We start from the raw sequence: 60,948 nt of genomic DNA on the forward strand, positions 1-60,948 counted from the left end.
ACTGTCCCCCAACCCCCCACTCTCTTCCCCCACCACCACCCTCCTTCCCCCCACACTCCTTCTCTCCTCCCCCCCCACCCTCCCCCTCCTTTCAATCTCATTGTCCCCTTCCCCCACCTTTTCCTCCCTCCTCCACTCCACCCTCTTCCCTGACCCCCACTGTTCCCCTTACCCCCTCCACCACTCTCACCCCCCCACCACCATCACCCCTCCCCTGCTGTCCCCTTCCCCCCACCCCTCCTCATCTCCACCCACACTCTGCCCTCCTCCCCAGTCCCACTCTCCCTCCCTCCCATCCGCACTCGCACTTTCCGCACCCCTCTTTCCTCACCACCCCCTTTTCCCCCACTCTCTCCTCCCCCCACCCCCTCATTCGCTCCTCCCCAGCCCCTCTCTCCCCCACTCCTCTCCTCCCCCCACTCTCACCCCCCTCCTACCGTAACCCACCCCTCCACACTTGCCCCACCCCCATTCTCACTGTCCCCCACCCCCACTGTCACCTCTTCCCCGCCCCCACTGTCCCCCATCCCCTCCCCCCACACCCTCTCTCTCCTCCCTCACTCACTCCCCCCTCCCCACCCCCTCCCTCCTCCCCTTTCACTCACTGTCCCCTTCCCCCCACCCACCTTCTCCCCTTTCCTTCCCCCCCACTCTTCCCTGACCCCCACTGTCCCCCCACTCCCTCTTCCCCCACCACAGTCCCACTCTCCCTCCAACCCCCACTCTCTGCTCCTCCCACCCTCCCCCCCCACTCTCCCCTGACCCCCACTGTTTCCCTTCCCCAACCACTCCCCCACCCCTGCTGTCCCCTCCCAGTCCCACTCTCCCCCTACTCAATCCTCACCCACTCTCACTCTCCCCCCCTTTCCCCACCGCCCCCTTTCCCCCACTCTCCTCCCCCACCCCCCCACTCTCTCCGACCCCCACCCTCACCCCCCTCCTACCCCCACCCTTCCCTCCAGCCACTCGTCCCCCACGTCCACTGCCCTCCGTGGAGCCGTTGGCGGCGAAAGGCACTTACCGAGCGTGCAGGGAGGAGGAGGGAGCGCTGGACTACTCGAGGCGGGCGGCGGCGGTCTGGGAGAGTGGGGGGGGGAGAGTGGGGGGAGGGGGGGGAGAGTGGGGGGAGGGGGGGGAGAGGCGCGGCGAGAGGCGCGCACAAGATGGCGGAGCGTGAGGAGAGCGACCGCCATCTTTGTGAAGTCGCGACGGGCCGTCGGTGGCAGCAGCCCTCGTCGAAGCCGCCATGGGTGGCAGCGGCCGCTGGAGGAGGAGCAGAAGAAGCTGCCCGCTCCGCTGCGGCCTGTGTGGGGTAACGGTGCAGGGCCCGGGCGGGAGGGGGGACTCGTGGACGCCGTGCCCGTGGGATGAAGGGACGGAAGGGAAGGATGAGTGGACCAACAGGTCCGACCAACTCCCTCCTGCTCGGGAATGTCCCCCGGGTGTGGGAGAGCGGGGAGAGTGAGGGGGAGCGGGGAGAGTGAGGAGAGTGGGGAGCGGGGCGACGGTGGTTGCGGGCGGGCGGCTCCACTAACGGCGTCCATCTTGTGTGTGCGAGTGAGGAGAGAGAGGCCTGTGGTGCCGCCAGACGCGCAGCACGTGGAAAAATGTGTTTAGAAATGAGAGTTTGAAAGTTAAAAATGTCTGTAACTTGAAAGATATTCGACCAGTGACAATCAGGCTCTCGCGGGCCACATAAAATGACGTGGCGGGCCTTGAGTTTGACACGTGTGGTTTATGGGGAGAAAGCAGGAACGGGGTACTGATTTTGGATGATCAGCCAAGATCATATTGGATGGCGGTGCTGGCTCGAAGGGCCGAATGGCCTCCTCCTGCACCTATTTTCTATAGTTGGGGAGTTAGACCAGGGTAGGACATCTCAGTTCGCAGGGACTCAGTGACCTAGGACGTTCTGCAGAAGAGATGGAAGTTCTAACATTTATGGTTCCCTGAACGCGGTAACCAAGATGGCGCCCAAGCAGTCGACTTGGGGCTGGTCGAGGAGGTGGACCTGCAATCACACATTACAATCATCGCTCCGCTCTCTTAAACCTCTACAGTACACAGTAGTGATCATTTACAATACAATATATCTTTATTGTCATTGTACAGGGGTACAACGAGATTGGGAATGCTCCTCCCATACGATGCAATAAATCAATTAGCTAGTCAGTATTAATTTAAACAACCCAATGAAACAAATTGTAACAGTTTTAAAACAGAATAAAGTGCAAGTAGATCTGTGCCGGATCACTGTGCGATGTGACCATCCGGCTCAGCAGGACCGGTTTATAGCAGCTATGGCCCTGGGGATGAAGCTGTTCCTGAGTCTGGAGGTGCGGGCGTTGAAGGCCTTGTATCGTCTGCCCGATGGTAGAAGTTCAAACAGACTGTTGCAGGGGTGTGAAGAGTCTTTGTGGATGCTGGTGGCTTTTCTGAGGCATCGTGTGTTGTCGATACCCTCCAAGGCTGGTAGCTGTGTTCCGATGGTCCTCTGAGCTCTATGGACTATCCGCTGAAGAGCTTTCCTCTCTGCCTCCGTGCAGCTGTGATACCACACAGGGATGCCATGTGTTAGGATGCTCTCTATGGTGCAGCGGTAGAATGTCGTCAGCAGCTGTTGGGGTAGACCAGACTTTTTCAGTGTTCTTAGGTAGAACAGTCGTTGCTGTGCTTTCTTGACCAGCGCAGCAGTGTTATTGGACCAAGTTAGGACCTCCGAAATGTGAGTGCCCAGAAACCTGAAGCTGGACACTCTCTCCACACTGTCCCAGTTGATAAAGATCGGGGCGTATTCCCCGTTGTGTGACTTACGGAAGTTGATGATCAGCTCCTTGGTCTTGGTGGTATTTAGGGGCAGGTTGTTATCAGAGCACCAGTCCGCCAGGTTCTGCACCTCCGCTCTGTATTTTGTTTCATCACCGTTGGTGATCAGCCCGATCACCGTTGTGTCGTCTGCAAACTTGACAATGGCGTTGGTGTCGAATGCAGGAACACAGTCCTGTGTGAAGAGGGAGTAGAGCATGGGGCTCAGAACACAGCCCTGTGGTGTGCCGGTACTCAGGGTGATAGTGGAGGACAGTTGCGGGCCCATTCTCACTGCCTGCGGTCGCTCGATCAAGAAGTCCAGGAACTGGACTGTATGCAAAAAAAAAGTTGTACACTGTGGACGGCTCGATTGTAATCATGTATCGTCTTTCCGCTGACGATAGCACGCAACAAAAGGTTTCCACTGTATCTCGGTGTATGTGGCAATAAACAAAACTGTAAACTAAACAAGTAATCAGGGTGGTGAAGATGGTGAGCTTGACCTGCACCCTGAATCAGAAGTTCATAAGTTCTAGGAGCAGTATTAGGCCATTCGGCCCATCGAGTCTACTCCGCCATTCAATCATGGTCGATCTATCTTTCCCTCTCAATCCCATTCTCCTGCTTTCTCCCCATAACCACCAACATCCTTCAAAATTCCACTGGGCTTGTATTCACTGGAGTTCAGAAGGATGAGAGGGGATCTTAGAGAAACGTACAAAATTATAAAGGGACTGGACAAGCTAGATGCAGGAAAAATGTTCCCAATGTTGGGTGAGTCCAGAATCAGGGGCCACACAGTCTTAGAATAAAGGGGAGGCCATTTAAAACTGAGGTGAGAAAAAAACTTTTTCACCCAGAGAGTTGTGAATTTGTGGAATTCTCTGCCACAGAGGGCAGTGGAGGCCAATTCACTGGTTGAATTTAAAAGAGAGTTAGAGAGAGCTCTAGGGACTAGTGGAATCACGGGATATGGGGAGAAGGCAGGCACGTGTTACTGATTGTGGATGATCAGCCATGATCACAATGAATGGCGGTGCTGGCTCGAAGGGCCAAATGGCCTCCTCCTGCACCAATTTGCTATGTTTTTATCAATACTAATCAATACTCTGGCCATCAGGTGAGGCCCAGGTATCCTCTTAATGCTGGCTCAGATTGGGCCAGCCCTCAAAGAATATATTATTTTAGCAGTGGTGAGTTTGTCACACAGGTTAGTTTTCTGGGAGTTGGCAATCAGTGCTGGGCAGTATAAGAAAATAACTGCAGATGCTGGTACAAATCGATTTATTCACAAAATGCTGGAGTAACTCAGCAGGTCAGGCAGCATCTCGGGAGAGAAGGAATGGATGACGTTTCGGGTTGAGACCCTTCTTCAGACTGATGTCAGGGGGGCGGGACAAAGGAAGGATATAGGTGGAGACAGGAAGATAGAGGGAGATCTGCACTCTGAGAGGGACCTAAATGCTTCATTGTATGAAAATAGGGCAGCACGGTGGTGCAGCGGTAGAGTTTGTGCTTCACAGCGCCTGAGACCCGGGTTCGATCCTGACTACAGGTGCTGTCTGTACGGAGTTTGTACGTTCTCCCCGTGACCTGCGTGGGTTTTCTCCGGGTGCTCCAGTTTCCTCCCACACTCCAAAGAAGCACAGGTTTGTAGGTTAATTGGCTTTGGTAAAATTGTAAAGTGTCCCTAGTGTGTGCAGGATAGTGTTGGTATGTGGGGGTTGCTGGACTCGGTGGGCCGAAGGGCCTCGTTAAAATTGCAAAGCGTCCCCAGTGTGTATAGGATAGTGTTAGTGTGCGGAGATCGCTGGTCGGCGCGGACTCTGTGGACCGAAAGACCTGTTACCGCACCCTATCTTTAAAACTAAAAATGAAATAGTGTTTCATAGTATTCACATTACAATGGTCACATATGGATAGGGTTGCCAACTGACCCGTATTAGCCAGGATATCCTGTATATTGGGCTAAATTGGTTTATCCCGTACGGGACCGCCCTTGTCCCGTATTAGGCCTGGGGGACACTGTAGGCCCCGATGCTGTAGACCCGGACACTGTAGGTCCGGACACTGTAGGCCCGGACACTGTAGGCAAGGACACTGTAGGCCCGGACACTGTAGGCCCGGACACTGTAGGCCCGGGCACTGTAGGCCCGGACACTGTAGGCCTGGACACGGTAGCCTGGGGGCTGCTGTAGGCCCGGACTCTGTAGGCCCGGGGGCCCAGGCGCCGCCTGACGGAGGTTGCCTAGCAATCCGCCTCCCGGCCGCTGCAGGCGTTATCGGTGGAGCGGGAACACATGGCCGCTGGCTGGGTGAGGGCACGTGGGGCGCGGGGCGGTGACGTCACATTTGGGAGTGAGAAAGTTGGCATCGCTACAAATGGATGTTACATTAATTCAGCAATAACCAACTTTTCTTTGTAGTCTTCGATCTTGGTTTATCTCTGTTGGAGTTGTCTCTATCTCTTTCTTCTTGCTGTGTCTGAAAGGCCACTTCCCCATTTACTATGTGAAGGGACGTCATAGCGTGATTCCTCTTATCACACAATTAATTCCCTTGCCCTGTGTTTACAGACACCCTACCTTTTCTTCCCAGCTGTGATCAGGCAACTGAACCATCCTACCACAACCAGAGAGCAGTGCTGAACTACTATCTACCTCATTGGTGACCCTCGGACTATCCTTGATCGGACTTTGTAGGGAGGAGCCAGCGCTGCCCTCGCAGCTGCGGCTTGCCTGCAGTCCATCTGTCTTTTGTGTTTTTTGTTGTTTTTGGATGAATTGTAGTTTTAATATGGTGTAGTGTTTGTATGTTATGTGGGGGGGGGGAGGGAACGGGAACTGTAACATTCTCTCTCCCGAACGGAGACGCGACCTTTGTTTCTGTGTCGTGTCTCCGTTCCCGCTGCGACTCGTCTCCGGAGGCTCCGGCGCGGGCCGCGTGGACGTCGGAAGCCCGCAGGCCCCTGGGTGGGGCCGACATCGGGAGCTGCGGCAGCGTCTTTGCCCGGCCCGGATCGCGGGGCTTGGGTCTGCCTGCCGCGGACCTTTCACCGTCCGCCGCGGCCTGGAATAGGTCGGTGGGGGCTTCAATATCGGGAGCCCCGACCGCCCCGATGTGGCAACTCCAACAGCCTGACCGCGGGAGAAGACGGCAGGAAAGAGAAAAGACATTCTGGCCTTCCATCACAGTGAGGAGGTGACTGGAGGAGACTCACTGTGATGGATGTTTCTTTTTGTTTGGTGTTAGTTTATGATTGTATGTGTTATTGCATTTTTATTGATTATTCTTATTGGTCTTATTGTTGAACTGCGGGTAATGTTTCATTTCACTACACATTTATGTGTATGTGACAAATAAACGACTATTGACTTTGCTGGCTTTACCTTGCACTAAACGTTATTCCCTTATCATGTATCTGTACACTGTAAATGGCTCGATTGTAATCATGTATTGTCTTTCCGCTGGGTGGATAGCACGTACGCAACAAAAGCTTTTCACTGTACGTCGTAGTGGAGCTTTTGTTCGGCAGTTGGAAAAGAAAAGTTCTAGTGAGGGTAGTTGGCCAACCGGGGGAGTCCAAAACGTCACCCATTCCTTCTCTCAGAGTCTGAAGAAGGGTCTTGACCCGAAACGTCACCCATTCCTTCTCTCCAGAGACGCTGCCTGACCCGCTGAGTTACTCCGGCATTTTGTGATACTTTCACTGTTCCTCGGTACACGGGACAATAAACTGAACTGAACTGAAACTGAAGTGAGAATTTCTGGAAATTGTAAGAAAATTAGGAAAATTAAACTAAACTACGAACTGAGAAACTGGGAACTTTTTCCCTGATCTAAACATCTCTAATCTGGGTGACTGCCTTTTCAAACTTCACCTCTCAATTGCCTTCACTATGTTGGCCTCACTTCTCAATCTGTAGCGCAGATGAGGAGCCTCGCCCGCCAGTGGTGGAGCCTCGCCCGCCAGTGGTGGAGCCTCGCCTGACAGAGGAGGAGCCTCGCCCGCCAGAGGAGGAGCCTCGCCCGCCAGAGGTGCAGCCTCGCCCGCCAGAGGTGCAGCCTCGCCCACCAGAGGAGGAGCCTCCCCGCCAGTGGTGGAGCCTCGCCTGCCAGAGGGGGAGCCTCGCCCGCCTGAGGAGGAGCCTCGCCCGCCAGAGGTGGAGCCTCGCCTGCCAGTGGTGGAGCCTCGCCCACCAATGGAGGAGCCTCACCCACCAGGAGAGGAGCCTCGCCCGCCACTGGAGGAGCCTCGCCCGCCGGTGGAGGAGCCTCACCCGTCAGAGGGGGAGCCTCGCCCACCAGAGGAGGAGGCTCGCCCGCCAGAGGGGGAGCCTCGCCCGCCAGTGGTGGAGCCTCGCCCGCCAGAGGAGGAGCGATGACATACAGAGGGGGAGCCTTGCCCGCCAGTGGAGGAGCCTCGCCCGCCAGTGGTGGAGCCTCACCCGCCAGAGGGGGAGCCTCGCCCGCCAAAGGGGAGCCTCGACACCCAGTGGAGGCGCCTCGCCCGACAGAGGAGGAGCCTCGCCCGCCCGTGGTGGAGCCTCCCCCACCAGTGGTGGAGCCTCGACTGCCAGAGGAGGACCATCGCCTGCCAGAGGAGGAGCCTTGCCCGCCAGTGGAGGAGCCTCACCCGCCAGAGGTGGAGCCTCGCCCGCCAGTGGAGGAGCCTCCCCGCCAGTGGAGGAGCCTCGGTGGTCGATGATGGCGCCGACCGGCGGACGAGGACGGACCACGTGGAAGTGAAGACGCCGCTGCCGGGGGAAGGAACAATGGAGGAGCCGGCGTGGGGGAACCGCCGTGAGGGACGGGGAAAAACAAAGGACGACCTGGCGCGTTGTAACTTTGCAAGCGCCCTTTATTGGTGACTATTTGCATACCTTGGGTATAAAGTAGTCATTCATTCATTATCCCGCACCCTAGTTCTCCGACTAGTTTCACTGTGCTCATGATTAAACATTACTGATCGAAGGTATTTATTCACAAAATGCTGGAGTAACTCAGCAGGTCAGGCAGCATCTCAGGAGAGAAGGAATGGGTGACGTTTCGGGTCGAGACCCTTCTTCAGACTGATGACAGGGGGGTGGGACAAAGGAAGGATATAGGTGGAGACAGGCAGATAGAGGGAGAACTGGGAAAGGGGGAGGGGAAGAGAGGGACAGAGGAACTATCTTTAGTTGGAGAGGTCAATGTTCATACCACTGGGCCGCAAGCTGCCCAAGCGAAAAATGAGGTGCTGTTCCTCCAATTTCCGGTGGGGCTCACTATGGCACTGGAGGAGGCCCATGACAGAAAGGTCAGACTGGGAGTGGGAGGGGGAGTTGAAGTGCTCAGCCACCGGGAGATCAGGTTGGTTAAGGCGGACTGAGCGAAGGTGTTGATCGAAACGATCGCCGAGCCTACGTTTGGTTTCACCGATGTAAATAAGTTGACATCTAGAGCAGCGGATGCAATAGATGAGGTTGGAGGAGGTGCAGGTGAACCTCTGTCTCACCTGGAAAGACTGTTTGGGTCCTTGGATGGAGTTGAGGGGGGAGGTAAAGGGACAGGTGTTGCATCTCCTGCGGTTGCAGGGGAAAGTGCCTGGGGATGGGGAGGTTTGGGTAGGAAGGGACGAGTGGACCAGGGAGTTACGGAGGGAACGGTCTCTGCGGAACGCAGAAAGGGGAGGGGATGGGAAGATGTGGCCAGTGGTGGGGTCCCGTTGTAGGTGACGGAAATGCTGGCGGATGATTTGTTGGATCCGCTGGCTGGTGGGGTGGAAGGTGAGAACGAGGGGGATTCTGTCCTTGTTACGAATGGGGGGAGGGGGAGCAAGAGCGGAGCTGCGGGATGTAGAAGAGACCCTAGTGAGAGCCTCATCTATAATGGAGGAGGGGAAGCCCCGTTTCCTGAAGAATGAGGACTTCTGACGCCCTAGTGTGAAACATCTCATCCCGGGCGCAGATGCGGCGTAGACGGAGGAATTGGGAGTAGGGGATAGACTTTTTGCAGGAGGCCGGGTGGGAAGAAGTGTAGTCCCGATAGCTGTGTGAGTCAGTGGGTTTATAGTAGAAACATTATAACATTACTGATTGTACGCTTCGTTGCTGCCTTCCCCTAACAATGTACCATTCTACATTTCCTGGAGCGGCTTCCTCTTTGATCTGTGTTTTCACACCTTACCCCTCCATATCTCCAGTTTCCCTCTCCCCTGACTCTCAGTCCGAAGAAGGGTCTTGACCCCAAACGTCACCCATTCCTTCTCTCCAGAGATGCTGCCTGTCCCGCTGAGTTACTCCAGCACTTTGTGTCTGTCTTCGGTGTAAACCTGCATCTGCAGTTCCTTCCTTGATCCCTGGGACTTGAAAATGGCGCCTAACTGGCGACTACTGCTATACATTTGTACTGTATCTGAGATTCTTGTGCTGAACTGTGTACAAAAATGAATTACACTGTACCTAAGTACCTGCGCCGGAGACCCAGGTTCCATCCCGACTACGGGCGCTGTCTGTACGGAGTTTGCACATTCTCCCCGTGACCTGTGTGGGTTTTCTCCGGGATCTAAGGCTTCCTCCCACACTCCAAAGACGTGCACGTTTGTAGGTTAATTGGCTTAGTACAAATGTAAAATTGTGCATACTGTGTAGGATTGTGTTAGTGTTCGGGGATCGCTGGGCGGCACGGACCAGGTGGGCCGAAGGGCCTGTTTCTACGCTGTATCTCTAAACTAAATTAAATAAAGTACCAAACACGTAAAATAAAGTGCCGTGTGGTCACAAAATCATGGGTTGGCTGCAGTCGGGCGTGCCCTGTTCCCACGTTGTGATGAGAATTACAAGTCATCTGCTGCAATGGTCAGGGAGGAAGTTTCCCCATTCCACTCTCACCTTTCACCATCGTGTGTGCAGGAGGGCTGATGCGGGAGGAAGTACTGTTACCCCATCAGTGGGACGCTTGCAACCTGCACCTCAGCACTTCTCTGAACCTCCTCCCTCACCTTCCTGTCCCATGCCCTGAAACCTAGAAACATAGAAACAAAAGGCGCAGGAGTAGGCCATTCGGCCCTTCGAGCCAGCACTGTCATTCAATGTGATCATGGCTGATCATCTAAAATCAGTACCCCGTTCCTGCCTTCTCCCCATATGCCTTGCGTGTTGGATAGTGTTAGTGTGCGGGGATCGCTGGTCGGTGCGGACCCTGTGGGCCGAAGGGCCTGTTTCCGCGCTGTATCTCTAAAAACTAAAATCTCCAATTCTTTAGATTAGAGATACAGCGCGAAAACAGGCCCTTCGGCCCACCGAGTCTGCACCGACTAGTGATGCCCGCACACTTACACTATCCTACACACACTAGGGACAATTTACATTTGTACCAAGCTACGTGGCGGCGCCTAACGGCAGCGGCTGACTAGCAGTCTGTCCGTCTTTCTTTTCCCTTTTTTTGTTGTGTGTCGGTGTTGGGATGGTTTTTATATATTTTTTTTGGTTGTGTATGTGTGGGAGGGGGTGGTGGTGTGGGTGTGTGGGGGGGGTGGGGAACTTTTCTCTTCCTCACGGCGCGGGGTGCGGCTCGGCTGCGGGGCCTAACATCGCCCGCTGCGGCTCGGCCGCTGGACTTTACATCCCGGTGCGGCTTGGCCGCTGGACTTTACATCCCGGTGCGGCTTGGCCGCTGGACTTAACAGTGCCCGGTGCAGCTCGGCTGCGGGGCTTAACATCGCCCGGTGCGGCTCGGCTGCGGGGCTTAACATCGCCCGGTGCAGCTCGGCTGCGGGGCTTTTCATCGCTGGTGCGGCTCGGCTGCGGACTTTACATCGCCCGGTGCGGCTCGACCACGGGACTTAGCTGCGCAAGGCTTGGTCGCGGGCCTTTCATCGCCCGGTTCGGCCGCGAGACGTTTCAGCGCCCGGTGCGGGGACTGTGCGGGTCGGTCGGGGACGAGCTGTCTGTCCGTGGGCGTGGGGAAGAGAGTGGAAGTTTTGTTGCCTCCATCACAGTGAGGGGGTGTTTGGAGTCACTGTGATGGACGTTTGTGTTGGGGTCATGTGTCTTGTGTTCTTTTTTTCTATGACTGCTATGTAGTTTCGTTCGGTACTTCGGTACCGAACGACAAATAAAGCTCTGTTATACCTGTTATGTTATTAACCTCCAAACCTGTATGTCTTTGGAGTGTGGGAGGAAACCGAGGATCTCTGAGAAAACCCACGCAGGTCACGGGAAGAACGTACAAACTCCGTACAGACAGCACCCGTAGTTGGGATCAAACCCGGGTCTCCGGTGCTGTAAGGCAGCAAATCTACTACTGCGCCACCGTGCCGCCCTTCGCCGTATACCTTTCCCGTTCCATTCGACCTCTCAAAGTGCAACACTTCACACTTGCTCGGACTAAACTCCATCTGCCATTTCTCTGCCCATTCCCGTAAACCGAAGACAAGACCCAAAATGGCTGGAGTAGCTCAGCGTGACAGGCAGCATCTATGGAGAGAAGGACTGGGTGACGTTTCGGGTCGACACCCTTCCTCAGACTGAGTTACTCCTGCAGTCATGGGTGTCTCTGCCTCCCACGACCGCTGTGGCAGTCTTCGAGAAACATGACCTGTCTTTGCTCTTGGACTTGAAACCTCTTGCTTCACACCATTGGCCTTCCTGATTGCCAATGCCGATGGGCGAGAAGCATCTTCCGTTGTGGTGGCGAAACTGTTGTAACCACATCTCAGGTTCCTTCCTGTTATTGCAGTGACAGTAAGATGCTGAAGGGTCGGTGGAGTGGTGAGATCTCGATTGCCGCTGAGCTGTTATGAAGAGAATTCTGCTGGTAACCCTGTTGAGTAAGTCTCGCTTACTTAGGCCGTTGCATCCCCTCCAATTTGTGGGGAACAGATGAACGGGAGGGGGGCAGGGGAGGGGGAGGGTGGGGGCAATGAGACAATGCTCTCCGTATCATTTGTAACAAGCTCGATGGACTGCCTTGGGAGGGGCACCATGTATCTGGGTTAAAAGATGTTAACGTTTAGTTTAACCAAACAGACGCAAAATGCTGGAGTAACTCTCTTGATGTCTCGTTTTCACACCTTACCCTTCCTTATCTCTGACTCTCAGTCTGAAGAAGGGTCTCAAACCGAAACGTCTCCAGAGATGCTGTCTGACCCGCTGAGTTACTCCAGCATTTTGTGTCTACCTTCGGTGTAGAGAGTGGTGAGTCTGTGGAATTCTCTGCTACAGAAGGTAGTTGAGGCCAGTTCATTGGCTATATTTAAGAGGGAGTTAGATGTGGCCCTTTTTGCTAAAGGGATCAGGGAGTATGGAGAGAAGGCAGGTACAGGCTACTGAGCTGAATGATCAGCCATGATCATATTGAATGGCGGTGCAGGCTCGAAGGGCCGAATGGCCTACTCCTGCACCTATTTTCTATGTTTCTATGTTTCTAAAGATACTAGAGGAGCAAGATGGACCACTCCGTTGTAATTGCCTGTACTGAGGTGTAGGCGATTTCAACGGAGTGGTCCATCTTGTGCCTCAAGTATCTGTGGTCAGGATGGAACCCGTGTCTCTGGCGCTGTGAGGCAGCAACTCTTCCGCTGCACCATCCTAGATGTTGGACTTTGGGAGGTCAAATATAAGGAGAAAATCGGTCCATTGGACTTTATCTTGCACTAAACGTTATACCTTTCCTCCTTTATATGTAGACTGTGGATGGCTCCATTGTAATCTTGTATTGTCTTTTCTTTGTCTGGTTGGCACACTAACAACAAAGCTGTTCACTGTACTCTCTACCTTAAAAATACTGAATATCTCGGGCACAGCCAACTGTGGCCATAAATTCCCCAGACTACCCATCAGCATCTGGAGTTCCTTGTGTCTCCTAATTTGTCCTCTACAGGCTCTACCCGTTTGACTTGAAATTCACTTGATTGACCTCCGCTCAGTCCGCCTAGGCCTATGCGATCTCCCAGTTGCCAAACACTTCAACTCCCCCTCCCATTCCCACACTGACCTTTCTGTCCTGGGCATCCTCCACTGTCAGAGTGAGGCCCAACACAAATTGGAGGAACAGCACCTCAAATTTATGCTTGGGCAGCCCACACCTCAGCTCACACCTCAGCTAACAATGGACCATTCTACATTTCCTTATCACCTTCTGCGAGATACAGCGCGGAAACAGGCCCTTCGGCCCACCAGGTCCGCACCGACACTAACACTATCCCACACACACTAGGGACAATTTACACATACACCAAGCCAATTAACCTACAAACCTGTACGTCTTTGGAGTGTGGGAGGAAACCGAAGATCTCAGGGAAAACCCACGCAGGTCACGGGGAGAACGTACAAACTCCGTACAGACGGCGCCTGTAGTCGGGATGGAACCCGGGTCTCCGGCGCTGCATTCGCTGTAAGGCGGCAACTCTACCGCTGTGCCACCGTGCCATCTGACTGCAGTTCCAACCAACACCTCATATATTCCCTTGGGTAGCTGACCACACAAGCTGCACGTTGGTGTCTCTAATTTTAAGTAGCTTATACAAACATTCCCCTCCCCCAATCATCTTTTTTACCCTCCCCCTCGCCCCTCCTCGTGTCTCTCTAACCAACACCTTCGCCTTAAGTTCAAGGTGAAGGGGAAAAGATTTAATAGGAATCCGAGGGGTAACCTTTCCACACAGAGGGTGGTGGGTGTATAGAACGAGCTGCCGGAGGAGGTAGTTGAGGCTGGGACTATCCCATCGTTTAAGAAACAGTTAGACAGGTACATGGATAGGACAGGTTTGGAGGGATATGGGCCAAGCGTAGGCAGGTGGGACTAGTGTAGCTGGGACATTGTTGGCCGGTGTGGGCAAGTTGGGCCGAAGAGCCTGTTTCCACACTGTATCACTCTATGACTCTGTGACAAACCCGCACATTTTGCGATATGGGAGGAAACGAGTACCCGGGTAAAACCCACGCAGGTCACGGGGAGAACGTACAAACTCCATACAGACAGCGCCCCTAGTCGGGATGATACCCGGGTCTCCGGCGCTGTGAGGCAGTAACTCTACCGCTGTGCCACCGTGTTAACTAGCAAGTAATAAGTGACTGTAAGTACTGTATGAGCTTAATGAACAATTTTCCCTTTCTTTCCTCACTCTCTCCAGTTTTATACATCATTTTTGTTTGCAGCAATCCTGATCCTGAGAAAAATAAAAGTAAGTCATGAAAATGACTATAACATATCAAAATTTCATATTAAAATAATGGGTTTTTTTTACAAAATGTACCAAAATAATTACTTTTCAATAAATGCGGTTGAGTTCTAAATACAAGATATCCAACTTGTTATATTAAAAAAAAGCTGGAGTAACTCAGCGGGTCAGGCAGCATCTCTGGAGAGAAGGAATGGGTGAAGTTTCGGGTCAAGACCCTTCTTCAGACCGATGGCTACATTCAGTCTGAACAAAAGTCCCAACCCGAAACGTTACCCTATTCCTTCTCTCCAGAGATGCTGCCTGTCCCGCTGAGTTACTTCAGCTATTTGTGTCCATCCTCAGTTGTAACCAAAGATACTAGAGGAGCAAGATAGACCACTCGGCCCTAAAAACCGTAGTATGTCACGGCCAAAGATACTAGAGGAGCAAGATGGACCACTCGACCCTAAAAACCTTCGTACGTCACGGCGCCATTTTAGTAGGCAGAAACGTGCAGAAACATTTTAAAAGAAAAATAACAAAAATCTGTGAATTGATAGATGAGATATATTCTGCATTTTAATGGTCTCATCACACATACTGTTCCCCCACAACACTGATTACACTGCGAGAGGCGGGTTTTGCTTCCTAAAATGGCGGACGTTATGCTCCTTTGCGTACTACACTTCAGTATAGGCGATTTCGACGGAGTGGTCCATCTTGCTCCTCTAGTATCTTTCGTTTTAACCAGCATCTGCAGTTCCTTCTGACACATCAGTGGAGGGAAATGGAGAGATGATGTTTCTGGAAGGGGATCCTTCTTCACATTGATCTTGTGGGGGGGGGAGAAAGATGGAATGGAGGTGGGGGCGGCTCGGAGCCTGACGAGTGATAGGTGGATACAGGTGGGGAGGGGGGTCAACTGGCAGATGAGCGGAAATAATGACAAAGGCCAGAGATGGAGAGGAGACAAAGGGGGTGTCAGAGGGGGAGGGGGAGGGGGATGGGGGGGGGAGGGCAATGAGGAGGGGGAGGGAAATGGTGGGGGGGTGGGGAAGGGGGGAAGTGGGGAGAGGGAGGGAGGGTTAAGGAGGGGGAAGACCAGGTAATGTGGGGTGGGGGGTGAGGTGGGAGAGGGAAGTGGGGCGAGGGAGGGGGTGTTGTGTGAGAGTGGTGGAGAGGGCGGGGGGTGGTTGAGGGAGGGAACTGCATGGGAGAGAGAAGGTTGGGAGGGAGTGGATAGTGGGCGGGAGGAGGGGAGAGGGAGGGGTAGAGGAGGTGGGGAGGGAGGGAGGGGGATGGGGAGTGGTAGGGGGAGGGAGAGGGGGTGGAGGAAGGGAAAGGGACCAGGTAATATGGGGGGGTTGGGGGTGTGTGTGGGGCATGGAGGGAGGGGGCACATTGTTGGAGGCTAGAGGGGCGTGTGGAGGGGGTTCAGGGGGGAGGAGAGAGTAGGGTCACGCGGGACGAGGGGGAGGGTGGGGATGTTCTGGGTTTAAAGCCCAACTCGTCATTCTTGTGTTGCAGAGAACGGTGGCGGGAAGGGGAGACCAAGTAACGTGGGGGGGGGGGGTCAAGGGGGAAGTGGGGCGAGGAAGGGGGTGTTGTGTGAGAGGAGTTGAGGGGGCGGGGGGGGTTGAGGGAGGGGGCTGCATGAGAGAGAGAAGGTTGGGAGGGTGGGGATGGTGGGCGGGAGGAGGGGGTAGAGAGAGGGAGGGGGAGGGAGGGAGGAATTGGGGAGGGAGAGGGGGTCGAGAGGGAGAGGGAGAGGGGGTGGAGGAGGGGACGGGACCAGATAATATGGGGGGGTCGGGGGTGGGTGTGAAGCACATTGTGGGGGGGGAGTGCAGGGGAGCGCGGAGAGAAGAGGGTCACGCGGGACGAGGGGGAGGGGGGGATGTTGTGGGTTTAATGCTCAACTTGTTCTTATTGTGTTACAGAGAAAGATGGCGGGAAGGGGGGATCAGGTAATGGGGGGGGTGTCAAGGGGGGGGCGAGGGTGGGAGAGGGAAGAGGGGCGAGGGTGGGGGGAGGTGGGGAGAGGGAGGGAGGGATAAGGAGGGGGAAGATCAGGTAATGTGGGGGGGTGTAATGAAAGGGTTCATCAGGGGGGGGTGAGGGAGGGGGTGTTGTGTGAGGGGTTGAAAGGGCGGGGGCTGATATGGGGAGGGAACTGCATGAGAGAGAAGGTTGGGAGGGAGGGGATGGTGGGTGGGAGGAAGGGGTAAGGGGGAGGGAGAGGGAGTGGAGGAGGGGACGGGACCAGGTAATATGGGGGTGGTGGGCAAGTCTGTCTGTGGGGCATGGTGGAAGGGGGCTAGAGGGGGGAAGGGGGGCAGAGAGAGGAGGGTCACGAGGGGGAGGGGGATGTTGTGGGTTTAACGCTCGTCATTCTTGTGTTACAGGGAAGGGCGGTGGGAAGGGGAGACCGGGTAATGGGGGGGAGATCATGAGTGGGGTCATCAGGGGGGGTGAGGGTGGAAGGGGGAAGTGGGGCGAGGGAGGGGGTGTTGTGTGAGAGGGGTGGAGAGGGCTGCATGAGAGAGAGAAAGTTGGGAGGGTGGGGATGGTGGGCGGTGTTTTGTTAGTGTGTTTCCTTTCTGTAACCTGCTACAGTACAGCTACACAACTAATTAACAGAGGCTTTACACTCGAGTCTTGGGTTCAGCCATTTTAATTCAGGATCACTCTGGCTACTGCCCCATGGGTAATATATCCCCGGTACTGCACCACCGGGTGCACTATTCCCATAACATCCCCCTTTGTTTACAAAACAGATATGTACAGGGACTTTACATGTATAGCCATAAATTAAATTCTTCCATGGCATCTTAGTTCAGTACTCGGAATTATCTAAACTTTGAACAACACATGTCTGGTTCCTCATTCCCTTTCCCTTTTTATTTATTCCGTTTTATTAGCCATTACCACTACTTCTACATAAAACAATGCATATCAAACTATAACCAAAAATATAACATTAACTTTTTAAACGTAACCTAATATCCTTTACATCTATATTCAACTACATGTACAGGCCCTATCCTTATGTGGGCACATAATCCTGCAGATAGCGTGGTTTTCGAACGCATCTTGTTGTCAGGGTTTGATGCTCCCTGGGGACCAGTGGTCGGCTCATAGGTCGATTTTCTCGCTCCGGTTCAGGCAACGTCACCAGGTCATCTAGGTCAACATCAACGCGATGAAATGGCTCGTTGGTCTTCCTCAGATGGCGCCGATTCCGACGATAGATGACGCCGTCCTCGGTTCTGACTTCATAAGATCTGGGTTGCACAACACGGCCTACAACCACAGCCTTCCTCCAGAACTGATGTCGATTATCGGTCGGCTTCACTCGAACTGGATGGCCAGCTTTCAGGGGAATCAGATCTTGAGATCCTCTGTTGTAGTAGTCTGCCTGTCTGCCTCTAGCTGCTCTCAACTCATCTCTTACTTTTTTTGGAATTTCAGGTTTGAGCAGCCTCTGAGTAGTCGGTAGAATGGTCCTGGTACGTCTGTTCATCAATCTTTGAACTGGACTGCTACTCATGCCAGGTGTTGGTGTGTTGCGAAAAGCTAGTAGGCTCGGGTAAGGGTCAGCTCCGGCAGCCTTAGCCTTCCTCAGCAATGACTTCGCAACTTTCACACTGCTCTCCGCCTTTCCATTACTCTGTGGATAATAGGGTGATGTGCTCGTATGTTCAAACTGCCACGTCTTGGTAAAACTCTTGAACTCCTCAGCTGTGAACTGTGGCCCATTATCTGTGATGAGCTGATCTGGTATTCCATATCTTGCGAACTGGCCTTTCATTTTATGGATGACATTCACTGCCAGTGTTTTCTCTAGATAGTCTATTTCCCAATATCCTGAGAAATAGTCCACAGTGATCAAATAGTTCCTTCCATCCAAGTGGAACAAATCTGCACCCACCTTCGCCCATGGTCTCTCTGGAATTTCATGGGAATGCAGCGTTTCTTTTGGTTGCTCTTTCCCTTGAGCTTGACATGTCTCACATTTTTGTATGAAGTCCTTGATTTCTGCATTCATCCCGCATGTCGCGTCTCCTGGCTTTAGGGATGATTACTCTCTCTCCCCTAAATATGAGACCATCTCCAACACTCAGCTCGTCCCTCACATGGAAATAGGAGATGAGCTCTGGGTCAACATCCTTCTTGTTCTCTGGCCAGCCTCGTTTGATCACCTCTTGCAGTTTCTGCATAGTCTCATCTTCTCCTGTTGCATCCCTTATGCCATTTAGCAGAGGCTGTGCTATTGGGATGTGCCTTGCCAGGTTTACAGTCTCCAGTTCTCTCATGGTCTTGTCAGTCTTGCCAGTCTGAATATATGCTCTGCTCAGCGTGTCTGCAAGCTGCATCTCCTTCCCTGGTCTGTATCTTATTGTCACATCATAGGTCTGCATCCTCACCAGCATCCTCTGCAATCTCTTTGGTGCCCGATGAAGTGGTTTTGTGGCGATTATCTCCAGTGGCTTATGGTCTGACTGCCTTCCATATGTGTACACATGGAACCTCTCTAGACCAAACATCACTGCCAGCAATTCTTTTTCTATTTGTGCATATCTGGTCTCTGCATCCGTCAGGGCCCTGCTGGCATAGGCAACTGGATGGCCCTCCTGCATCAGCGCCGCACCAAGTCCAGTTTCTGACGCGTCGGCCTGTACTGTCAGCTCCTTGGATGGACCATAGTATCTGAGTACTGGCTCGGCAGTTACTAGCTTCTTTATGTCCATCACCGCCCTGTCATGCACCTGTGCCCACCACCAAACTACATCCTTCTGTGTCAGCTTGCGCAGCGGTTCACATAGGTCACTTAATCCAGGAAGGAATTTGCTCAAGTAGTTAACAAAGCCAATAAATCGCTGAACTCCTTGGACATCCGTTGGGTTAGGCATATGTAGCACTGCTTCTACCTTCCCTGGACCTGGTTTCAGCAGAGACCCTATGTCCTATGAAAGTGACTTCCTTCACCTTCAGCTTTGCCTTCTCTATGTTCAGCTTCAGGTCACGGTCACGACATCTCTCCATCAGAGCTTTAACCTTCCTGTCATGGTCTCTTTCTGCTTCCTTTCCCAAACACTAGGATGTCGTCAGCAACAGACCTCACTCCTTCCAGGCCCTCCAGCACTTGCTTCTTGTCGTCGCTGGAACTCCTCAGGGGCCGTGGACAGACCAGATGGCATGCGTCTCCACCTATATCTACCATATGGTGTGTTAAATGTCGTAAGCTCTCATCATCCAGTTCCACATGCCAAAACCCATTCTTGGCATCAAACGTGCTAAAGACCTTGGCATCATTCAGGTCGGTGAGGACATCTTCGATCGTCGTCATTGGGTAATGACTTCTTTTAAGCCCCTTGTTCAGATCCCTCGGACTTTTCTACACACACAAGGCTGGATACCCATGGTGTGTGGGTCTCTACTGGGGCAATTATTTCCGCTTCTGTCAGTCTGCCTAACTCCTCTTTCAGCTTACTCCGTAAGGCTACAGGGATTCTTCGTGGTGGGTGGATCACCGGCGTTATGCTGTCAGCTACCAGCAGATGGTACTTGCCCTCAAATTTACCTGTCCCTTCAAACACATCAGCATACTCTGCTATCAATCTTTCCTTGGTCAGAGGGATTTCACTGCCATTCAGTGTCATTATGTTCTCTGTACACACTGAGATGAGCCCCATCTGCTGGGCTGCCCTGTTTCCCAGGGTTGGAATGCAATCTTCCTCCAGGACTACAAACTCTACTTTGTATTTCCTTCCATTCTTCGGGTTCACCAGTCTCACCTTGCTTTTCCCAAGAGACACCACTGTCGTATTGTTGTACATGGACAATACTTGCTTGGTTTCATCCACATCCTTCGCATACATCTTGGGAATGATGTTACATGTGGCTCCACTGTCCACCTGGAATTTTACTTCCTTCCCTTTCAGCATCATGGTCGCAAAAATTTTCTTTGGGAATTGAGTCTCCTCAACCCTGTGCACACTTTCTGCTTTTCCTGCTTCTGGTTGCAGTTCCATTGTGTGAATTTCATCAACCTCTTGACTGTCATCATACTCATCACTGGAACTCTCCACTTCCACCACTGCATGCACAGGTTTTTTCCCTTTCTTTTCTTTCTTCTGCTACCCCTGCTTTTCCATGCATTGTGAGGCGAAATGTCCTTTCTGATGGCATTTGAAACACTCCCTGCCATATGCCGGACATTTCTCCTTCTTTCTCTCATGTTTGTATCCACTATATTTGCACTCTATGGTTGGCTGGTATCGTTTCCCCTCATGTCTCACTGCACAGACATCTTGTTGCTGGTCCCCTACCAGGACATCAACTCTGGCCTTGGCCAGCACCGAAGCCTGGCATGCCTTCACACACTTTTCTAAGTCAAGTGAGGTTTCTCGGAGAAGTCTTTCCCGCAGCATGTCATCCCTTATGCCGCATATTATTCTATCACGTATCAGTGAATCCTTCAACTCTCTGAAACCGCAATGAGCTGCCAAGAGCTTCAGTTCTATTAAAAACGAATGAAAAGTCTCCCCTCTCTCTTGGCTCCGCATAAAGAATCTATACCTGTCGATGGTCTCGTTCCTCATGGGTTGAGAATGCTGTTCGAAAGCATCGAGTGCCTGCGCTAGTCTAACCTCTTGAACGTTGCCCTCCGGCGTCCGTGTCTCGAGCGTTTGGTAGAGCTCTCTCCCTTGCGGTCCAACTATGTACATTAGCAGTTTCCTCATTGTCTGGTCATCCTTCCCTTCCATGCTCAAATCAACATAGAGCTCAAACTCTTCCCTCCATTGTCTCCACTCCATTGGCAGGTCCCTTGCCTCAAAATTCATTTGCCTAGGGGGCTTCAGCTGCTCCATTTTCCTGATAAATCCGCCCCTCTATCAATGGAAACAATGTAGGCCCCACAGTCGTCTCTCAGCAGTAATTACTCACAAACGTCGTCTGCTGTCTGACACCATGTTTTGTTAGTGTGTTTCCTTTCTGTAACCTGCTACAGCACAGCTACACAACTAATTAACACTCGAGTCTTGGGTTCAGCCATTTTAATTCAGGATCACTCTGGCTACAGCCCCATGGCTAATATATCCCCGGTACTGCACCACCGGGTGCGCTATTCCCATAACAGGCGGGAGGAGGGTGAAGGGAGGGGGAGGGAGGGAGGAATTGGGGAGGGAGAGGGGGTTGAGGAGGGGACGGGACCAGGTAATATGGGGGTGTGGGTGTGTGTGTGGGTCATGGAGGGAGGAGGCACATTGTTGGGGGGCTGGAGGGGGGCGTATGGAGGGGGTGCAGGTGGGCGGAGAGAGGAGGGTCACACGGGACGAGGGTGATGGGAGGATGTTGTGGGTTTAAAGCTCAACTTGTCCTTGTTGTGTTACAGAGAAAGATGGCGGCACAGGGAGACCAGGTTAATGGGGGGGACGGACGGGGGGGACGGTGGGAGGGAAGTGGGGCGAGGGAGGATGTGTTGTGTGAGAGGGGTTGAAAGGGCGGGGGGTGTTATGGGGAGGGAACTGCATGAGAGAGAGAAGGTTGGAAGGGATGGGATGGTGGGCAGGAGGAAGGGGTAGGGGATGGTGGGCAGGAGGAAGGGGTAGGGGAGGGTGGGACGAGGTGGGAGGGAGGGAGAGGGAGGGGTAGGGAGAGGGAGAAGGGGTTGAGGAGGGGATGGGACCAGGTAATATGGGGGGGTCGGGGGTGAATGTGGAGCACATTGGTGGGGGGGGGGGTTGCAGGGGAGCGCGGAGAGAGAAGGGTCACGCGGGACTAGGGGGCGGGGGGGATGTTGTGGGTTTAAAGCTCAACTTGTTCTTGTTGTGTTACAGAGAAAGATGGCGGGAAGGGGGGATCAGGTAATGGGGGGGTGTCAGGGGGGGGCGAGGGTGGGAGAGGGAAGAGGGGCGAGGGTGGGGGGAGGTGGGGAGAGGGAGGGAGGGATAAGGAGGGGGAAGATCAGGTAATGTGGGGGGGGTGTAATGAAAGGGTTCATCAGGGGGGTGGGGGCGAGGATGGGAGAGGGAAGTGGGGTGAGGGAGGGGGTGTTGTGTGTGAGGGGTTGAAAGGGCGGGGGCTGGTATGGGGAGGGAACTGCATGAGAGAGAAGGTTGGGAGGGAGGGGATGGTGGGTGGGAGGAAGGGGTAAGGGGGAGGGAGAGGGAGTGGAGGAGGGGACGGGACCAGGTAATATGGGGGTGGTGGGCAAGTCTGTCTGTGGGGCATGGTGGAAGGGGGCTAGAGGTGCAGGGGGGCAGAGAGAGGAGGGTCACGAGGGGGAGGGGGAGGGGGGATGTTGTGGGTTTAACGCTCAACTTGTCATTCTTGTCTTACAGGGAAGGGTGGCGGGAAGGGGAGACCAGGTAATGTGGGGGAGATCATGAGGGGGGGTCATCAGGGGGGATGAGGGTGGGAGGGGGAAGTGGGGCGAGGGAGGGGGTGTTGTGCGAGAGGGGTGGAGAGGGCCGGGGGCGTTTGAGGGAGGGGGCTGCATGAGAGAGAGAAGTTTGGGCGGGTGGGGATGGTGGGCGGGAGGAGGGGGTAGGGTGAGGGAGGGAGGGAGGGAGGAATTGGGGAGGGAGAGGGGGTTGAGGAGGGGACGGGACCAGGTAATATGGGGGTGTGTGTGTGGGTCATGGAGGGAGGAGGCACATTGTTGGGGGGCTAGAGCGGGGCGTATGGAGGGGGTGCAGGTGGGCGGAGAGAGGAGGGTCACACGGGACGAGGGGGAGGGTAGGATGTTGTGGGTTTAAAGCTCAACTTGTCCTTGTGTTACAGAGAAAGATGGCGGCACAGGGAGACCAGGTAATGGGGGGGGGACGGGGGGACGGTGGGAGGGCAGTGGGGCGAGGGAGGGAGTGTTGTGTGAGAGGGGTTGGAAGGGCGGGGGGTGGTATGGGGAGGGAACTGCATGAGAGAGAGAAGGTTGGGAGGGAGGGGATGGTGGGCAGGAGGAAGGGGTAGGGGAGGGTGGGAGGAGGTGGGAAGGGAAGGAGTGAGGGAGAGGGGTAGGGAGAGGGGGTTGAGGAGGGGATGGGACCAGGTAATATGGGGGGATCGGGGGTGATTGTGGAGCACATTGGTGGGGGGGGGGAGTGCAGGGGAGCGCGGAGAGAGGAGGGTTACGCGGGACGAGGGGGAGGGGGGGTGTTGTGGGTTTAAAGCTCAACTTGTCCTTGTTGTGTTATAGAGAAAGATGGCGGGAAGAGGGGATCAGGTAATGGGGGGGGTGGGGGCGAGGGTGGGAGAGGGAAGAGGGGCGAGGGAGGGAGGGAGGGAGGAATCATGAGGGATGATGAGGGGCCTGAGGATGGGAGAGGGAAGAGGGGCGAGGGTGGGGGGAGGTGGGGAGAGGGAGGGAGGGATAAGGAGGGGGAAGATGGAAGGAGGCCCTAGCAGGGAAGACTGTGGAACAGCAATGGCAGGTATTCCTGGGAATAATGCAGAAGTTGCAGGATCAATTGATCCCAAAGAGGAGGACAGATTCTAAGGGGAGTAAGAGGCACCCGTGGCTGACAAGGGAAGTCAAGGACAGCATAAAAATAAAGGGGAAGAAGTATAACATAGCAAAGAAGAGTGGGAAGCCAGAGGATTGGGACTCTTTTAAAGAGCAACAGAAGATAACTAAAAAGGCAATACGGGGAGAAAAGATGAGGTACGAGGGTAAACTAGCAAATAATATAAAGGAGGATAGTAAAAGCTTTTTTAGGTATGTGAAGAGGAAAAAAATAGTCAAGGCAAATGTGGGTCCCTTGAAGACAGAAGCAGGGGAATTTATTATGGGGAACAAGGAAATGGCAGACGAGTTGAACCGGTACTTTGGATCTGTCTTCACTGAGGAGGATACAAACAATCTCCCAGATGTTCTAGTGGCCAGAGATCCTAGGGTGACAGGAACTGGAGGAAATCCACATTAGGCAGGAAAAAGTTTGGGGTAGACTGATGGGACTCAAGGCTGATAAATCCCCAGGGCCTGATGGTCTGCATCCCAGGGTGCTTAAGGAGGTGGCTCTACAAATTGTGGACGCATCAGTGATTATTTTCCAATGTTCTATAGATTCCGGGTCAGTTCCTGTGGATTGGAGGGCAGCTAATGTTATCCCACTTTTCAAGAAAGGAGGGAGAGAGAAAACGGGAAATTATAGACCAGTTAGTCTGACATCAGTGGTGGGGAAGATGCTGGAGTCAATTATAAAAGACGAAATTGCGGAGCATTTGGATAGCAGTAACAGGATCGTTCCGAGTCAGCATGGATTTACGAAGGGGAAATCATGCTTGACTAATCTACTGGAATTTTTTGAGGATGTAACTAGGAAAATTGACAGGGAGAGCCGGTGGATGTGGTGTACCTCGACTTTCAGAAAGCCTTCGACAAGGTCCCACATAGGAGATTGGTGGGCAAAATTAGAGCACATGGTATTGGAGGTAGGGTACTGACATGGATAGAAAATTGGTTGACAGACAGAAAGCAAAGAGTGGGGATAAATGGGTCCCTTTCAGAATGTCAGGTAGTGACTAGTGGGGTACCGCAAGGCTCGGTGTTGGGACCACAGCTATTTACAATATACATCAATGACTTGGATGAAGGGATTAAAAGTACCATTAGCAAATTTGCAGATGATACAAAGCTGGGGTGGCAGTGTGAACTGTGAGGAAGATGCTATGAGGTTGCAGGGTGACTTGGACAGGTTGTGTGAGCGGGCGGATGCTTGGCAGATGCAGTTTAATGTGGATAAGTGTGAGGTTATCCACTTTGGTGGTAAGAATAGGAAGGCAGATTATTATCTGAATGGTGTCAAGTTAGGAAAAGGGGACGTACAACGTGATCTGGGTGTCCTAGTGCATCAGTCACTGAAAGGAAGCATGCAGGTACAGCAGGCAGTGAAGAAAGCCAATGGAATGTTGGCCTTCATAAAAAGAGGAGTTTGAGTATAGGAGCAAAGAGGTCCTTCTGCAGTTGTACAGGGCCCTAGTGAGACCGCACCTGGAGTACTGTGTGCAGTTTTGGTCTCCAAATTTGAGGAAGGATATTCTTGCTATTGAGGGCGTGCAGCGTAGGTTTACTAGGTTAATTCCCGGAATGGCGGGACTGTCATATGTTGAAAGACTGGAGCGAATAGGCTTGTATACACTGGAATTTAGAAAAATGAGAGGGGATCTTATCGAAACGTATAAGATTATTAAGGGGTTGGACACATTAGAGGCAGGAAACATGTTCCCAATGTTGGGGGGAGTCCAGAACCAGGGGCCACAGTTTAAGAATAAGGGGTAGGCCATTTAGAACAGATGAGGAAAAACTTTTTCAGTCAGAGAGTTGTGAATCTGTGGAATTCTCTGCCTCAGAGGGCAGTGGAGGCCAATTCTCTGAATACATTCAAGAGAGAGCTAGATAGAGCTCTTAAAGATAGCGGAGTCAGGGGATATGGGGAGAATGCAGGAATGGGGTACTGATTGAGAATGATCAGCCATGATCACATTGAATGGCGGTGCTGGCTCGAAGGGCCGAATGGCCTACTCCTGCACCTATTGTCTATTGTCTATTGTCTAAGATCAGGTAATGTGGGGGGGGGGTGTAATGAGGGGGTTCATCAGGGGGGTGGGAGCGAGGGTGGGAGAGGGAAGTGGGGTCGAGGGATGGGGTGTTGTGTGAGAGGGGTTGAAAGGGCGGGGGCTGGTATGGGGAGGGAACTGCATGAGAAAGAGGTTGGGAGGGAGGGGATGGTGGGTGGAGGAAGGGTAGGGGAGGGAGGGGGAGTGGAGGAGGGACGGGGACCAGGTAATATGGGGGTGGTGGGCAAGTCTGTGTGTGGGGCATGGTGGAAGGGGGCTAGAGGGGGGAAGGGGGGCAGAGAGAGGAGGGTCACGAGGCGGAGGGGGAGGGGGGATGTTGTGCGTTTAACGCTCAACTTGTCATTCTTGTGTCACAGGGAAGGGCGGTGGGAAGGGGAGACCAGGTAATGGGGGGGGAGATCATGAGGGGGGTCATCAGGGGGGGTGAGGGTGGGAGGGGGAAGTGGGGCTAGGGAGGGGGTGTTGTGTGTGAGGGGTGGAGAGGGCCGGGGGGTGGTTGAGGGAGGGAACTGCATGAGAGAGAGAAGGTTGGGAGGGTGGGGATGGTGGGCGGGAGGAGGGAGTAGGGAGAGGGAGGGAGGGAGGGAGGAATTGGGGAGGGAGAGGGGGTCGAGAGGGAGAGGGAGAGGGGGTGGAGGAGGGGGCGGGACCAGGTAATATGGGGGGTGATCGGGGGTGGGTGTGGAGCACATTGGTGGGGGGGGGGGGGGGGGGGGGAGTGCAGGGGAGTGCGGAGAGAGGAGGGTCATGCAGAGGGAGCGGGAGGGGGGGATGTTGTGGGTTTAAAGCTCAACTTGTCCTTGTTGTGTTACAGAGAATGGTGGCGGGAAGGGGGATCAGATAATGGGGGGGTGTCAAGGGGGGGGCGAGGGTGGGAGAGGGAACTGGGGCGAAGGAGAGGGTGTTGTGTGAGAGGGGTTGCACGGGCGGGGGGTGGCTGAGGGAGGGAACTGCATGATAGAGAGAAGGTTGGAAGGGAGGGGATCCGGAAGTGGCGGCGCTGCCGTGCAGCTGCGGCTCGCTGGCAGTCTGTTTGTCTTTCTTCTTTTCTTGTCTATTTGTTAGTGTTAGATGTATGGAATAGTCTATCTTTAGCTGTGTATATGTGGGGGGTGGGGGAAACTTTTAAAAATCTCTTCCTCAACGGAAATGCGACCCTTTCCGAGTCGTATCTCCGTTTGCGCTGAAAAAACCCCAAAAAACGCGGGGCCTTTCATCGCCCGCGGGGCCTTCCAGCGCCCGGTACGGCCGCGGGACGGTTCAGCGCCAGGTGCGGCTCGGCCACGGGACCTAATATCGCCCGGTGCGGCTCGGCCGCGGGACCTAACATCGCCCGGCGCGGCTCGGCCGCGGGACTTGGCTGCGCACAGTACGGCCACGGGCCTTCCATCGTCCGGCTCGGCCGTGTGATGTTTCAGCGCCCGGTGTGGCTCGGCCGCGGGGACTAGGGCGTGGGAAGAGAGCAGAAGTTTTGTTGCCTCCATCACAGTGAGGGGGTGTTTGGAGTCACTGTGATGGGTGTTTGTGTTGGGGTCATGTGTCTTGTGTTTCTTTTTTTGTGTGACTGCTGGTAACGTAATTTCGTTCGGTACCCTCGGTACCGAATGACAAATAAAGTTAAAATATTGATGAACTTGTAGTTTAGTTTAGAGATGCAGCGTGGAAACAGGCTCTTCGGCCCACCGAGTCCACACTGACCAGCATTCCCCGCACATTAAAACTATCCTACACACACAATTTTACATTTACCAAGCCAATTAACCTACAGGTCTCAGCGGGTCGGGCAGCATCTCTGGAGAAAATGAATAGGTGACGTTTCGGGTCGAGACCTTTCTTCAGACCGCAGTCTTCGGGAGGGTCTCGACCCGAAACGTCACCCATTCCTTCTCTCCAGAGATACTGCCTGTCGAGACCCTTCTTCAGACTGAGAGTCAGGGGAAAGGGAACTTACTGGATCGTGATTTGTGTATTCTCTCTCATCCTTTCTCTTTTATACAGATGTAAATCCGTGTGTCGAAGACAATATTTGTGGTACAAATGGCAAGTGCCTCCGAAAGGGTAAAAAAGATTTCATCTGCATCTGTAACTCAGAATCAGCAAAGCGTGGTTCAAAAAGACCCTGCATAGGTAACAAACTGGATTAAAAATGCTCATCCCGTATCAGACCTGCAGTTAACAGCTAGAAACATAGAAACATAGGTGCAGGAGGAGGCCATTCAGCCCTTCGAGCCAGCACTGCCGTTCAATGTGATCATGGCAGATCATCCAAAATCAGTACCCCGTTCCTGCTTTTCCCCCCACATCCCTTGATTCCTTTAGCCCCTCAGAGCAAAATCTAACTCCCCCTTGAAAGAGAGCTAAATCTAACCCTCTCTAAAGGAAGAAAGCTGCAGAACCACGGGCCACACAGTTTAAGAATAAGGGGTAGGCCATTTAGAACGGAGATGAGGACAAAAAATTTCAGTCAGAGAGTTGTGAATCTGTGGAATTCTCTGCCTCAGAAGGCAGTGGAGGCCAATTCTCTGAATGCATTCAAGAGAAAGCTAGATAGAGCTCTTCCGGATAGCGGAGTCAGGGGGTATGGGGAGAAGGCAGGAACGGGGTACTGATTGAGAATGATCAGCCATGATCACATTGAATGGTCTATTGTCTATAAAATGAAGACAATTAACCTGTTCGGAAAATCCAGCAGCTCATTGTTTATCTTCTCAATGTTGACCTCTGTTAATAGACAATAGGTGCAGGAGGAGGCCATTCAGCCCTTCGAGCCAGTACCACCATTCAATGTGATCATGGCTGAAGTAGCTGTTTTGCTGTGTTGGTCACATTATTGTAAAGGCCATAAAGCTTCTGTAATAGGTTCGGCTCTCTTTCTACCTCCAGCAGCTCAGGGCATTCTCTGGTGCGGGTGGGCAAATGAGAGGTGCAAATTTGCTGGCTTATTTTCTCCCTCGAAATTAGTTTATTTTAGTTTTATTTAGTTCAGAGATACGGTGCGGAACAGGCCCTTCAGCCTACTGAGTCCGCATACTAACACTGCCCTACACACACTGGGGAGAATTTACAATTATACCAAGCCAATTAACCGACAAAACCTACATTTATACCAAGCCAATTAACCTGTAATCCTGCACGTCTTTGGAGTGTGTGGGGAAACCGGAGATCTCAGAGAAAACCCACGCAGGTCACGGGGAGAAGGTACAAACTCCGTACAGACAGCATCCGTAGTCGGGATGGAACCCGGGTCTCCGGCGCTGCATTCACCTGAAGTGTCCTTTCCACGGTTTTTGATTTGCACCCAGTGTAGCGGCGGTGTGGAAATGCTGCCGGGGGTGGCGGTGAAGGAAGGTGGATACAAGTGCTGGAGTCACTCAGCGGGTCAGGCAGCATCTCTGGAGAGAAGGAATAGAGAGATGTTTCGGGTCCAGACCCTCCTACTTAACGCCAGCGACCCGGGTTCCATCCTGACCTCGGTTGCTGTCTGTGCGGAGTTTGCACGTTCTCCCTGTGTCTGCGTGCGTTTCCTCCGGTTGCTCCGGTTTCCTCCCAAATCCCAAAGACGAGCATGTTTGTCGGGACAAAAGTCTTTGTTTTTGCCTACCACACACAAGGTATGCAAAAAGTGGACATGTAAAGGGCACAGACAAAGTAACAACATGTTCGACGAGGTCCCCAATGGTTCCTCTTTGTTCCCTCGGCCTGTCCAGAACCAGGGGCCACACGGTCTAAGAATAAAGGGGAGGCCGTTTAAAACTGAGGTGAGAAGAAACTTTTTCACCGAGAGAGTTGTGAGTTTGTGGAATTCTCTGCCACAGAGGGCAGTGGAGGCCAATTCACTGGATGGATTTAAAAGAGAGCTAGATAGAGCTCTAGGGGCTAGTGGAATCAAGGGATATGGGGAGAAGGTTATTGATTGTGGATGATCAGCCATGATCAGGGTGAATGGTGGGTGCTGGCTCGAAGGGCCGAATGGCCTCCTCCTGCACCTATTGTCTGTTTCTATTTTTCTTTGCCCGATCCTCAGTCGATCTACGGCACCCACGACTCGCCCACCATTGGGTTCCACTCGGGTACGGTCCCGGCTGACTTACTGTTGGATTCTCTTTGCTTTGCAGATGTGAAATGCCCTTCAGAGGTGGAGCGCCCGACTGCGGCGAAATGTGCCTCAGCCGCGGTACGTGAGCGCGGCCTCTCCGATCAGTTCAGCCTATTGTGTGCGGGGATCTCAAACGCTGGCTGCTCAGCCCAGCGATAAACGCAAGGCTGATCTGTTCCATAACCCCGATCTCCACATCCCTTCATCCCCCCTCCTTCCTCCCCTCCCCTTCCCCTCCTTCCTCCCCCTTCCCTATCCCCCCTCCTTCCCCCGTCACTTTCCACACCCACACCCCCCCCATTTCTCCCCAACTCCATTTCCCCCATCTTTCACTTTCCACCATCCCCCTCCCCATAATTTCCCACCTCTATCAATAGTAATCAGTAATAGGGCGTGCAGCGTAGGTTTACCAGGTTAATTCCCGGAATGGCGGGGACTGTCGTATGTTGAAAGACTGGAGCAACTAGGCTTGTATACACTGGAATTTAGAAGGATGAGAGGGGATTTTATAGAAACATATAAGATTATTAAGGGGCTGGACACGTTAGAGGCAGGAAACATGTGCCCCCTCCTCTCCCCCCCCTCCCTCTCCCCAACCCCTCCGCTCCCCCCTCCCCCCTCCTCTCTCCCCCCTCCTCTCTCCTACCCTCCTCTCTCCCACCCTCCTCTCTCCCCCCTCCTCCTACCCTCCTCTCTCCCCCCCTCCTCTCTCTCCCCCCTCCTCTCTCCCCCCCTCCTCTCTCCCCCCCTCCTCTCTCCCCCCCTCCTCTCCCCCCTCCTCTCCCCCCTCCTCTCCCTCCCTCCGCTCTCCCCCCTTCCTCTCTCCTACCCTCCTCTCTCCCACCCCTCCTCTCTCCCCCCTCCTCTCTCCCACCCTCCTTCTCTCCCCCTCCTCTCTCCTACCCTCCTCTCTCCTACCCTCCTCTCTCCCCACTCCTCTCTCTCCCCCCTCCTCTCTCCCCCTCCTCTCTCCCCCCCTCCTCTCTCCCCCCTCCTCTCTCCCCCCTCCTCTCTCTCCCCCCCCTCCTTTCTCCCCCCCTCCTCTCTCCCCCCTCCACTCCCCTCTCCCCCTTCTCTCCACCCTCCTCTCCACCCCTCCTCTCCCACCTCCTCTACCCCACTCCTCCCCCCCCACCTCTCCCATCTCCTCTCCCCCCCTCCTCTCCCCCTTCTCTCCCCTATCCCCCCTCCTCTCCCCCCTCCTCTCCGCCTCTCCCCCTCCTCTCCCATCTCCTCTCCCCCCCTCCTCCCCCCCTCCTCTCCCCTCCCCCCCCTCTCCCCTCCACCTCCTCTCCCCCCTTCCCTCCCTAGGAGATAGATTTAAACTGAAATGTGAATAACTTTAACAATATAACACGATTTCAATGAAACCTCTTCCATTAGCACCAAAGGGACGACGGTGAATAAGGTTGGCCTAAAATGGTCGAGCTATCGTGTACCGTTTTGGATGTAGTTCAGGAACAAACAAACAAACAAACAAGAGTTTTAGTGTATAGATAAATGAAAGAATTGCAGAAATGTAACGATGATGAAGGGGACTGGCCATCGCTAGCTGTTTGTGAGGTGAGAACGACAAGCTGGTGCGAGCTGGGTGGGGGGGGGGATGGAGAGAGAGGGACTGCAGGTGTAACAGGATTCTTGATCAGTACGGGTGTCAGGGGTTAGTTATGGGGAGAAGGCAGGAGAATGGGGTTGGAGGGAGAGATGGATCAGCCATGATTGAATGGCGGAGTAGACTTGATGGGCCGAATGGCCTAATTCTGCTCCTATCACTTACGACCTGATCCACCCACAGTGACCCCTGGAAGGGGCTTGGGTCACGATCATACAGACTTGCTAATGCTTCGTTTAATCTCTTTTCCCGGTTTCATTCAGCGCGGGAAGAAGGGAGGTGGCGATGAGCTGTCATGTTGTATCCAGCACTTGGCGTCTGATGTCAGTGACAATTGTCACCAGTATAAGCAGAATGGTTCCAGTGTCCCGCTGTTGACGGTGAGTGGGGTGAATGTTTGTCCCCTGGCTCGTTGGTCTCAGGCTAGCTAACCCCTTGCTCATTCTGAAGACACACACACAAAGCTGGAGTGACACAGCGGGGCAGGCGGCATCTCAGGAGAGAAGGAATGGCTGACAATAGACAATAGGTGCAGGATAGGCCATTCGGCCCTTCGAGCCAGCACCGCCACTCAATGTGATCATGGCTGATCATTCTCAATCAGTACCCCGTTCCTGCCTTCTCCCCATACCCCCTGACTCCGCTATCCTTAAGAGCTCTATCCAGCTCTCTCTTGAATGCATTCAGAGAATTGGCCTCCACTGCCTTCTGAGGCAGAGAATTCCACAGATTCACAACTCTCTGACTGAAAAAGTTTTTCCTCATCTCAGTTCTAAATGGCCGACCCCTTATTCTTAAACTGTGGCCTTTCGTTCTGGACTCCCCCAACATTGGGAACATGTTTCCTGCCTCTAACGTGTCCAACCCCTTAATAATCTTATACGTTTCGACAAGATCTCCTCTCATCCTTCTAAATTCGGGTCGAGACCCTTCTCCAGACTGTTTAGGGATAAGGGAATCGAGAGATAGAGACGGTGATGTAGAGAGGTAAAGAACAATGAATGAAAGATGTGCAAAAAAGTAACGATGATAAAGGATTAGTTAGCTAAAGGATTAGTTAAAGGACATTATAAGAAAATAACTGCAGATGCTGGAAGGTATTTATTCACAAAATGCTGGAGTAACTCAGCAGGTCAGGCAGCATCTCAGGAGAGAAGGAATGGGTGACGTTTTGGGTCGAGACCCTTCTTCAGACTGAAGAAAGGACATTGTTAGCTGTTTGCTAGGTGAGAACGAGAAGCTGGTGCGACTTGGGTGGGGAGGGATGGAGAGAGAGGGAAGGCAAGGGTTACTTGAAGTGAGATATATCAATGTTCATACCACTGGGGTGTGAGCTGCCCAGCGAAATATGAGGTGCTGTTCCTCCAATTTGCGTTTAGCCTCACTCTGACAATGGAGGAGGCCCAGGACAAAAAGGTCAGTGTGGGAGTGGGAGGGAGTTAATGTGTTGGCAACCGGGAGATCAGGTTGGTTCACGCGGGCTGAGCGAAGGTGTTCCGCGAAACGATCGCCCAGTCTACGTTTGTCTGGAGTATTATTAAGGCGGAGATCGACAGATTCTTGATGAGTACGGGTGTCAGGGGTTATGGGGAGAAGGCAGGAGAATGGGGGTGAGAGGGAGAGATAGATCAGCCATGATTGAATGGCGGAGTAGACCTGATGGGCTGAATGGCCTAATTTAGTTTAGTTTGGGTTAGAGATACAGCGTGGAAACATGCCCTTCAGTTCTACCAGCGATCCCCGCACACTAACACTATCCTACACACACTAGGGACAATTTACAATTTTACTGGGAAAATTAACCTACAAACCCGCACGTCTTTGGAGTGTGGGAGGAAACCGGAGCACCCGGAGAAAACCCACGGGAGGAACGTACAAACTCCGTACAGACAGCACCCGTGGTCAGGATCGGACGTGGGTGTGTGGCGCTGGCTGTGAGGATTTGATTATTTTCGAAGGATTTGTTTGGCGAGGACAAACGAAAGCAGTCAGAATTTGCTTTTTGGACTTCTGTCGGAAAGCAGAGACTCTCTTTGTTGAAAGAGTCCTCTAATTGGGGAGGATTTGTTCGTGTTTTCTGAAAGTCGTAGGAGCGGCAGTGGCTGGCGGAAGGCCAAGTTGCACTTGAACTGGTGGGAGCTGAGTCTAGAGCGGTGTTTGTGGTCTGTAGCATCGGAAAGCTCCCTCCCACACCGACTTTGCCCGGTCCAGGTGTGCCGGGTAAGTACGGCAACAGTGCATTGGATTTTCGTTGAAGCCGGGAGGGGCGACCGAGACCTGGGGAAGAAGCCTCCGGAAGCTCCATTTTCTACGACGGAGGATTGGCACGGACTTTTCCCTATCTTATCAGGAGGAGACTGCTTTCTGTTGCTTTGCCAGGAAAGCCTTCACGACTTTAAACTGCTGCAAATGCGTGGAGGTGCAGCAACAGCAGAAAGACTGCTTTGACTTATAAAAAACGGAGACGTTTTGTTTTGCTCCACGCCCTAAAGATGGCGGCCCCCAAGAATTATGCAGCTGCCGTACAGTCGGCAGTCTCCGTGACTAAGGGCCATGAGTTGTTGGGGCGTATACACGGGGTGAAAGTGACCTTGCAGGGCAACATTACCTTCAAGGCTGTGCTAACCGCGCTGGGGGAGACTGTTGGCAAGAAGGCCATAATGGCAGGCGCGGTGGTCAGTGGGAAGGCTGTTGTCATCCTAAAGACTGAGCAGTCGGTGGCTACCGCATTGGAAAGGGGGATCACGGTGGCTGGGATTTACATGGCGGTGGACCCATGGGGACGGCCCGTGCTGCCGGTCATGCTGTCCAACGTTCCCCCTTATGTTCCGGACGCGCTCCTGCTCCCACATGTAACTAAGCTGGGGGAGGTGCGGTCTGGGCCCACCAAACTGTTGCATAGGTTGGATGATCCGAAATGCAGCATGTATTAACGTTCAATCGCCGTGTGCATACAGCTAGCACAGGGGATTGATATGGAGGGGAGTTTTGAGGTTGAATGGGAAGGATTCTGCTATCGCGTGTTTTGGAACACGGGCCAAGCACGCTGCCATGCATGCAAAGAGGTGGGGCATTTCCGCAGGAATTGTCCCAAGCACCAGGCTGCCAGCTCCACCAAGGTGGCCCAGAAAGGCAGTGCTGGCCCATCTGGGCTGCTGGTTCTACCACGGTGGCCCGTGATGACTTTGCTCCCTTGCCCCCAACCTCCATTCCCCCACCACCCCCATGTCCCGTACCTGTGGCGGGGGATGCCGGTGCAGGGTGGGGGGTGGATGAGGGGCGCTGGGAGAGACAGAAGAGTAAAAAAGTTAAATGGAAGAAGAAGAACGTTCAAGCGGGACGCCAGGCAGAAGGTCACCTTAATGAGGGTCCCCCGGCAGTAGATATTATCGAGCTCGCCTCTGAGCCTGAGGGTCTGAGGGCTGGAGAGGATGAGCAGGTAGATGGTGGGGCGGAGGAACAGGCTTCAGCAATGGAGCTGACTGTACCACCGCATCCTAGTGGTTATAAGAGGAGGAGGCACGGGTCCTCTGACACGGAGAACGGCCCTGAAGGTCAGGGGCGACCTGAAGGGAGGTGTTTCTCCCCTGTTGAGGCAGAGTACCCAGTACACGCTTCCTCTGGGCAGGAGGATGCCTCTGTAGTGCAGGGACCACCTGAGAGTGGTGACACACTACCCGAGGGGGCTGTTCCCCCAGGGATTGCGTCCGCTGGCTTAGAGGGTGACCAGGGGAAGATTGATGGGGGGGACTTGAGTGTGGGGGTGGGTCCCCAGCCCATGCTCCCCATTGAGGCTACGAGTCCTATTGAGGGATGTGCTGCCCCATCGGCTGAGGGAGCAGGGGAGACTCCGGGAACATCGCCCCCTGAGGGCCAGAGCGAGGTGGTTCCCCTGGTGGTGGGGGACGGGGACTCTCTGGGTGACGGTGCTGGGCCGGGTGCCCTGGGTGCGAAGGAGGACATGGTCGTTTCGGATCGTGTCCTTCGGTCGGACTCCAGACGTACCCTCTCACTGCCCGCCCCGGAGACTTCCTCCAACATCACTGCCCCCAATCCGGTTACAGAGGGCAGTGGGGGTGTGCAGGAGCCTGGCCATTTACCAGGCAGCTTGCCACAGTTAGAGGTACCGGTACCTGCCCCGTCACTGATCCTGGGGGTGGGATGGTGACGGAGGAGGGGACCGGGTGATGTGGCCGACCCGCCCACCTCACAGGGAGGGGTGAGCGAGGCGGCTGGGAGTCAGAACTATCCAGACTCGGGCTCAGACATTGAGTGGGAGGAGGAGGGGGACGTGGAGTCCAGCGACAGTGAGTTGATGGACTGTCCCACCCGCAGCCCCGTGTCTCGGCTTGTTGATATCTGGGAACTCCGGAAGTTTCTGAAGGACAGCAGAGGGAAGAGGAATAAGGCAGATCTGGCTGTCGACCTCTGGTCAGACCTAACGGTACCCTTGCAGTCCATTTATGCCATCCTTCAGGAGGAGGGGGAACATGGCAGGTGTATTGAAAAATGAGCGGCGCCAGCTCCAAGAGCTTTTTAAGTCCCTAAAGAAAGGGCAGAGGACTCGGGGAGGCTCCATTCCGTCAAGGGGGGCTGGTAAAAGTTCTAGTGCGCTTTCAAAATGAAGCTCACTATAGCCAGCCTGAATATTAATGGGGCCAGGGAGTCTCTCCGTAGGTTTCACCATCTCTCGGTGCTGAGGGACGGGAGGTACGCGGTGAGCTTCCTGCAGGAAACACACACTGTGGCTAGTGACGAGCCCACCTGGCTCCTGGAGTGGGAAGGGGGGGTCTACATGAGCCATCTCACCTCCATTTCGAGTGGAGTGGCCTTCCTGTTGGCCCCATCTTTCCAGCCGGAGATTGTCAAGGTGCAGGACATTGTACCAGGCCGGCTGTTGTATCTGGCCGTGCGCCTGGATGGCGTGCCATTACATTTTATTAATGTGTACGCCCCCAAGAGCGGTGCTATGCAGACGCGGTTAACACAAGAAGTGACCGCGCTGTTGAACACCATCGATCGGGGGGAGTGTGTTTTCCTGGGGGGTGATTTTAATTGTACCCTTGAGGCGAGAGATCGCTCTGGCATTCAGCGCGATCCGGCAGCGGTCAAGACATTAAGGGAGTTGGTGGATTCTTTTGAGCTAGTAGATGCTTGGAGGAATTTCCATCCCAACTCCGGCGCCTTTTCATACAGGTTTAAGGGGGGTGGTTCCCGTATTGACCGTGTATATGTGTCTAAGGCTTATGTGTCCCTGTGTCTCGGCAGCCTCCATGCGGTTGGAGCCGTGCTCGGACCACTGCCTGGTGCGAGTGGACTTTATCCCGACGCGCACACGGGCAGGTCCGCGTACTGGCACTTCAACAACCGGCTGCTGGAGGAGCGCCGGTTCCGGGACTCATTCAAGCAGTTCTGGGCGGAGTGGAGGGAAAGGCAGGGGCGTTTCCCTTCCCTAAGGCAGTGGTGGGATGTAGGGAAGGCTTACGTCCGTCTGTTTTGCCAGGACTACACGAGGGGGTCGACCAAGGGGCGGGACTCCGAGATCGACGGCTTGAGAGAGAGTTGCTCGACTCAGAGTCTCGCCTGGGTCAGACGGAGGGGGAATTGTGTGAGTGGGAGGAGTACCAGGAGAAGAAAGGGGCACTGAGGGATTTGCAGCTGAGGAGGTCCCGGGGCGCGTATGTGAGGTCGCGAGTCCAGATGTTGCACGATCTGGACCGCGCCTCCCCCTTTTTCTTCTCCCTGGAAAAGTGCCGAGGTGCCCGCAGGCAGTTTGTCGAGTTGCTTGCGGACGATGGCTCCTCCATCACGGATCCGGAGAGGATCGGTGCCTCAGTTTGGTCGTTCTATGACACTCTGTTCTCCGAGGGAACATCTAGTGGGGAGGCACAAGGGGTACTGTGGGGAGGGCTTACCCGTAGTGTGCAGAGAGGTGGCCGAGCGCCTCGATGATCCCCTAACTCTGGAGGAGTTGACTGGTGCCCTGCACCAGCTCAGTAGGGCAAGTCTCCGGGGCTGGATGGGCTGACTGTGGAGTTTCTTCGAGCCTTCTGGGGTGTCCTGGGGGGCGACTATGTGAAGGTGTTGGGGAGAGCCTGGCGACCGGGGAGATGCCCTTCTCGTGGCGCAGGGCAGTCGTCGTCCTGCTACCCAAGAAGGGCGATCTCCGCCTCTTGAAGAACTGGCGCCCGGTCTCTCTTCTCAGTACGGGTTACAAAGTCTTTGCACGGGCATTGGCCAATCGCCTGGGGCCCATGCTGTCCCATGTGATCCACCCTGACCAGTCCTACACAGTCCCGGGCCGGTCCATCCAGGACAATATCCATCTGGTCCGGGACCTGATCCATCTGTGCCAGAGGGCTGGTCAGTCCGTTGCCTTTCTCTCCCTTGACCAGGAGAAAGCGTTTGACCGGGTGGGACACGACTACCTTCTCGGGACTCTGCGGGCGTTTGGATTCGGACCCCATTTTGTGGCCCGGGTCCGGCTCCTATACGCTGCCGCAGAGTGCCTGGTCAAGGTCAATGGCTCTTTGTTGGCTCCCATTCACTTTGGGAGGGGGGTTCGTCAGGGATGCCCCATGTCCGGCCAGCTTTATTCCCTCTGTGTGGAGCCATTCCTGTGCCTCCTACGGAGGCGGCTGGCAGGTTTGGATTTGCCGGGGCCGGGGGTGGAGGTGGTTCTCTCGGCCTACGCCGACGATGTGTTACTAATGTTCACCGACCCGGTTGACCTGCGGAGGATGCGTGAGTGCCAGCGGGTGTTCTCAGCCGCATCCTCCGCCAGGATCAACTGGGGGAAGTGTGCTGGGCTCTTGGTGGGTCAGTGGCAGGTGGACTCCCTGCCGGAGGAGATGGCAGTTTTTGCGTGGAGCACCACGCACCTCCTCTATCTGGGGATCTACCTGAGTCCCACTGAGGGGGCTTGGCAGGCGAATTGGCAGGAGTTGGAGGCGAAGGTGGTCGCCCGTGTGGGGCGCTGGTCAGGCCTCCTTGGTGTGTTATCATATCGGGGTAGGGCTTTGGTCATAAACCAGCTGGTGGCCTCTCTGCTGTGGTACCGGCTGGCCACTCTGGTCCCGTCCTCTCGTTTCATCGCCATGATACAGAGGAGGTTAGTTAACTTCTTCTGGGGTGAGAGGAACCACTGGGTCTCTGCTGGGGTTCTGAGTCTCCCGTTGGAGGAGGGCGGTCAGGCGCTGGTCTGCGTCCGCACTCAGGTGGCAGCCCTCCGACTCAGGACCTTGCGGAGGTACGTGTACTCCGAGTGCCCTCCCAGATGGCACTCGCTGGCCACGTACTTTTTCTGCCAGGGGCGCTGCCTCCAGGAGGGATCACGGCTCCCGGTAGCGGGCATGAGTCAGCGCGCTAGGCGGGAGTTGCCTGGTTTTTACCGTGATCTCCTGAGAGCCAGGAATTTGGTCACCTTCAGCCAGGGCGCTGCTCCTCAGGGGGAGGGGGGTGCTGTGGTTGTGAGGGGGGCCTGTCCTCACCCTGTCACGGTGGGTGTCGAGGAAAGGCGTGTGCGTGGAGCGATTCCGACTGGGCTTACCCCCGCTCCGTCGGAATTGCTCATTGGGCCCACGGCACGGGTCCCTTCCCGAGAGCCGGCCCCACGCAATATGAGCCGCCTTTCCCAGATGCCCAGCGTGCCGTTCCGTGACGCGGAGAGGCGCGTTTTGTACAGGCTGCTCCTGCACACTCTCCACTTCCTCGCTCTCGTCTTCCGTCCGGACACGCCCTGGCGGTCCGTGTTACCACCTGACGGCGGGAGCGGTCCCCAGTGGAGGTCTCTCTATAAGGGGGTCCTCCCGCTTTACATCGGGGACCTGGGGTGGAGAGTGTTGCATAAGGCTATAGCCTGTAACAGGTACTTGAGCCGGTTCACGGTCTCGTCTGCCGCCTGTCACTTCTGCGGTGAGGAGGAGACCGTGTACCATTTGTATACAGAGTGCGTGAGGTTACAGCCCCTGTTCCAGTATCTGAAGGGGGGGCTCCTCAGGTTCTGGCTCCATTTTAGCCCTACGCTTTTAATTTTTGGGCACCCGGTACAGAGGGGAGAGGGTCAGGAGGGAGGAGGGGGTCTCCCTGTCGGTCTGCTCCTGGGCCTGGCCAAGATGGCCATCCGCGGGTCCAGGCAGCGGGCAGTCGACGGCCTCATAGAAGTCGGCTGCCTACCCCTGTTCCGGGCTTACGTCCGTGCCCGCGTGTCCCTGGAGAGGGAACATGCGGTGTCCACGGGAACTCTGGAGGCCTTCCGGGAACGCTGGTCGCCGCGGGGGGTTGAATGTATTGTTGACAGAGATGGCGGGATTTTAATGTGATAATTGTTTAATTTGTAAACTGCCGATACAGGCGGCTTTTGTTTGATCACATTTTGCTTAGTATGTTTGTATGTTTTTCTTTGGAATAAAACTTTTATATATTAAAAAAAAAAAAAAAAAAAAAAAAAAAAAGTGGTCGGGATGGAACCCGGGTCTCCGGCGCTGTGAGGTAGCAACTCTACCGCTGTGACACCTGAATGCCCCACTAACTTACAAACCTGTACAACTCAGGCAGCATCTCTGGAGAAGTCACATGATGGAGAAGTGACGTTTTGGGTCGGGATTCTTCCTCAGACTAAACGCATCCATGTCTCTCTTTCTACACAGAATATGTCGCTAACAATGGACCGGATCATGGAGGACAACGGAAGGTGGCAGAGCATGGAGGAGGATCAGCGAAGAAACTCCTGCAGCCTCCTGATAAAGGCCATGGAGAGTGCCATGCACATGACCGCGATGAACCTAGACGAGGAGCGATATGACTTGACCATGGACAACTTAGGTAGGGCCCCACCAACCACTAACCCATTGAGCCACCATTCAGCCCATCATGTGAATGGGCGGTCACGGTGGCACAGCGGTAGAGTTGCCGCCTTACAGCGAATGCAGCGCCGGAGACCCGGGTTCCATCCCGACTACGGACGCCATCTGTACAGAGTTTGTACGTTCTCCCCGTGACCTGCGTGGGTTTTCTCCGAGATCTTCGGTTTCCTCCCACACTCCAAAGACGTGCAGGTGTGTAGGTTAATTGGCTTGGTAAATGTAAACATTGTCCCTAGTGGGTGTAGGATAGTGTTAGTGTGCGGGGATCGCTTGTCGGCGCGGACCCGATGGGCCGAAAGGGCCTGTTTCCGCGCTGTATCTCTAAACTAAACTAAATTAAAGTAAAATGTCCTCTCCACCATTCAATCATGGCTGATCTATCTCTCCCTCCTAACCCCATTCTCCTGCCTGCTCCCCATAACCCCTGACACCCGTACTAATCCAGAATCTGTTAGTTTAGTTTATTGTCACGTGTACCGAAGTACAGTGACAATGTCTTGTTGTTTGTTGCATGTTATCCAGTCAGCGGAACGATTATACATGGAGTCATGGAGTCATTCAGCAGTGAAACAGGCCCATCGGCCCAACTTGCCCACACCCACCAACATGGCCCATCTGCGTTTGGCTCATATCCCTCCAAACCTATCTGATCCATGTACCTTTGTACACACAGCACCCGTAGTCAGGATCTACCTCCGGTCTCTGACAATGTACAGGGCTCTAGTGAGCCCGAACCTGGAGTACTGTGTACAGTTTTGGTCTCCAAATTTGAGGAAGGATATTCTTGCTATTGAGGGCGTGCAGCGTAGGTTCACTAGGTTAATCACCGGAATGGCGGGACTGTCATATGTTGAAAGACTGGAACGACTGGGCTTGTATACACTGGAATTTAGAAGGATGAGAGGGGGATCTTATTGAAACATGTAAGATTATTAAGGGATTGGACATGTTAGAGACAGGAAACATGTTCCCAATGTTGGGGCAGTCCAGAACCTGGGGCCACAGTTTAAGAATAAGGGGTAGGCCATTTAGAATGGAGATGAGGAAAAACGTGTTCAGTCAGAGAGTTGTAAATCTGTGGAATTCTCTGCCTCAGAAGGCAGTGGAGGCCAATTCTCTGAATACATTCAAAAGAGAGCTAGATAGAGCTCTTAAAGATAGTGGAGTCAGGGGGTATGGGAAGAAGGCAGGAATGGGGTACTGATTGTGGATCATCAGCCATGATCACATTGAATGGCGGTGCTGGCTCGAAGGGCCGAATGGCCTCCTCCTGCACCTATTGTCTGTTGTCTATTCAAAGGCAGCAACACTACCGCTGCGCCACCGTGCCGCACTTAAAAGGGGCAACATTTACAACAGATATATGCACGTTCGTTTTACACAGAGGGTGGTGGGTGCCTGGAACACTCTGCCGGGGGGGGTGGTGGTGGAGGCAGAGACTATAGTGGTGTTTAAGAGTCTGCTGGATAGGCGCATGGATATGCAGGGAATGGAGGGATGTGGGCCATGTACAGGCAGATAAGAGTTGGTCTTGGCTTCATATTCAGCACAGACGTTGTGGGCCGAAGGGCCTGTTCTTGTTAGATACTGTCCCATGTTCTGTGTTCTGTGTCTCAGATATCAAGATGCAAGTTCTTCAGAACAAGGAAATTAATGTCAATGGAACGGTGACATTGGTGGTTAACGAGGATCAGATGGAATTCCAGTGGGAAACAGAGAAGCCAAAACACAACTTTGGTAAGATCCTCTCTCTCTCTCTCTCTGAGAAGATACAATAGACAATAGACAATAGATGCAGAAGGAGGTTATTCCACCCTTCGAGCCAGCACCGCCATTCAATGTGATCATGGCTGATCATTCACAATCAGTACCTGCCTTCTCCCCATACCCCCTGACTCCGCTATTCTTAAGAGCTCTATCTAGCTCTCTCTTGAATGCATTCAGAATTGGCCTCCACTGCCTTCTGAGGCAGAGAATTCCACAGATTCACAACTCTCTGACTGAAAAAGTTTTTCCTCATCTCAGTTCTAAATGGCCTACCCCTTATTCTTAAACTGTGGCCCCTTGTTCTGGACTCCCCCAACATTGGGAACATGTTTCCTGCCTCTAACGTGTCCAACCCCTTAATAATCTTATAGGTTTCGATAAGATCTCCTCTCATCCTTCTAAATTCCAGTGTACTGTCAATCCTTGCACATCCTTGTAAAACCCCTATGCACAGACCCAATGGTTTAGTTTAGATTAGGGACACATTGTGGAAACAGGCCCGTGCCGACCAGCGATCCCTGCACACTAACACTATCCTACACACACTAGGGGACAATTTACAATTTTCACAAAGCCAATTGACCTACCATCCTAAGATAGACACAAAAAGCTGGACTAACTCAGCGGGTCAGGCAGCATCACTGGAGAGAAGGAATGGGTGACGTTTCGGGTCAAGACTAGTTAAGGATAAGGATAAGGAGAGATATAGATGGTGATGTGGAGAGATAAAGAACAATGGATGAAAGATATGCAAAAAAGTAACGATGATAAAGGAAACAGGCCTTGGTCACTGTTTGTTGGGTGAGAACAAGAAGCTGGTGTGACTTGGGTGGGGGAGGGATGGAGAGAGAGGGAATGCCGGGGCTACCTGAAGTGAGAGAAATCAATGTTCATACAGCTGGTTATTCAACCTACAAACCTGCACGTCTTTGGAGTGTGGGAGGAAACCGGAGCACCTGGAGAAAACCCACGCAGGTGATGGGGAGAACGTGCAAACTCCGTACAGACAGCGCCCGTGGTTGGGATGGAACCCGGGTCTCTGGCGCTGTGAGGCAGCAACTCTACCGCTGTGTTGCCCCACATACTGTATGTGGAGATGAAGAAAGACTACTGAGACAAGGCACTGCAGATGCTGGTTTACACAAATGGTCACAAAGTGCTGGACTAACTCAGTGGGACAGGCAGCATCTCTGGAAAACAGGAAGAGATGATGTTTTGGGTCGAGACCCTTCTTCAGGCATCTTAGGCTAATTGCTTAATGGCTGCTCGTGATTGCTAATCCTTCCACAGGAGTCAGTTTACTTTAGAGATACAGCACGGCAACAGGTCCTTCGGCCCACTGAATCCGCTCCGACCAGCGATCCCCGCACACTAGCATTATCCCACACACTGGGGGCAATTTACAATTTTCAGCCAAGCCAATTAACCAACAAATCTGCAGTCTGAAGAAGGGTCTCGACCCGAAACGTCACCCATTCCTTCTCTCCTGAGATGCTGCCTGACCTGCTGAATTACTCCAGCATTTTGTGAATAAATACCTTCGATATGTACCAGCATCTGCAGTTATTTTCTTACAAACCTGTACGTCTTTGGAGTGTGGGAGGAAACCGGAGCACCCGGAGAAAACCCACGCAGGTCACGGGGAGAACGGACAAACTCCGTACAGACAGCACCCGTAGTAACTCTACCGATGCGCCACCCTTTGATCAAATATGACGCGCTGAGGGACAAAATGAATAAAGTTTATGAATGTTGTACGTCGAAGGATTTTATTTCTCCTTCCACGCCAAGTGTCAGGAGCCCAGGTAACGTTGCCGATCTTGCATCCAAACAGAGTATGCGGCCGTCACCTTCAGCGTTTGCAAGAAGCTGAGCTCACTCCTGGAGGTGAACGAGCTGGAGATGGTGAACAAGAGGTTTGGGAAGGAGTCCTTGGAGATGAACTCCAACCTGCTGATGGCCTTCATCACCAGCACCAGCCAGAACCTTCACAACAGCACCTTCACCATCAAAAACAAGCAGGTGTGGTTATGGGGACTCACAGGGCAATGTGCAGTGGATGTGTCAGTGTGGGGTGTATCAGTGTCACAGTGTGGGGTGTATCAGTGTTACAGTGTGGGGTGTATCAGTGTTACAGTGTGGGGTGTATCAGTGTGGGGTGTATCAGTGTTACAGTGTGGGGTGTATCAGTGTTACAGTGTGGGGTGTATCAGTGTCACAGTGTGGGGTGTATCAGTGTTACAGTGTGGGGTGTATCAGTGTCACAGTGTGGGGTGTATCAGTGTTACAGCGTGGGGTGTATCAGTGTTACAGTGTGGGGTGTATCAGTGTCACAGTGTGGGGTGTATCAGTGTTACAGTGTGGGGTGTATCAGTGTTACAGTGTGGGGTGTATCAGTGTTACAGCGTGGGGTGTATCAGTGTTACAGTGTGGGGTGTATCAGTGTTACAGTGTGGGGTGTATCAGTGTTACAGTGTGGGGTGTATCAGTGTTACAGTGTGGGGTGTATCAGTGTTACAGTGTGGGGTGTATCAGTGTTACAGTGTGGGGTGTATCAGTGTCACAGTGGGGTGTATCAGTGTTACAGTGTGGGGTGTGGTGTGTTACAGTGTGGGGTGTATCAGTGTTACAGTGTGGGGTGTATCAGTGTTACAGTGTGGGGTGTATCAGTGTTACAGTGTGGGGTGTATCAGTGTTACAGTGTGGGGTGTATCAGTGTTACAGTGTGGGGTGTATCAGTGTTACAGTGTGGGGTGTATCAGTGTTACAGTGTGGGGTGTATCAGTGTTACAGTGTGGGGTGTGGGTTTGTGCGTGGTACTGCAGTAAGACATGGAAGGTTTATCAGTGCTGATGAGCGAGGAGATGATTAGATTTTGGGATCGTAAGATCATAAGCGATAGGAGAAGAATTAGGCCATTCGGCCCATTGAGTCCACTCCCCCATTCAATCATGGCTGATCTATCTCTCCCTCCCAACCCCATTCTCCTGCCTTCCCCCCATAACCCCTGACACCCGTAACTGGAGAAGGGTCTCGACCCGAAACGTCACCCATTCCTTCTCTCCAGAGATGCTGCCTGACCCGCTGAGTCACAGAGTCATAGTGATATAGTGTGGAAACAGGCCTTTCGGCCCAACTTGCCCACACCGGCCAACAATGTCCCAGCTACACTAGTCCCACCTGCCTGCGCTTGGTCCATATCCCTCCAAACCTGTCCTATCCATGTACCTGTCCAACTGTTTATTAAACGATGGGATAGTCCCAGCCTCAACTACCTCCTCCGGCAGCTTGTTCCATACACCCACCACCCTCTGTGTGAAAAAGGTACCCCTCGGATTCATATTAAATCTTTTCCCCTTCACCTTAAACCTATGTCCTCTGGTTCTCGATTCCCCTACTCTGGGCAAGAGACTCTGTGCATCTACCCGATCTATTCCTCTCATGAAAATTATGTTCCTGCCCAGGATTGAACTGGGTCCTTTATGCATGCGAGGTGAACGTGATAACCGCTACACCACAGAAAGCAACACACTGTTGCTGCAGCATTTAGTGTCGACTAGACCAAGTGGACCCGTTGGGCCCAAACCTCTCCTGCATTGGTGCAGCACCCTCTCCTCCCCCCTCCCCCCTCTCCCCTCCCTCCCTTCCCCCCTTCTCCCCCTACTCCATCCCCCTTAACCCCCCTTATCCTCCTTCCCCCACCCTCCCTCCTACCCTCCCTCCCATCCTCCTGCCCTCCCCCCCTCCCTCCCTCCCTCCCTCCCTCTCCTCCCCTCCCTCCCCTCCTTCCCTAGGTGATAGATTTAAACTTTAAAATGTGAATAACTTAAAAAATATAACACCGATTTCAATGAAACGTCTTCCATTAGCACCAAAGGGACGACGGTGAGTAAGGTGGGCCTAACATTGTCACGCTATCGTGTACCGTTTTGGCTGTAGTTCAGGAACAAACAAACAAACAAACGAGAGTTTGAGTGTACAGATGCCCTGTACCGCTGGTTGATTCTGTGTGTTGGCGCGGCTGTCACTGGCTGCCTTTGCCCGGCTGCAGGAGGATGCAGATGACTACACGGTGTGCGTTTACCTGCGCGAGGCTGGCGGCAGGATGTTCTGGTCCACGCAGGGCTGCAGCAAGCTGCAGTCGAACCGCTCCCACACCACCTGCAGCTGCAGCCATCTCAGCAACTTCGCAGTGTTGGTCGCCCTGTACACCGTGGAGGTGAGAGCCCCGGGGTGGGGCGGGACAGGGTGGGGTGGGGCGGGGTGGGGCGGGGTGGGGCGGGGTGGGGTGGGACGGGGGGTGGGAGCACGAGGGGAGAGGGTGGGCAGGGGAGGGGGCGGGACAAAGATAGGATGTAGTTGGAGACAGGAAGACTAGTGGGAGAACTGGGAAGGGGGAGGGGAAAGAGAGGGACAGAGGAGCTATCTGAAGTTAGAGAAATCGATTTGTACCAGCATCTGTAGTTATTTTCCTACCCCATTCATACTTCTACCCTCATCTCACATCTTTACGGGGTGGCATATTGGCAGAGTCATAGAATCATACATCACGGAAACAGGCCCTTCGACCCAACTTGCCCATGCTGACCAACATGCCCCATCTACACTAGTCCCACCTGCCTGTGTTTGGTCCTTATCCCTCCAAACCTGCCCTATCCGTGTACCCGTCTAAATGTTTGTAAATGTTGCCATAGTACCTGCCACAACTACCTGCTCTGGCAGCTCGATTCATACACACACCACCCTTTGTGTGTCTCACAGACCTATTAAATATTTCTCCCCTCACCTTAAATCCACAGCCTCACAGCGCCAGAGACCAGGGTTCGACCCTAACCACGGGTGCTGTCAGTACGGAGTTTGTACGTTCTCCCTTGTACGTGACCTGCGTGGGTTTTCTCCGGGTGCTCCGGTTTCCTCCCACACTCCAAAGACGTGCAGGTTTGTAGGTTAATTGGCTTGGAGTAAATGTAAATTGGCCCCAGTGTGTGTAGGATAGTGTTCGTGTGTGCGGGGATCGCTGGTCGGCGCATACTCGGTGGGCCGAAGGGACTGTTTCGGTGCTGCCACGTTCAGGGAGCTGTGGCTTTGCACCCCTGGTTTCTGCTGGAGTTCATAAGTGATAGGAGCAGAATTAGACCATTCAGCCCATCATGTCTTCTCCCCCAATCCAATTGTGGCTGATCTATCTCTCCTTCCTAACCTCATTCTCCTGCTTTCTCCCCATGACCCCTGTCGGTCTGCTCTTGGTCCTGGCCAAGATGGCCGCTTGTAGGTCCAGGCAGCGGGTAGTCACCGGCCGCACGGGGGTCGGCTGCCCGCCCCTTTTCCGGGCCTAGGTCCGTGCTCGCGTGTCCCAGGAGAAGGAACACGCACACGGTGTCCATGGAGGCCTTCCGTGAACGCAGGTCGCCACGGGGCACGGAGGGGGGGGTCGAGTGTAATACTGATGATGACGCCATTTTAAAATTGATGACTGTCGTTTTGTAAACGGCCACAAAGGGCAGTTTTGATCCTGTTACTTTTTTGTTTGTTTGTTTTGTTTCTGAATAAAAGTGTTTGTAAATGGAGGCGGATGGCGCTGCCCTCTGCTGGAGTGTTGGGGTGCTGCCCGTTGGACTCAGTTTAGTGGTACAACGCGGAAACAGGCCCTTCGGCCCACCAGGTCTGCGCCGACCAGCGATCCACGCACACTAACACTATCCTACACACACTAGGGACAATATTTTACATTTACCAAGCCAAATAACTCCAACTCCCCTCCCCTCCACTCAACTCCCTTCCCCTACACTCCACTCACCACCCAACATCGGGAACAATCTTCCTGCATCTAGCCTGTCCAACCCCTTAAGAACTTTGTAAGTTTCTATAAGATCCCCCTCAATCTGCTAAGTTCCAGCGAGTACAAGCCGAGTCTATCCAGTCTTTCTTCATATGAAAGTCCTGCCATCCCAGGGATCAATCTGGTGAACCTTCTCTGTACTCCCTCTATGGCAAGAATGTCTTTCCTCAGATTAGGAGACCAAAACTGTACGCAATACTCCAGGTGTGGTCTCACCAGTGCCCTGTACAACTGCAGCAGAACCTCCCTGTTCCTATACTCAAATCCTCTTGCTATGAATGCCAACATACCATTCGCTTTCTTCACTGCCTGCTGTACCTGCATGCCTGCTTTCAATGACTGGTGCACCATGACACCCAGGTCTCGTTGCATCTCCCCTTTTCCTAATCGGCCACCATTCAGATAATAGTCTGCTTTCCTGTTCTTGCCACCAAAGTGGATAACCTCACATTTATCCACATTATATTGCATCTGCCATTCATTTGCCCACTCACCTAACCTATCCAAGTCACGTTGCAGCCTTCTAGCATCCTCCTCACAGCTAACACTGCCCCCCAGCTTCGTATCATCCGCAAACTTGGAGATGTTGCATTCAATTCCCTCGTCCAAATCATTAATATATATTGTAAATAGCTGGGGTCCCAGCACTGAGCCTTGCGGTACCCCACTAATCACTGCCTACCATTCTGAAAACGACCCGTTTATTCCTACTCTTTGCTTCCTGTCTGCCAGCCAGTTCTCTATCCACATCAATACTGAACCCACAATACAGTGTGCTTTAAGTTTGCATACTAATCTCTTATGTGGGACCTTGTCGAAAGCCTTCTGGAAGTCCAGATATAACACATCCACTGGTTCTCCCTTATCCACTCTACTAGTTACATCCTCGAAAAATTCTATAAGATTCGTCAGGCATGATTTACCTTTCATAAATCCATGCTGACTTTGTCCAATGATTTCACCACTTTCCAAATGTGCTGCTATCCCATCTTTAATAACTGACTCTAGCATTTTCCCCACTACCGATGTTAGACTAACTGGTCTATAATTCCCCGTTTTCTCTCTCCCTCCCTTTTTGAAAAGTGGGGTTACATTAGCTACCCTCCAATCCTCAGGAACTACTCCAGAATCTAAAGAGTTTTGAAAAATTTTCACTAATGCATCCACTATTTCTGGGGCTACTTCTTTAAGCACTCTGGGATCTCGGGTCTCAACTCGAGAAAGGTCTTGACCCGAAACGTCACCCATTCCTTCTCTCCTGAGATGCTGCCTGACCTGCTGAGTTACTCCAGCATTTTGTGAAATAAATACCTTCGATTTGTACCAGCATCTGCAGTTATTTTCCCAATCAACACATCAATCAATCAATCAACATATTAATTAATTGATCAAAGAACAAATGGATCAATCAGAGCGCACCAGTGCAGCGATGGCCGCCATCACTGTTGTTCCACCATGTTGCTGTGTATTGACCGCCCCCTCTCTCTCTCTCTCTCTCTCTGCAGGGGCCTGGTCTCATCGTCATCACCCAGGTGGGGGTGATCATCTCGCTGGTCGCGCTGTTGGCTGCCGTGGTCACCTTCACGGCGTGCCACTCCATCCAGGGCACCCGCACCCGAATGCACACCCACCTCTGCCTCTGCCTCTTCCTGGCCCAGCTGCTCTTCCTGGTCGGCATCTCCCGCACGCAGAACAAGGTACGGGCCCCCCGCTGCCTCAGGCACGGCGCGTGCGGCCTCCAACGAAGTCTCTCCACATGTGGGAGCCCACACACCCACTGGCTCAGTCTCACATAGAAGCATAGACACACAGCAGCAGGCCGTTCAGCCCACCCAGCCAGCACCTCCATTCAACGTGATCACGGCTGATCATCCACAATCAGTACCTCGTTCCTGCCCTCTCCCCACACCCCCTGACTCCGTTACCCGAAGAGCTAAATCAAACTCCCTCTTCAATACATGTTGCTGGATATCCACAAGTTCAACACCTTAGCTCAGTCTAGTTTAGTTTAGAGATACAGCGTGGAAACAGGCCCTTCGGCCCACAGGGTCCGCGCTGACCAGCGATCCCCGCACGTTAACACTATCCTACACACACACACACACACACACACACACACACACACACACACCAGGGACAATTTTTACATTGATACCAAGCCAATTAACCAAGGTTAGGATTAGGGTCCTGGTCTCTAGCGCTGTGAGGCTCTACTGCCCTCCAACTCCCCTCCCCTCCACTCAACTCCCTTCCCCTCCCCTCCACTCACCACCCCTCCACTCCCCTCCCCTCCCCTCCACCCAATCCCCTCCACTCCCGTCCACTCCACTCCCCTACCCTCCCCTCCTCTCCCTTTCCCCCACTCAACTCCCCTCCCACTCTACATACTCTACTCCACTCCACTCTATACACTCGACACTACACTATTCCACTCCGCTTGGCTCCACTAAGGCAGACTCTCTCTCTCTCTCCCTCCCTCTCTGTCTCACCCCCTCTCCCTCTCTCTTCCTCTCTCTCCCCCCCCCCTCTCTTCCCCCCTCCCACCCCCCCTCTCTCCCCCCCTCCCCTCCCCCCCTCTCTCCCTCTCTCTCTGTGCAGGCGGTGTGTGGAACTATTGCTGGGCTCCTTCACTACCTGTTCCTGGCGTGCTTGATGTGGATGCTGTTGGAGGGCTTCCAGCTCTACCTGATGGTGGTGAAGGTCTTCCACGCCCAGAGCCTCCGCAGGAGACACACCCACCCCATTGCCTACGGCATCCCGGCCCTGATCGTCACGGTGTCGGCAGCTTCATACCCCGATGGATACGGCACCAAAGAATAGTGAGTGCCCCCTCCTACACCTCCCCCTCCGACCACACAGTGAAGAAAGCCAATGGCATGTTGGCCTTCATAACAAGAGGAGTTGAGTATAGGAGCAAAGAGGTCCTTCTGCAGTTGTACAGGGCCCTAGTGAGACCGCACCTGGAGTACTGTGTGCAGTTTTGGTCTTCAAATTTGAGGAAGGATATTCTTGCTATTGAGGGCGTGCAGCATAGGTTTACTAGGTTAATTCCCGGAATGGCAGGACTGTCATATGTTGAAAGACTGGAGCGACTAGGCTTGTATACAATGGAATTTAGAAGGATGTGAGGGGATCTTATCAAAACATATAAGATTATTAAGGGGTTGGACACGTTAGAGGCAGGAAACATGTTCCCAACGTTGGGGGAGTCCAGAACCAGGGGCCACAGTTTAAGAATAAGTGGTAGGCCATTTAGAACTGAGAAAAACTTTTTCAGTCAGAGAGTTGTGAATCTGTGGAATTCTCTGCCTCAGAAGGCAGTGGAGGCCAATTCTCTGAATGCATTCATGAGAGAGCTGGATAGAGCTCTTAAGGAAAGCGGAGTTAGGGGGTATGGGGAGAAGGCAGGAACGGGGTACTGATTGAGTATGATCAGCCATGATCACATTGAATGGTGGTGCTGGCTCGAAGGGCCGAATGGCTCCTCCTGCACCTATTGTCTATTGTCATACCTACCTTGAAGGTAGACACAAAATGCTGGAGTAACTCAGCGGGTCAGGCGGCATCTCTGGAGATGGAACGGGTGACGTTTTGGATTGTCCCTAGTGGGTGTGGGACAGAGTTAGTGTGCGGGGATCGCTGGTCGGCGCGGACCTGGTGGGCCGAAGGGCCTGTTTCTGCGCTGTATCTCTAAACTAAACTAAACAAAAAGATGCTGCCTGACCTGCTGAGTTACTCCAGCACTTTGTGTGTCTAACTTTGGTATAAACCAGCATCTACAGTTCTTTAGTTTCTACACTTTGTGTCTTTTGTTGTTGTGAACCTGCATCTACAGTCCCTTGTTTGTAAGGTGTGTTACTATGTTTGCCTTTGTTGGTCAGTGCATTGCGTATAAGTCCCACCTGCCTGCGCTTGGTCCAAATCCCTCCAAACCTGTCCTATCCATGTACCTGTCTAACTGTTTCTTAAACATTGGGATGGTCCCAGCCTCAACTACCTCCTCTGGCAGCTTGTTCCATGCACCCACCACCCTCTGTGTGAAAAAGGTGTCCTGATGCAGTTCTATAGGTATTTGGTTAGGCTGCATTGAGTATTGTGCTCAGTTCTAGTGGCCCCCATTACAGGAAGGCTTACCTGCAGTCTTTTGTGTTTTGTGTTGTTTTTTGGCTTGATTGTAGTGTTTAGATGTGATGTGGTGTTTTTTGTGGTTGTGTACTATGTGTGGGGGGGGGGGGGGGGGGGGGGGGGGCAGTAAAATTGTCTCTTCCGAACGGAGACGCGACCTCTGTTTCTGGGTGGTGTCTCCGTTCCCGCAGCGGCCTACCATCGGCCAAACACCTGGAGCTGGCGGCCTCCAGCTGGGACCACCTGGACTGTGGTTCGCAGAGCCCGTGGGCCGGACTCACCATCTGTGGAGCTGGCTACCATCGGAGGCTGTGGTGGCTTCGGCCGCGGGTTGCGATTGTGTGTGAAATTGTTTATTTTTATTGCTCTATTGCTGGACTGTGGGTGGCCTTTCATTTCACTGCACATCTTGTATGTGTATGTGACAAATAAACTTGACTTGACTTGAGGATTTGGAGGCTTTGGAGTGGGTGTGGAGGAAGTTCACCACAACCCTGCCTGGATTGGAGAGTATTAGCTACAGGGAGAGTTTGAACAAATTTAATTGTTTCTCAGGAATGCCGGAGATTATAGACAATAAGTGCAGGAGGAGGCCATTTGGCCCTTCGAGCCAGCACCGCCATTCATTGTGATCATGGCTGATCATCCACAATCAGTAACCCGTGCCTGCCTTCTCCCCATGTCCCTTGATTCCCCTAGCCCTTAGAGCTCTATCTAACTCTCTTTTTAATTCATAATATTAAATATCTAAAATTCTGAGAGGAATAGACACGTTGGACAGGCAGTGTCTTTCCCAGTGTGCAAATGTCACACACAAGAGGGCCTAGCTTCAAGGTGAGAGGGGGAAAGTTTAAAGGAGATGTGTGGGGCAGGATTATTTACACAGAGGGTGGTGGGGGCCTGGAACCTGCTGCCAGGGCTGGTGGTGGAGGCAGATACGATAGTGGTGTTGTGTGACTTTTGGAGAGGCACATGGACATGCAGGGATATGCACCGCACACAGGCAGATGAGATCCCTTTAACGGCATCATTTTGCAAGGATGTTGCCAGGACTAGAGGGTGTGAGCTATAGGGAGAGGTTGAGCAGGCTGGGTCTCTATTCCATGGAGCGCACGACGATGAGGGGAGATCTTATAGAGGTGTACAAAATCATGAGAGGAATAGATCGGGTCGGGTAGACGCACAGAGTCTTGTATGCAGAATAACGGAATCAAAACCACAGGTTTAAGGTGAGTGGGGGGGGGAGGAAGATTTAATAGGACCCTGAGGGGCAACTTTATTTACACAGAGGGTGGTAGGTGTGTGGAACGAGCTGCCAGAGGAGGTAGTTGAGGCAGGGACTGTAAAAACATTTAAAGTACATTTGAACAAGTACGTGGATGGGATATGGGGCAAACACAGGCAGGTGGCACTAGTGTAGATGGGGGAATAGTGGTGGGAGCGGGAAGGTTGGGCAGGCGGGCCTGTTTCCACACTGTGTGACTTGACATTGTGGGCCAAAGGGCCCTTGCCTGTGCTGTATTGTTCTGTGTTCACATCCTCCCTCACTCCCCCTCTTCCTCCCCCACTCCCTCCCTCCATCACTCTCTCCATCCATCACTCTCTCCCTCTCTCCCTCTCACCCTCTCTCCCCTCTCTCCCCTCCCTCCCTCCCTCTCTCCCTCCCTCCCTCTCTCACCAACTCCCTCCCTCCCACCCCACCTCCACTCCCCGTCTAGCCCCAGGTGGGCCTTTTTGGAAGATAATGAGGGCGCGAGGCTGGCCTGTTTGTTTTCCAGTCTGCACAGACTGACGGTGTTGTCTTTGCCCCCCAGCTGCTGGCTGACCATGGAGAAGGGGTTTCGCTGGAGCTTTGTGGCTCCAATGTGTGTCATCTGCCTGGTGAGTGTCGATAAACCCACCCACACTGTGCAGAACATGGGACACAGGGCACAGGATGTAAAACAGAGAACAGTGGACATAGATATAGAACGTGGAACACAGGACATGGAACATACAACATTGGACATTGGACATAGGACATAGGATATTAGCGCGGTCACGGTGGCGCAGCGGTAGAGTTGCCACCTTACAGCGAATGCAGCGCCGGAGACCCGGGTTCCATCCCGACTACGGGTGCTGTCTGTACGGAGTTTGCACGTTCTCCCCGTGACCTGCATGGGTTTTCTCTGAGATTTTCGGTTTCCTCCCACACTCCAAAGACGTGCAGGTTTGTAGGGACGGGAGGCGGGTTGCTGTGCAACCTCCGTTAGGCGGTGCCCGGGCCTCCGGGCCTACACTGTCCGGAGCTAAAATGTCGGAAACCTAGAGTGTCGGGGCCTAAACTGTTTGGGACCTACAGTGTCCGGGCCTACAGTGTCCGGGCCTAGAGTGTCCAGGCCTAGAGTGTCCAGGCCTACAGTATCCGTGCCTACAGCGCCCCCCGGGCCTAATACGGGACAAGGGCGGTCACGTTCGGGACAAACCAACTTAGCCCAAAATACGGGATGTCCCGGCTAATACGGGACAGTTGGCAACCCTAGTCGTATGTAAAGACTCGACTCTGTGGCAAGCGCTCCTGAGATACTTAAGGGCAACAACTTGCACATAAATCACACACGCAGCATCATGAACCACCCCAGGAGATGTCACGTACAAAGAAAGATAGACACAAAGTGCTGGAGTAACTCAGTGGGTGAAGCAGCATCCCAAAGACAAATTTGTGAGCAAATTTGGGCCCCATATCTGAGGCAGGATGGTCTGGAGAGGGTCGAGAGGAGGTTTACAAGAACGGGCGGCACGGTAGCGCAGCGGTAGAGTTGCTGCTTTCAGCGAATGCAGCGCCGGAGACTCAGGTTCGATCCTGACTACGGGTGCTGCACTGTAAGGAGTTTGTACGTTCTCCCCGTGACCTGCGTGGGTTTTCTCCGAGATCTTCGGTTTCCTCCCACACTCCAAAGACGTACAGGTATGTAGGTTAATTGGCTGGGTAAATGTAAAAATTGTCCCTAGTGGGTGTAGGATAGTGTTAATGTGCGGGGATCGCTGGGCGGCACGGACTTGGAGGGCCGAAAAGGCCTGTTTCCGGCTGTATATATATGATATGATATGATGATATGATCCCAGGAATGAGTGGTTTAGCGTACGATGAGCGTTTGTCAGCACTGGGCCTGTACTCACTGGAGTTTAGAAGGTTGAGCAGGGACCTCATTGAAACTTACAGAATAATGAGCGGCATGGATAGAGTGGATGTGGAGAGGATGTTTCCACTAGTGGGAGAGTCTAGGACTAGAGGGCACAGCCTCAGAATTAAAGGACACTTTTAGAATGGAGGTGAGGAGAACCTTCTTTAGTCAGAGGGTGGTGAATCTGTGGAATTCTTTGCCACAGAGGCCTGTGGAGGCCAAGTCAGTGGATATTTTTAAGGCAGAGACAGGCAGATTCTTGATTAGTACGGGTGTCAGGGGTTATGGGGAGAAGGCAGGAGAATGGGGTTGGGAGGGAGAGATAGATCAGCCATGATTGAATGGCAGAGACAATAGACAATAGGTGCAGGAGGAGGCCATTCGGCCCTTTGAGCCAGCACCGCCATTCAATGTGATCATGGCTGATCATTCTCAATCAGTACCCCGTTCCTGCCTTCTCCCCATACCCCGACTCCGCTATCCTTAAGAGCTCTATCTAGCTCTCTCTTGAATGCATTCAGAGAATCGGCCTCCACTGCCTTCTGAGGCAGAGAATTCCACAGATTCACAACTCTCTGACGAGAGTAGACTCGATGGGCCGAATGGCCTAGTTCCACTCCAATAACATGTGAACTTGTGAAGATTTGTAGGTTGTTAATTGCCCCTAGTGTGCAGGGAGTGGATGAGAAAGTGGGATGACATAAAGCTAGTGTGTGAACGGGTGGTGGCTGGTCGGCGTGGACCCGGTGGGCCGAAGGGCCTGTTCTTGTGCCGTATCTTTTTAAACTAAAGGTACCTGAGTACACAGTCACTGCTGTAAACACAAGCAACTCATCGCAGCCTGTTATCCTTCATACACCCCAGATGAACCTTGGGTTCCTCACCTTGACGATATGGAAGCTGATCGGGAAATTCAAAACCATCAGCCCGGACTTACCCTACTTGGAGAAAATCAGGTAAAGACTTCAATCAACGTTGCCGTGCCGTCCTTCAATAACAAATACTTTTGGTGTTTCCGTAACTCTGTGTTCAGGTTCAAAGGATTCCTGCTACACACTGCCCTGTACAGAACGCTGCCAGACCATGGAAACATAGAAACATCGACAATAGGTGCAGGAGGAGGCCATTCAGCCCTTTGAGCCAGCACCGCCATTCACTGTGATCATGGCTGATCATCCACAATTCCTGCTTTCTCCCCACATCCCTTGATTCCGTTAGCCCTAAGAGCTCTAAGTAACTCTCTCTTGAAAGCTTCCAGAGAATCGGCCTCCACTGCCTTCTGAGGCCCAGTGCCTTCCAATGAAGGAATGAATGAATACTTTATTGTCACAGGTGACAAGACTCAGTGGTAGTCTTTGTTTTGTATACCCAAGGTACCCAAGGTGGTCGATGATCACACCAGAGTGGGCCCGCCCCTCCTCCGGGCCTACGTCCGTGCCCGCGTGTCCCTGCAGAGGGAACACGCGGTGTCCACGGGGCGCTGGAGGCCTTCCGTGAACGCCGGTCACCGCGGGAGGTCCAATGTAATATTCATGATGTTGACGTTATTTTAATTTGATGACTTGTTTTGTAAACTGCCACAAAGGCAGTCTTTGATTGTGACACTATGTATGTTTGTTTGCTTAAATCAAAACACATTAAAAAAAAAAAAAATGTGTGTAATAATAGGGAATGTGTGTGTGTATGTTTAACAGTGTGTGCGTGTAAGTGTGTGTGTGTGTATGTAACTGTGTGTGTAACTGTGTGTGTAACAGTGTGTGTAACTGTGTAACTGTGTGTAACAGTGCGTGTAACTATAACTATACGTAACAGTGTGTGTGTGTAACTGTGTGCGCACGTAACAGTGTGTAAGTGTGTGCACGTAACAGTGTATGTGTGTGTAACTGTGTATGTAACAGTGTAAGTGTGTGTAACTGTGCGTGTAACTATGTGTATGTAACAGTGTATGTGTGTAAGTGTGTGTGTGTAAGTGTGTAATTATGTGAGTGTATGTAACTAACAGTGTGTAACTGTGTACGTAACGGTGTATGTGTGTGTAACTATGTGTGTGTACATAACAGTGTAAGTGTGTGTAAGTGTGTGAGTATGTAACAGTGCATGTGTGTGTAACAGTGTGTGTGTGCGTGTAACTGTGGGGGTAACCCAAGGTATGCAAAGGGACTCCACATAAAGGGCGCCGACTCGAACACGTCTATAAGATCACCCCTCATCCTCCTGCGCCCCAAGGAATAAAGTGTCAGCCTGCTCCCCCTGTAGTTGGGACTAATTTGTCTTTTCCCTGTGCAGGGTGTTCATTGTGACTGCGATCGCCCAGCTGATGATATTGGGCTGTGCCTGGCTTGTTGGGGTGTTCCACTTTAATCGCAGGACCATTGCGCTGGCCTACATCTTCACCATCCTCAACAGCTTCCAGGGGACATTCATCTTCATCCTGCACTGTGTCAACAACAAGCAGGTGAGGGTGGTGGCTGTGTGAGACATCTCTCTCGGTGGGGCAGGGTGTGGGAGATGGGTCCAAACATCTACAGCACAATGGTGGCCCCTAGTTCCTGCTCCTTCCTCTTTTGTATTAAATCAAAAATATTTATTTAAATATTAAAATAATATATACAATACAATAAAACCAAGACAGAACCCACCGCCATAACACAGCGCAGCGGTAGAGTTGCCGCCTTACAGCGAATGCAGCGCCGGAGACCCGGGTTCCATCCCCACTACGGGTGCCGTCTGTACGGAGTTTGCACGTTCTCCCCGTGACCTGCGTGGGTTTTCTCCGAGATCTTCGGTTTCCTCCCGCACTCCAAAGACGTGCAGGTTTGTAGATTAATTGGCTTGGTAATATGTAAAAATTGTCCCCAGTGGGTGTAGGATAGTGTTAGTGTGCGGGGATCGCTGGTCGGCGTGGACCCGGTGGGCCGAAGGGCCTGTTTCCACGCTGTATCTCTAAACTAAACGAAACAAATAATAAACTATCAGACAACTATCTTACACTCCTTTATCAGGATGCATTCCCCACCTCCAGCGGTCCCGGAAATCCCCCAGGGTGCCCGTAGACAGTGCGTGGTCCCTCTCTAACCCCACCCGGACGCGGACGTAACCCCGGAAACGGGGCGGGCAGCCGGCTCAGGCAGATCCCTCTTCCGCCTGGCACCGTGACTCGTGGACGGCCATCTTGGCCAGGCCCAGGAGCAGCCCGACCAGGACACCCTCGGCCCCCCCACCCTCCCCCCCACACACAGGGTGGCCAAAGATGGGGACGGTGGGGGTGAAGGGCAGCCGGAAGGCAAGGAGCAGCCCCTTTAGGTATTGGAACAGGGGCTGTAACCTCACACACTCCATGTACACGTGGTACACGGACTCACACACTCCATGTACACATGGTACACAGACTCACACACTCCATGTACACGTGGTACACAGACTCACACACTCCATGTACACGTGGTACACAGGCTCACACACTCCATGTACACGTGGTACACAGACTCACACACTCCATGTACACGTGGTACACAGGCTCACACACTCCATGTACACGTGGTACACAGACTCTCCCAGCCCACAACAGTGGCGAGTCTGTGACCCAACCGCGAGAGAACCAGGTTGCTGGGCTCCTTCCTCTGTTGGCGGTCCTGGCACCGACTCTGTGAGTAGTAGTGTACTCCGAGTGCCCTCGATGATGGCACACGCTGGCGACGCACTTTCTCCACCAGGGGCGCTGCCTCTAGGGGGACTCATGGCCCCCGGCAGCGGGCAGCGGTCTCGCGCCCTCCCCTGACATCAGTCCGAGGAAGGGTCTCGACCCGAAATGTCGCCCATTCCTTCTCTCCCGAGACGCTGCCTGACCCGCTGAGTTACCCCGGCGTTTTGTGTCTACCTTCCCCTGTGTCTCTGCTCCGGTTCCACAGGTGAGGAGTGAGTACCGACAGTGGATGGCCAGCCTGTGCAAAACCCTGAAGATACCCAAGTACTCCACCTCCACCGAGTCCACCCAGCCTACCTCCACCTCCCACGTGGCCAGCTCCTCAGCCTCTGTGTGACCCGGTCTCACCGCGCCGGCCTCTGTACGCGTGTGTGAGTGAGTGGGGCACCCTCTCATGCTCCTGCACTCTGCATCATTCCTCCTCTCCAGAGATGCTGCCTGACCCGCTGAGTTACTCCAGCGCTTTGTGTCTATCTTCAGTTTAAACCAGCACCTGCAGTTCCTTCTTACCGCATTTCCCTGCCTTCTCCCCCAGTAGGTTTTAGTGTAAAGTAATTAGATCAAATCTCTTTTGTAACAGCATTGCCTTGGAACTTACAAAATTCTTAAGGGGCTTAGATGCAGGAAGATTGTTCCCGATGTTGGGGAAGTCCAGAACAAGGGGTCACAGTTTAAGGATAAGGGGGAAGTCTTTTAGGACCGAGATGAGAACGTTTTTTTTTACACAGAGAGTGGTGAATCTGTGGAATTCTCTGCCACAGAAGGTAGTTGAGGCCAGTTCATTGGCTATATTTAAGAGGGAGTTAGATGTGGCCCTTGTGGCTAAAGGGATCAGGCGGTATGGAGAGAAGGCAGGTACAGGATATTGAGTTGGATGATCAGCCATGATCATATTGAATGGCAGTGCAGGCTCGAAGGGCCGAATGGCCTACTCCTGCACCTATTTTCTATGTTTCTATGTCCGCATATTGTAGATCATAGAGTCCTACAGTCATACAGCATGGAAACAGGCCTTTCGGCCCAACTTGCCCACACTGACCAACTTGTCCAATCTACACTAGTCCCACCTGCCCCTATCCCTCGAAGCCTGTCGTATCATAGAAAATAAGTGCAGGAGGAGGCCATTTGGCCCTTCGAGCCAGCACCGCAATCCCCAGGTATCCATGTACCTGTCTAAATATTTCTTAAACGTTGCGATAGTCCCAGCCTCAACTACCTCCTCTGGCAGCTCGTTCCATACACCCACCACCCTCTGTGTGAAAAAGTTACCCCTCAGGTTCCTATTAAATCTTTCCCCTTCACTTTAAACCTATGTCCTCTGGTCCTCGATTCACCTACTGTAGGCAAGAGACTCTGTGCGTCTACCCGGTCTATTCCTCCCATGATTTTGTACACCTCGATAAGATCAGGTATCCTCATCCTCCTGCGCTCCAGGGAATAGAGTCCCAGCCTGGTGTAGCCCAGTCCATCGTACAGACCACACTCCCCACCATCGACTCCATCTTCACCTCACGCTGCCTCGGGAAAGCAGTCAACACAATCAAAGTTTGAAAAAGGATCCCAGCCCAAAATGTCACCCATCCTTGTTCTCCAGAGATGCTGCCTGACCCGCTGAGTTACTCCAGCACTCTGTGTCTATCTATAACACAATCAAAGACTTATCCCACCCTGGTCATTCCTCCTTCTCCCCGCTCCCGTCGGGCAGAAGATACAGAAGCTTGAAAGTGCGCACCACCAGACTCACGAACAGCTTCTTCCCATCTGTTATCAGGCTTCTGAACGGCTCTTCCATAAGCCAGGGCACTGTCCGATTCACCTCTACCCCATTGAGGACATTGGACTTTGTCTGTGGAACTGATGCCCTACAATGCTGAGAACTATATTCTACACTCTGTATCTTCCCCTTTGCTCTACCTATTGCACTTGAGTTTAATGGCAGTGTTTGTGTATAGTATTATACGATCTGTTTGGATAGCATGCAAGACAAAGCTTTTCACTGTAGCTCGGTACACGTGACAATAATAAACCTAAACTTAAAGCATTGGTTTTAATTCATTACACCATCCTGCTTTCCATATCAACAGAGTCCAGAATGTTTTATAGGACTGAAGACTGATCAGTCTGAAGAAGGGTCTCGACCCGAAACGTCACCCATTCCTTCTCTCCAGAGATGCTGCCTGACCCGCTGAGTTACTCCAGCATTTTGTGATACCAGAATGTTTTATTGTCACATGTCCCAGA

The 60,948-nt window shown here is 53.1% G+C and overlaps 1 protein-coding gene across 1 annotated transcript; it reads left to right on the forward strand.

The window, feature by feature from the left end:
* The first annotated feature begins 7,189 nt into the window (after positions 1–7,189).
* Positions 7,190–60,605, forward strand: LOC144610569 (adhesion G protein-coupled receptor E3-like). The gene is made up of 19 exons (XM_078429375.1): positions 7,190–7,505; positions 13,925–13,975; positions 15,895–15,921; positions 21,799–21,825; positions 22,303–22,329; positions 22,745–22,771; positions 27,536–27,664; positions 29,653–29,711; positions 31,509–31,625; positions 39,894–40,068; positions 41,727–41,846; positions 43,711–43,898; positions 45,928–46,095; positions 49,221–49,412; positions 50,314–50,534; positions 53,655–53,721; positions 55,869–55,960; positions 57,291–57,459; positions 58,913–60,605. Exons 1-19 carry the CDS (start codon positions 7,190–7,192, stop codon positions 59,042–59,044), a joined length of 2,304 nt encoding a protein of 767 aa, XP_078285501.1. The 3' UTR covers positions 59,045–60,605.
* The last annotated feature ends 343 nt before the right edge of the window (positions 60,606–60,948 follow it).

The sequence above is a fragment of the Rhinoraja longicauda genome, chromosome 37 (assembly GCF_053455715.1).
Source record: "Rhinoraja longicauda isolate Sanriku21f chromosome 37, sRhiLon1.1, whole genome shotgun sequence".
Classification (NCBI taxonomy): Eukaryota; Metazoa; Chordata; class Chondrichthyes; order Rajiformes; family Arhynchobatidae; genus Rhinoraja; species Rhinoraja longicauda.

Excerpts from the sequence above, each read along its gene's own strand:
- LOC144610569 (XM_078429375.1), top strand. The coding sequence starts at position 7,190 with ATGACATACAGAGGGGGAGCCTTGCCCGCCAGTGGAGGAGCCTCGCCC. Across the intron at positions 22,772-27,535 it reads TGGCGGCACAGGGAGACCAG|ATGTAAATCCGTGTGTCGAA; the intron begins GTAATGGGGGGG and ends TCTTTTATACAG. Across the intron at positions 40,069-41,726 it reads CTTGACCATGGACAACTTAG|ATATCAAGATGCAAGTTCTT; the intron begins GTAGGGCCCCAC and ends TCTGTGTCTCAG.